Source organism: Hyalella azteca, unplaced genomic scaffold (genome assembly GCF_000764305.2).
Source record: "Hyalella azteca isolate HAZT.00-mixed unplaced genomic scaffold, Hazt_2.0.2 contig11821, whole genome shotgun sequence".
Taxonomy (NCBI): domain Eukaryota; kingdom Metazoa; phylum Arthropoda; class Malacostraca; order Amphipoda; family Hyalellidae; genus Hyalella; species Hyalella azteca.
Genome location: NW_025941804.1, coordinates 258,370 through 330,458, shown reverse-complemented (window position 1 = coordinate 330,458; position 72,089 = coordinate 258,370). Strand labels below are relative to the sequence as shown.

Below are 72,089 nucleotides of genomic sequence, written 5' to 3'. Positions count from 1 at the left end.
GTATACCTATTACCGTAGATTATTATTCTTTACTCTATAATATACCCATACCTATGCCTATTTGCACGGCTATAGGCCTATTGCAAGGAACTTTGCACATGATATCGAATATTTCTTTGAGTATGATTGCAATAGACAGATATTTAACGCTTAAAAAACCTAAGCTTGCATCAAAAATATCGCGTTACTCAGTTCACTTAATATTAGGAATCTGGGTACTTGGAATTTTGATATCAATACCTAGAATATTTCATAAGTATCCACTTACTCATCAATGTTATAATATAGCCTCTGATGATAATAATGTTATAAGCGATGATATTAACAATATTTTTGTGAGAAACTGTGTTATATACAAAAATGAAAATAATATTACCAAATGGAATGATACCGAGAATATTAAAAATAAATTAAATAATCTCTTCACTTCCAAATCAAACAACATAACTATTGATGAAAATATAAGGAATAATAACGGTAACAAATACATCAACACACATAAAAATAAGGTGGTAGTAGCGTGCTACTACGTGCTGACAGCCGTGGTGGGGGTGTGGCTGCCGTGTGGTGTAGTGACCGCGTGTAACGTCAAAGTGGCGGCCACTTTGAGTGGCCAGCGCCGGGATAGTGGCAAGCGACAGCGTCGCTCTAAACAGGTGCTGCATCTAGTGACGGATGGGTGTTAATTATTGTAATTTAGAGCATCTAGTGATATATGGTTTTATTTGAAGTTATTTTTAGCATCTAGTAACGGATGGTTGTTAATTATTGTTATTTTTAGCATCTATAGTGACGCATGGTTTTTATTTAAAGGTATTTTTAGCATCTAGTGACGTATGGTATTTTTTTTAAGGTTAATTCAGCATTTAGTGACATATGCATGGTTGTTATTTGAAGTGATTTCTAGCATCTAGTGATATATGATTGTTATTAAAAGTTTTTTAGCATCTAGTGACGTATGGTTGTTATTTATAGTTATATTTAGCATCTAGTGACGGATGGCTGCCATTTTATGCAATTTGTAGCGTCTAGTGACGTATAGTGGATATTTAACGTAATTTTGTGCATCTAGTGACATAGGGGTGTTGCTTGATGTAACTTGACGTGTCCAGTGACGTATAGGTTGTTATTTGCTGATATTGTAGCGCCTAGTCACGTATGGTTGTTACTTATTGTAACTAGGTGCATCCAGTGACGTATGATTGTTAATTATTGTAACCAGTAGCATCGAGGGACCTAAGATTGTTATTTCACTTGATGCACCTTGGGACACATGGTTGTTATTTATTAGCATTGTTAACGTCTAGTGACACATGGTTGTTAGTTAATGTAACCTGGTGCATCTGGTAACGTGTGGTTGTTCCTTATTGTAACTTGGTGCATCCAGTGACGTAACTTGTAGCCTCTAGTGGCTTATGATTGAAACTTATTACAACCACGGAAAACATTTACTCTTGATATATACTTTGAATTACTATAATTATATGGGTTTATATTGTCGTTTATATATATGTCTGTATATTATTCATTGTCTATTTTTATTGTCGTTTATCTCTCATGAAGACCAATTTTTTTGTGTCAGCCTAGCACACTGTGGTTAGAGAACCAATAAAGTCGACAAGACTGGAAAGATTAAGATTGGCACTTTAAAAATTAACGTGCTATATATATTGATGTAAACATTTTTTAAATTAAAGCTTATCTATTTCAACAGGTGATCATCATGGCGAAAACAGCTGGTGCAAAACGTGGTGTTAAATACGAGGCATCGGTGAGCAGTTTGGATCCTATGGGGCGAATGGATGCAGCAAATGCACACATGGCTGCCGATAACATGTTAAACTCGTCACTAAACGTCTGCAATGGAGGAAAACGAAGGAAAATAAAACAAACTTCATTCATGCCTAGAAAAAACATGCAAATTTCATTGAGGCCTGCTCGAAATATACAGAAAATAATACACGCGCAACGTAAAATGCGCGTAAAATCTTCAGCACGAGATGTGGCACTCACGCGGTCGCCCGCTGAGATTCGGCAACGTCTTGCAAGGTCGCTATTGGCTCTCGTCGTGATATTCGTCGTCTGCTGGATGCCTTACAGCCTCTCATTGGTTGTTTGGAGTTGCCACGCCAGCCAATGGACGACGGCCACGTTAAAAGTTACCTTATTTCTGGCCTATTTCCACACTGCCTTGAACCCGGTTGTTTACTGGCTAATGACCCAAACTTTTAAGGAATGTTTGCAGAATGTAATAAACTTTTTCAGCTTTTGTAGTTGTGTACATGCGTGTAATAGGTGTTCATGCGATTTTACAGGAGAAAACAACTCTAAATCTTGGTTTTACAGTGATTCTTCAACAAATGAAGATAACCTAGGCCCTTTCCACCCTAGATACACTAGGCCTAAGCTAATCAGACCTCAGGTATCCCGGTATACGTCGCATTACTTCCACTGATGTATTTTCTTCTACCTTCATATTCTTTTATCTTGCTGATTGGAAAGATTGTCCTCAATTCATATCATTTCAGATAAAAGTTAGTTATTATACCCAAAGCAAGGCAGGATTACAGTGTTTACAGTTCAGGATTACCGGGACTGGAGCAGAGAGGTGCGGGTTTGATCCCAGCTACCTGCGATACTTTTGGTCAGAATCGGCAAGGAGGCCGGGCGGTTAAGCCACGCAGAATTGGAGCAGTGAGTTGCGTGTTCGAGACCGCAACAAGCTGAGAATGTTCTGCGATGTTAAGAATCGGCGACAGGCCTGCGACGTAATCAACGCTGAAACCGCTGTTACTCTTACTTAAGCTTTATTAGTGAAAACTGAGATAAATTTAAAGTTAAATAATATTTTAGCTCTGCTGTTGGTATCTTTAATTGTTTAGTTCAAGTGTTACATACTTTTGACGTAATACAATACAATCAAAAAATGAGGTAAATGTCAGTAAAGCATATAGTTTTCTCAGTCGAACTATCATTAACATAATATAATAATAATATAATAGCGGTTTCAGCGTTGTTAGGCCGTAGGCCTGTCGCCGATTCTTAACATCGCAGAACATTCACAGCATTTTGCGGTCTCGAACTCGCAACTCACGGCAACAATTCTGCTGTGCTTAACCGCCCGGCCTCCTCGCCGATTCTGACCGGAAACTGACGCACAGAGCTGGGATCGAACCCGCGCCTCTCTGCGCCAATCTTGGTACTCTGAACTGTAACCACTGGGCCACCCTGCCACCCTGCCTAGGCAACATCAAAGCTAATATCTTTACCAACAGCACCACCAGAAAGGTCACCAATATTAATATCACCACCCAGTAGTATCACCAGCGTTAACATCGTGATCACTATACATCATGACCAGCATTTATATTACCACCAACGATATTATCAGTAGCATCATCATCAGTAACATCACTACCAATAACATCAACATCACTAGTATCATCATCAGTAACATTATCAGCATTAACATCGCGATCAACGACATCAACATCACTAGCATCATCACCAGCATTAACATCATCACCAACAACATCAACATCACCAACATCATCACCAGCATTAACATCACCACCAATAACATCAACATCACTAGCATCATCACCAGCATTAACATCATCACCAACAACATCAACATCACTAGTATCATCACCAGCATTAACATCACCACCAAGAGCATCAACATCACTAGCATCATCATCAGCATTAACATCACCAGCAACAACATCAACATCACTAGCATCATCACCAGCATTAACATCACCACCAAGAGCATCAACATCACTAGCATCATCACCAGCATTAACATCACCAGCATTAACATCAACATCACCAGTATCACCACCAGCATTAACATCACCACCAATAACATCAACATCACTAGCATTAACATCATCATCAACAACATCAACATCACCAGCATCATCACCAGCATTAACATAACCACCAATAACATCAACATCACTAGTATCATCACCAGCATCAACATCACTAGCATCACCCCAATAACATCACCACCTCGGATGTTGCGTATGTTCCGTAGGCATCAGCTTTCTCAAGCACGTCAATTAGATCATTAATTTTTATACTTATCTTTTAATTATTTTTATCTGTTAATTATAATTACTAAGTATTTAAGTCCAAGACCTGAAGGGGTAAAGATTATAAATGCATTTAATTCTTTTTAAATATATTTAGTAAATTGCGCGCGTGAATATATATTTATTACCCTTCTATATTTGGAACATATTTATTTAAAATTACGAACAAAAGCATATTTGCCGTTCAATATACAATAAAATATATATTTGGAACTGGGTCTTTTTAAATTCAATATATAATAAAAAATTTTAAATAAATTAGAATTAAAAAATTAATACAAAATATTTAACACAAGAAACTAAACAAAAAACTATTTTTTTCAATTACTTATGTGCGTCACTGCACGAATTATTGTTAATAATTGTTAATTATTTAATTATAATTTTACGATAAAAATTGTGAAATAAATGTACAATTTACAACTTTTTTCAGATTTTTCAAATATTTCTGCTATGTATTTTTCGATAATTTTTGGCCATATGAATATTTACATAATAATATGATTTTACAAATAATAATTACATTAATATTTGCCTAACATCATCATAAACATCATCAAAAACATTACATTAACTGCACTTTAAGATTAGATGTTATCTTTCAACAATAAATATGAAAAACCTGTATAAATTTGAACATATTTTGTATGTCATCAAAATTCTCTAGAAAACTTTTTACAATTCAAAAACAGTGTCCAATAAAATAAAAATTTATATAAGTTACTTATCATTATTCTAATCAACTATCATTCTTGACTGCAGTAGCCTCATTAGAAATTATGAAAACGATGAGCTATCGAAATATGTTAAATAATGAGAAAATTAGAAAAAATATTATAAATAATATATTAAGAAGAAAAATGATGGAAAAATAGAAATGTATGATAAAATATCAATAAATGTAAATAAACAATTTATCTGTTATTTATAAAGTTACTGAAGAGAAAAACTGCTAAACATTCTTTCCTAATTTCCACAATATCGCTTCAAAGTATTTTGAATTTAGTCAAAACAATATAAGTTTATTGAAAAATAGCACGTAATTGCCGAAATTTTGGTCTATATATTAGTTACATACAATAATATTTTGACACTAAATAGACTAAACTTATTCAAATATTCCTTCGGCGTTGTTTTTAGGCCCAAATCTGCAAAGGAAAATGAAAGTAATTAACGATTAGAATGGTCGAAGTAAATCATTGATTAACATTTAATGGTATAAATAATTTGTGAAAATATGCTTTATTAGCAGAAGATACTAGTTAATTATATAAGGTGAGTATTTTTCACAGACATAAAAAATTAATTTATCTTTATCTAAATTGGACGAACCAACAATTTAAAATTTTGAAAAAAAATCATTATCAAATCAACAAATTCACGCTAGAAGGAGGGTGAAAAAATGCAAAAAATGCGCGAAGGAAATTCAGTGGAGAATTTTTTTATAGTAAAAAAAATCTGCATAGGTATCCCAGTAAGGGAAACCAACTATTATGACCCACAAAAAAGTTCAGGTAATAAAAATTCAGTATAAAAAGTTTCCCTGTAAAAAATATTTCAAAATCTGATAGTAAAACGAATGAAAAGTTATTAAAACTAGCTAGCAAAAAATATAAATTTATATTTTTCATTCTACGAAACCACGACTGGAACAACGTTGAACCCTTAACCCTGTACCCTTAGGGGTACAGGGGGTTAACCCCCTGTACCCCTAACCCCTTAATTATAGGGGTTAAGACCCCCCTTAGGGTTAACCCATACAACCACCTGGTAGTAGGGGTTAATAACCTAAGGGTTATAGGGGTTATAACCGTTAACCCTTAACCCTTACTAACCCCCCCCCCCTGTTGCAGGAGTTAACACCCCCCTCCTAAGGGTTAACCCCTACAACACCCCCTGGTATTAGGGGTTAATAACCTAGGGGTTATAGGGGTTAAAAACCTTAACCCTTAACCCTTACTAACCCCCCCCCCCTGTTGCAGGAGTTAACACCCCCCTCCTAAGGGTTAACCCCTACAACCCCCCCCCTGGGTGTAGGGGTTTACCTAGGGGTTGTAGGGGTTAAAACCCTTAACCCTTAACCCTTACTAACCCCCCCCCCCCTGTTGCAGGAGTTAACACCCACCCCCCTAAGGGTTAACCCCTACAACCCCCCTGGTAGTAGGGGTTATAGGGGTTAAAACCCTTAACCCTTAACCCTACTAACCCTTAATGTGAAGTCCCACGACCCTGTAGAGATGGCCGTGCCGTCGGGTGACATCTTGAGACACGACACACGGTTCTCGTGACCGTATAACACGGTTAACCGCTGGCACTTGAGCGTGTCCCAGACGTTGACCGTATAGTCGTTGTAGCCGGCGAACAGCAACCGGCCTGCGGTTGAAATACGGGTGTTATAACACACGGTATAGGTTGAAATACGGTGTTATAACACACGGTATAGGTTGAAATACGGTGTTATAACACACGGTATAGGTTGAAATACGGCGTGGTAGCATACGGTACAGGTTGAAATACGGCGTGATATTTGGTATCATACGGTACAGGTTGAAATACGGCGTGGTATCATACGGTACAAGTTGAAATACGGCGTGGTATCATACGGTACAGGTTGAAATACCGCACGGTATAATACGGTACAGGTTGAAATACGGCGTGGTATTATACGGTATACAGGTTGATATACGGCGTGGTATCACACGGTACAGGTTGAAATACGGCGTGATATCATACGGTACAGGTTGAAATACGGCGTGATATCATACGGTACAGGTTGAAAAACAACGTGGTAGCATACGGTACAGGTTGAAATCTAGGCTTACGAACCAAAAAATATATTAGGTCTATGCCTCAAATCTTCTACTAATTGACAAATAAGACCAACATGTAAATTTTTGAAATTTAGATTCACATATGTTGTAAAATAGTTTAATTAGGAGGAGAAATTAAAAGAATCTTCGATAAATTTCAACAATCAGAGAAATAATGAAATCATAAGATAAATAATAAAATCATAAGATAAATAATAAAATCATAAGATGAATAATAAAATTACAAGATAAATAATAGTATTATAAAATGAATAATAAAATCATATGATAAATAATAAAATCATAAGACAAATAATAAAATCACAAGATAAATAATAAAATCAAAAGACGAATAACAAAATCATAAGACAAATAATTAAATCATAAGACAATTAATAACATGATAATTGTAATAACCGTATAATTATAAGCGTTCTCACCGCTAACAGAAAAGTCCACGGCGTTGACGCCGAAGATGATGCTCTCCTTGGTGTAGAGCGCCACCTCCCTGTCTGCCCTCAGGTCGAACAGCCGACACTAGAAATGTGCAACGCGATGTAATGTGTAACGTGATGCAGTGTAATGTGTAACGTGGTGGATAAATGTATGCATAACGTTAAGATGAAAGTGATATCACACTGATTAGTGTATGGATATATAGCATTTACGCTATATTAGGGACATAATATACACGACACACAACCTACAAAAATGGCACACACAGCCCACAACACAAACGATAAGCCATACAAGAAACAATAAACAAAGCACACAACATATACAAAACATAACACATATCACACAGGCCTAACGTCTTAGGAAAAATGAGTGAACGTTCTTTGCCGTCCACGGTCACGCTGATGCACCGCCTTTGTCCACCAGCCAGCGACAGTAACATGCTTCCAGTAATATTTTTGTTCCAACCTTCAGTCGCTCGTTTCCATAGCACCGATTATGTCATAATTAATGCCATAATTAATGTGATATAATGATTGGCACCCACACCTTCGAATAATTAAGTCATAATTAATGTGATCTAAATTAATCTTGTCTATTTATTGTAGCAAATTATAGGATTTGTAGCAAATTATGGGATTAATTGGTTAAATTTTGTAGTCTACACTTGCATAAACTTCAAAATCCCTCAATGAAACCTGTCGAATAAAACCTCCCTTCTATCGCCTGACATGAGTAACCGGAGCAATATTGCCACAAGCCTTCTTCCCAAAAAGGATACGTTGCTAGTGAGCGCAAAATGACTTGCACTGATGGTTGCCGCCACGTACAACTTTAAAATGTTCTCTGTTGCGTACAAACGTCCTCAGGTTGCTAAACTCAATAGTTTACGTATAATTTAAGTTCAAGTTATGTTCCCGGAGAGTGACATACGGCGGTAGAGGGTTAATAGTTTAACTAAGCCTAGGGCGTAATAGCTGTTGCTAGCTTCTTGCTGATGGTAGTGGTGCAGAGGCGGATTATCAGGAATTGGGCACAAGAACACATCTAGTCGTCTCTTGAAGGCATCTTGGGTGAACTCTCTTGAAGGCATCTTGGGTGAACTCTCTTGATGGTCTCTAGGGTGAACTCTCTTGATGGTCTCTTGGGTGAACTCTCTTGATGGTCTCTAGGGTGAACGCCCTGCTTTCCATGAAGGTCTTTTGGGGGAATTCCCTTCTTCTCACTGCCAAATCGGCACGGCGTTGAATGAACAGCTACGACTAGTCACGAAAATAGATGCTTCCAGGAGAGTAAACTCTGGCAGTGACTCGGTTGTTCAGTTGGGCTATCTTGCAGTATAGCCTTCTTTCATTGTAATATGTCTCAAGTCCAGCAATTATCTTCCAAGTGTACAGTATGATATACATCTCTCTTCTCCTATCCAGTGAGTACAGTCCCAGGAGTTTCAGCCTTTCCCAGTAGTCCAGGTCCTTCATCCCGCTGATCCTGGACGTGGAGGTCCATTGGACTGCCTCAAGTTGCCGCACTGGGCCAGCCATGAGCGGAGCCCAAAGCTGGCAGCAGTACTCCAAAATGGGGAGCTGGTGGACACTAAAGAGGGTTGCTTTCCAATAGAAAGGTTAGCCCACGGCTATAGAGGGTAGACCTAGGCTGAAGAGGATAGGTCTTGGCAGAAGGGGTAACTCTCGGAGCGAACAGTTCTCATTGGACACATTCGTCAAATCCACCCCATCTGTTGTCTGTCTCTTACCGCCACTGCCTTAAACGCAGCACACAAATCATAAATAAAACGGAACACGGAGCATACAACACGCATCAAGCAGCTCACAACACACAGAACACAGCACATACATTGGCATCATCAGAGCCAGTAGCCACTGCGGTCCCCTGAAGGGTAGAACTTAACACAGCACACACTATACAGTCCACATCACACACGACACAACGCACGCCATACAAAACACACAACATACGACACAAATCAAGCAGCACACACCACACAATATACAGTACACATCACACACCACACAATACACTACATACGACACAAATCACGCAGCACACACCACTCGCCACACATCACACAGCACACACCACACACTATACAGTACACAGTACACACAGTGGCATCATCAGATCCAGTAGCCACGGCGTCTCCTGAAGGGTAGAACTTGGTACAGCACACACCATACAAGTACTTTACAGTACACATCACATCACACACATTACACACTACACAGTACACACAGTGGCGTCATCAGATCCAGTAGCCACGGCGTCTCCTGAAGGGTAGAACTTGACGGCGTTCACGTCGGACTCGTGGCCCTCGAAGCTCTGCACGCAGCGGCCCGAGCGCATGTCCCAGACGAGGGCGAGCTTGTCGCATCCCTGGGGGATAAGGGATGATGAGGGAAGATGAGGGTAGGTAACATGACCCACAACACTTAAGACCCATTAACCCCCACTCAACACGCCCGACTCACGCCACTCAACATGCCCCACTCACCCTACTCAACATGCCCCACTCAACATGCCCAACTCACCCCACTCAACATGCCCCACTCACCTCAACCAACATGCCCCACTCGCCCCACTCAACATGCCCCACTCACCCCCGACACGAAGGTATTGCCAGTCTCAGAGGGCGCGTGGTCCAGGGCCATCACATCGCCCTGGTGGCCGTGGAAGCTCTGCAGCATGAGGCCGGACTCGACGTCCCAGAGGGCGCATGTAGAGTCCCCTGAGCCCGTTAGGATCTGAAGGAGGATATTAATTGTGCGTATGATTTATATGATAATTTAGGAGACGGACCTAAAGGATAACATAAATATTATATTGTACATATTTTTTAATAGTATCTGCAGGGGGATATTAATTGTTCGTATGATTGATATGATAATTTAGAAGACAATTGGTCGGAAAAATTGAGTCCCACAAGGGACTCTAAAACTGTCAGGTTCTAAAGGATAACATAAATTGCACTGTACAATTTTCTTAATCCTAATTATAATCAATTTTCCTAATCCTAAATTATCATATAAATCATATGTACAATTCATACATATGATTAATATGATAATTTAGGAGATAATTGTTCGGAATAATTTAGGCGAATAATATAATCGAAAGTTCAATTATTATTCGAACTTCAGAATAATGGCTGTAGGAATCAAATGCGTACGTTGAGCTAGTTCTCACCTGTTGATTCTCAGAAGTGCGGTTCTAACCTGTTGGTTCTCAGTAGCGGTTCTTACTTCTTGGTTCTCAATAGCGGTTCTCATCCGTCGATTCCTAATTGTCAATAGCGGTTCTCACCTGATGGTTCTCAGTAGCGGTTCTAACCTGTTGGTTCTTAATAGCAGTTCTCACTTGTCGGTGCTCAATAGCGGTTCTCCTGTCGGTTCTCAATAGCGGTTCTCACCTGTCGGTTCTAGATAGCGGTTCTCACCTGTTGGTTCTCAGAAGTGCGGTTCTCACCTGTCGGTTCTTACCAGTCGGTTCTCACCCGTCGGTTCTCACCTGTTGGTCTGAGTACGGGAAGGTGCAACAGGACATGTAGGACGTATGGGTGCCAACAGCCCGTTTCTTAACAGTAACATCTTCATCAAGACTCAACGGGTAAACGGTCACTTTGTTGTCCAGGCCTCTGCAAACATGATAAAGAATGATTAGATGATACAATATCATCATTAAATAAAATAAGTATGTGTAAATGATAGAATATCATTATTAAATGAATCATCATTCAGATCATTCAAGAGTTACAAGCTACAATATCATCATTAAATAAAATAACTATGGTTAAATGTTGCAAACATTATAAAAAGATGATTAGATGACACATTATCATCAGTACATAAAACATGTATGGTTAAATGATGCAAACATGTTTAAATGATTAGATGATACAATATCATCATTAAATAAAACATGTATGGTTAAATGTTGCAAACATTATAAAAAAGATGATTAGATGATACATTATCATCATTAAATAAAATAAGTATGGTTAAATGTTGCAAACATTATAAAAAGGCGATTGGATGATACAATATCATCAGTAAATAAAATAAGTATGGTTAAATGTGAAATAAAAATGTCCATCGGTAACCTGATTTTCGATTTGCCAGTTCAAACTAAAAATATTGTTCGATATATTGAAAAAACTAATAAGAAAATTGCGAATAAAACAAATTCTCTGGTCTTCAATGAAACCTGCTTGAAATTATAATATACTGTATATTTAAGTGCATTGAAATATTGTACTTATACATATTGTTCAAAAAGCTTCCTATATAATTATCTTGCCGTCCTGTACGCGCACAATTTCAATATATAATTAAGTGCGTTATTTTTTTGTTTTATATATATATTGTTCAAAATGCGTCCCATACAATTATCTTGCCGTCCAGTAGACGCAACATTGTAATATAGTGTAACAACAATGTAATATAGCACTGGTATATTTAAGTGCATTGTTCAAATTAATTTATTAATTTACCTTAATAATTAAGTAATATATTTATATAATTAATTTATAACCTGTGAGGATGACACGAAGTGCCGTTTGTCCTGGCACCACTCGGCACCACCTGGCACCACCTGGCACCCACCTGGCACCACCTGGCACCACCTGGCACCACCTTGTTGTGGCACCCACCTGTGAGGATGACACCAGGTGCCGCTTGTCCTGGCACCACCTGGCACCACCTGGCACCCACCTGAGAGGATGACACCAGGTGCCGCTTGTCCTGGCACCAGTCGGTGCAGAGGACCTTGCCCTGGTGGCCCTTCAGGAGACGCCGCTGCTTCACCGCCAGCGTCGTGATGGGGTCGAGTCTACTGGCCACCGTCACTACTGCAAATATTTCAATTAAGTCTTCAATTATTCAGTCATATGCAATAATAATTATCATATAATCAATAATGAAAATAATTTATCAATAATAAAAATAATAAATGATGATAATTGGGCTTCTTAATAATGAATCTAAATGGTAGGGTCGAGTCTGCTAGCCACCGTCACTACTGCAATTAATTTAATTAAGTATTCAATTATTCAGTCATATGCATTAATAAGTACCTATTAAATAATCAATAATAAAAATAATCAATAATGAAAATAATAATTGATAATAATTGGGCTTATTAATAATGAATCGAAATGGTAAGGTCAAGTCTGCTAGCCACCATCACTACTGCAAGTAATTCAATTAGGTATTTAATTATTCAGTCATATGCATTAATAGATATCATATAATCAATAATGATAATTTCTTCAAAATAATGAAATGAGACGGTGGGGTCAAGTCTGCTGGCCACCATCACTACTGCAATTAATTCAATTAGGTCTTTAATTATTCAGTCATATCCATTAATAATTATCAATTAATCAATAATAAAAATAATCAATAACAATAATTAAGCTTCAAAATAATGAGTCACCAGCAAGCCAACTGGCCACAGTCATCATTGTGATTATTTAAAACAAATTCTCGATTATTCAGTAAAATTATTAATTAATTGTTAAATAATCCCTAATAATAATAATTAGGCTTCAAAATAATGAATAAAAACGGTTGGGCCAAGTCTACTGAAAACTGTCACTACTGTGATTCATTAATTAAATAAGTTAATCGATAATTAATTGGCTAATAGTCAATAATTAGTCACCAAAATAATGATTAAACAATTGCGAAACCATGGAGGTCTATAGTCAGCTGTACACCGTCACCAATATGATTTATTAGAATAACTCTTCAATATTCTTAAATCAGTTTGAAAATAACTATAAAAAATTTCTCTCGAACTATAAATTAACAACAGACCCTAATGAAAAAAAATTAAAAGTAACTGCATACAGGTTTAATATAAAACAAGTTTATTAATATAAAAAATTACCTCAAATAAGTTTTAAATGAAGCTTATACTCAATCATTCATCTGCAATGATGATATCAATTAAAGTACTTATTTGATAATTTATAATAAAAATTAGAGAAATTCGTTGTGCAACGATTAGTAAATTAAATGTTAGTTTCTTTAACCGTAGAGTTGTAGAAAAAATTGAGTGGAGTAAATGAAATGTTAGTTTCTTTATCCGTAGAGTTTTGAAGAAGAATTTGTATAGTAATCCCTCGCTTTGTATAAAGCGCTCTTCTACCACGGCTTCACTTCATCACGGGTTTACAATAATATTAATGAGAAGCTATTAATGTATGAAATATCAATAAGAAAATCAATAATAAACGGAAGTAATTAATTTGTTAGACATTATTAAGAAAAACCCTTCGTTGGTTCTCGGGTTTCTAAGAGAGTCGATCGGCTTATTTAAAAAGCACGCAAAAATTGACCGGCAATGAGAGTGCAAAATGAGTTTGTAAAGACTTAAAAAATGAAAACCCACTAAATATTTACGATATGAGTATTAAAATAAGTACTAACAGTCGATATATTCCCCATCGCGGATTTCTGTTGTAAATTTTCTTATGCAAATTTAAATCCTAATTAAAAGTAAAGCAAGAAATAAAAAGGGAAACAGGTAATGGTTAAAGATCTGGGGCAGTAGTATCAAAATGTTAAATACTTGTAGCGGCCTAAGTACATGCAGCGGCCTAAGTACACGTAGCAGCCTAAGAACACGTAGCGGCCTAAGTACATGCAGCGGCCTAAGTACACGTAGCAGCCTAAGAACACGTAGCGGCCTAAGTACGCGTAGCGTCCTAAGAACACGTAGCGGCCTAAGTACGCGTAGCGGCCTAAGTACACGTAGAAGCCTAACTACACGTAGCATCCTAAAAACACGTAGCGGCCTTAGTACACGTAGCGGCCTAAGTACACGTAGCGGCCTAAGCACACGTAGCGGCCTAAGTACACGTAGCGGCCTCAGTACACGTAGCGGACTAAATACACGTAGCAGCCTATGTACACGTAGCGGCCTAAGTACACGTAGCGGCCTAAGTACGCGTAGCGGCCTAAGTACACGTAGAAGCCTAACTACACGTAGCATCCTAAAAACACGTAGCGGCCTTAGTACACGTAGCGGCCTAAGTACACGTAGCGGCCTAAGTACGCGTAGCGGCCTAAGTACACGTAGCGTTCTAAGTATACGTAGCGGTCTTAGCACTCGTAGCGGCCTATGTACACGTAGCGGCCTAAGTACATGCAGCGACCTAAGTGCACGTAGCGGCCAATTTCTCGTCTGTGATTGGTGGGTTTAGCTTGCTAAGCCGTCGTTGATTGGCTGACGCGCTACTCTGCTAATCTCATTTGAAGTATTTATTTGTATCGACTTTGATCTACTGGATAATTCCATGCTTGTCCAGTTATTGGATTTCTACTATACCGATGCTGGACGCGGTCCAGAAACGATGACAGTCACAGCTGGATTTCTGCTGGATAGATACAGCCCATGGTTGAACTAAATAAGCTTGACCCATGGTTGACCCATGATTGACCCATGGTTGTCCCATGGTTGACCCATGGTTGAACTATATAACAATAAGGTTGACCCAAGAGAGAAGTTCCGGCTTTCAGTTCAGCTTTCTTGTTACGTCACGTAGATCGAGAAACGTAAACAAACCCGTCATTCCCATGACGGATTGGTTGACTGGTTTGAACGCATTTCAGTGATTGGTTAATGCCCGTGACGTCACTGAGATCTGAGACGTCACATGCGAACATTGAACTACATCCGCAGGAATAAGCTTCTCATGGGTCAACCTTATACTAGGTCAACCGTGGGTGCAACCCGTGAGGAGATACAGTCGACGCTGGATCCTGGCTTCATATGGTCGAATTATTAATATTTTGCTTATATTGTTTGGTTTTTAGCGCATTTTCACATTTATGAAAAAAAATGCACTATTGTGCTCGCCATGTCCGTCCGTCTGTCTCTCCGTGACTTCACCTTTTCGTTGACGAGAAAATGTCTCTGTCACTCACTGCAGTGACTACTTACTTGTATTTGTTTCATATTTCAAAATAAAATAAAATAAGCGTTTTATTTTCCATGTAATATGTGGGTTCGACCGCTTCTCTGCTCTTATATTTAAAATTTCTTTAGTTTTAAATTTACCCTTATCTATTTGCGTTGTCATGCTTGGCACACTCATAACAAACTCTCATAATGTTTTAAAACTAAAAACTATTAAGGCGTTATATAGGTTCAATGCTTACTTCTCGATATAACCGCGTTACACTTTTATAATTTAGCCCTACCGAGCTTATAAATTGTTCTACTTTCATTTCCAACCTTTATTAGAAAACAAACTCTATCTTATATGAGCATTTCTGTGACCATATCGTAAGACTACCAATTTTGTTACAAATTAGTAAAATTGTACTGGTAACTATCGAATTGATGATGAAACTCGATAAAATACAATGAAAATTTTGGAAAACAAGTGTATTCATTTCGTATTAAGATATTTTTCGAATTAAACTGTATTCAAAAGTCAATTAATGTTAAAGTGTAAGAATGTGTTTTTAGGAGTAGCTCATATAAATTGAGATTTCGGTTCAGAGAAGAGAATTTATAAAAAATTGACAAATTTACATGTTATTGCCAGAAACCAGCGTGCATGATATTCATAATTGCATTTCAATCAGATGAAAAACTTTTCAATTGAAGAGTAAGTCGGTCGCAGAGCAGTGCTAAGGGGTAGCCCAGTGACCGGGCGTTTGAGCACAGCAGAATTTGAGCAGTGAGTTGTGAGTTCGAGACCACAACAAGCTGTAAATGTTCTGCGATGTTAAGAATCGGCGACCTAATAAACGCTGAAACAGCTATTATTATTATGATTAATTGTATTGAGCCTACACGTATCCAAATGTGTATCAACCCAAGCCTGTGCGTAAAATATTTCCTCTGGCGCAAGCGTAATAGGTTAGCTTCGAGCGAACAAGCAGGGTAGGAACTATAGTGTACACTCATCGTGTGCTGTCGTCATGGAAACGGCATGCTTTTACCGGAGAAAGCAGTTGTATTCGCCGGTTCGCGGCCTCGGCGAAGTCATGTGTAGCGTTTTAGCTCTTTAAAACCAGTGAATAGTTTATCGATGCATTGGTATATACCTACAATAATTTTAATCAGATTTGATTCTGTTTAAACTTAACTGGCTTTCTCCTTCAGATGGATACCACTATCACTATGATTTTTATACTGCAGACTTGAGACTGGCATGGTGAATCTACTATGACAGAGGTCGGAGAGCCATTTATGCATGTAAATATATAAGAAAATTGTACCTTGCCAGAATATCTACTTAGCAACAGGATCATGTCTGGACACTAGCAACTTTTGGCTGTGAGTGTGTCACTGTGAGGCCCACAGCAAGTGTGACTGTGTCCTAGGACTCAAAATTGAACTTGAAGGAGAGTCTAAAAAAACTCTCTGCTTTGCCACTATGATATTCTGTCTGTGTGTGGTCACATAGACACAGACAGACTGCTTTGGTCCATACTCCATGTCCATAGTGTGTTGGGGGCAGCAATGAGCAACCTAGTCTAGTCTAGCAGAACCAGAACCACAGTGGCAAAGCAGAGAGTATTTTAGACTCTCTCTCAAGTTCATTTTTGAGCATAGTGGCAGACCAGTGATTTTTTAGAATCAGTTCATTTTTAATTTCCTCATTTACTCGAGATTTCAACTGATTTCTTTTGTATGAAAATTCTGGTATCCAAGATACTTTACTGGTCTACTTATAGGACTCATAAATGAACTTGAGGAAGAGTCTAAAAAACTCTCTGCTTTGCCACTATGTTTTTGAGTCCTATAAGTAGACCACTAAAGTACCGTAAAATGGGGTAACTTAGACCACTTTTTTTCTTATAAATGATGCCATTTTACTAAGTACACGTAGCGGCCTAAGTGTACGTAGCGTCCTACGAACACGTGGCGGTCTAAGTACGCGTAGCGGCCCAAGTACGCGTAGCGGCATAAGTACACGTAGCGGCTTAAGTACACGCAGCGGCCTAAGTGTACGTAGCGTCCTACGAACACGTGGTGGCCTAAGTACGCGTAGCGGCCTAAGTACACGTAGCGGCCTTAGTACACGCAGCGGCCTAAGTACACGTAGCGGCCTAAGTACACGTAGCGGACGATTTCTCGTCTCTGATTGGAGGGTGTAGCAAAAAATTGATTGGCTGATGTTAGTGCTAGTGCTGTTAGTGCGTTAGTGATTGGCTGATTGGCTGATGCGTTAGTGATTGGCTGATGGAGTTACGCGTTTGTAACTGTTGTACGGCCCTACTACTAATGTTAATTAGTAGTAGTATATAAATTATTACATACTATATTAATAATTATCAGAATAATAATTAACGTACATGGAGCATCGTCCAGTTTTTGTCGCTCGTCAGAAAGTGTGATACTCTTTGGACAGTATACCTCAAAAAAGAAAAGTTCAATAAGTGCATTAATTACTAGTAGTATATTGCTTTTTAGATAATATATTAATTGTTACATACTATTTTAATTATTATTTGTTATATAAATAATTACATTAATGTTAATTATTATCTACTATAATAATTATTGCATACTATATTATTTATTATATACTATACTAATTATTACGTACTTTATTATTTATTATATACTATATAAATCATTATATACTACATTAATCATTACATATTTTTTAAAATTAAAATAACTATGTTTAAAATTGAATATAAATATTAATTAAAAATAACTATATATGTAATAACACATAAAATTAGATATAACTATTAAATTATATAAATATTTTACAATTAAAAGAACTATAATTAAAATTACAAAATAAATTAAATTAAATGTAACTATAAATATAATAATATACAAAATTCTGTATGATTCATAATATAATTGTTTAGTTAGATAATTTATATAATTATTATTATTATTACCTATAAATTGTGTTATCCATTGCCTGGTATGGAAATTAGATATAAATATATATGTAATAATATACAAAATTATATATAATTATTAAATTATATAAATATTTTCCAATTAAAGAAACTATAATTAATATTATACATAAATCAAATTAAATATAACTATGAATGTAATAATACATAAATTGAATACATGATTCATTATATAATTTTTTAGTTAGATTATTTATATAATTAGGAATTATTTTTATTACTTATCAATCGCCCTATCCTCCATCGCGTATTATATAATATTAAATATAATATATTATATCATATTATTTTTGTTATTAATATTAAAAATATGATTAATATATTTTGTATAATTGCTTAATTTAATTATATTATTCGCTTTTCTCTCTACCTTATTCCTATAATACGAGGATAAACAAACGAGGGTAAACCCTTTGTTTACCCTCGTCCGAGGACGATGGTAAACAAAGGGGAGAAATGGACGAAGAAAAAAACGCAGTGAAAAGAAGGGCAAGGGAAAAGAAAGAAGGGAAGAAAGTGAGGAAGAAAGAGGGGAAGAAAGGGGTAGGGAAGGAAAATGAAGAAGGATTAGGGAGTTAAGGAAGTCGCAGAGCGACATCCAGATTTGCCGAAAGTCAGGAAAAAAATCTTTTTCATATTAAATTCGAAAATTTATCCTAAATTCGTAAATCGTGTATTTTTTATATCTTAAGTGAGATCTAATATACGCATCTAGATCGATATATAATAACAAATGATAGTATTATAGTGCACATAACTTGTAAATAATGATCATGTATATTAATAATGATAGTACATAAACCGAGCACTGAACTCTTGAAAAATCCCAGCTGAATTAATGCGAATTAAACTTAATTATGCCAAAATAAGCTGATGCAAGTTAGTAATAAATTCAGAAAAATATTTTATACAATACGAGCTTAATATATACATTGTATACCATACATTAAAAGTTAAACTCAAATATATTGAACTTCAACTGCCAACTATGCGACCGAAAACGGTATATAGACTGTATAGTCTATATACCATATAGTCTCTATAGTCATCCCTATTTTAAGAATAAGTTTATAAAAGAAAGATATTTTTGTCAATTATTAATTTTTCGCGCAAGTTTTCCATGAATTATTTTGTATTCTTTAAGCAAATAAATGATTAAAAATTAATAAAAAATAGTAAACAATTTTTAAATAGAATTTTCGACTTACGATCGCAAGGCAATTTACTCGAAATTGAAAGGGAGATTTCGTTACATAATTTTTCGGGTTTCAAACTGATCGTTCAATTCGTCTCAGCGAATTTAAAAGTGAAAAATTTGAAAAACGTGGCAAAAATATTATTATAACCAGAATTTTGTGGAAGGAACTGCTAATTTTATGAAAATTAGCATATTTTAGATACGCGTACTGTAGTTGTTTCGTCCTTTAAAAGATTTTTTCACCGAAGATAATTGTTCATAAAGTGATCAGAACGAAGGTTAAGAATTCAGAGATTCTTTAACATACCTACCGTAGTGAAGCTGATGTTTATAATGAACGCAAATTTTGTTTATACCACATAAACAAAGATCTCAAATTAGAATTAGTTTAACGCGGTTCTCGATTCATCAGCTCTGATCTGGAATCTTCAGCTAAAGTTCAAAACTGCAATAAAACTTCAGAATAGAACTTGAATAATCCGCGAGTTTATCTACAGATGCAGAACCTGACGTACAACCAACCACGACGCTTTCTTGATAAGCACTGCCGACAGGCTGTCAGCGACCGGATGTTGTCGTACTATCTTGCGCTATTTTGTTTGTAGTTTACAAAATTATTTCATCACCAAGAACCTTTACATTTGAAACACACGTTAATTAGAGTTATGAAAATAATCTTTTGCTCAAAATTTATTTTTTAACGCGAAATTTGAAAAGAATTCGCCAGTTTTTTCAAAAACAAAAAGGGGTATCGTACGTCTGACACACACAAGCTCGATCAATGGACAGGAAGCGCGCCGATTGTCCGTTCCTAGCACGACTGTACGCATGTATTTTCAACGCAATCTTAAACACTACGTTATTTTTATTCAAATTTAAACGTATTCTCTATCTTGATAAGTAAATGAAAGGTTTTCTTCAGCAGATATTATCCGATTATGCGTAACCAAACTCTAATTTATTGCAAAACTTTAACTTCTCAAATTTTTTATTTTGACAAAAATATCATTTTTATAACTTCCAGCAGCCAGAAAATATACAACGGAAAGAACTACTCGCATTATTCAATGTAAGATTCAATCAATCATATGATAATTATTATTACAAAGGATAAATAAAATAACAATGGCAGACGAAAACATTTCTTCATGCATCTGGCGATATTCAAAACATAATCAAAACTATGCCATATATGCCTTATAGCTCCATTCATTATTCACAACTTATAAGTATTAATCATTCAATAATAACACCAACTTGACAGTTTCATTCCTTTTCCGTACATTTCTTCAACAATAATGAATAAAGAGATGTTGCAAAATCAATAAAGATGATGAACAAGCGGAAAAAAATTAAAAATACATAGCAGTAAGGAAATGGTCACTGTTAATAAATGATCACTATAGATTCATTGTTAATGTAGGAAACAGTATCAACGTATCGTTACAGTAGCGAGAAGTGGTCTCAACGAGGTCATGCGCACATTGTTGAAACGTTGAACATGACGCGAACGTTCATGTTAACTACACATGATACGCATAAAAAAACAATCCTGGTCAAACTAAAATATACAAGCTATAGGTAGTAAATACCTACTAGTAACGCAAGCGATCGAGTTCAGAAACTATGTGTAACAAGAAGATAGTCATAAGATGAAACTGTTAGTCACAAAATGTACCTGTACCTAATTCTTTTTACAGCTTGCGGTGTTAAATTTCATAAAATTATCTTCACAGGATGTGAACTTGGAATTTTGGAAAGGAACTCACAAATTTTGAACATTCTAACAGTTGATAGAGATCAAAAAATTAATTCAGACCAAAACGTTAATACAGACCAATAAATTAATACAGACCATTTATGTAAAACTGATATTTGCGAACAGGTTTATCATATATTTCAACATTTATAAAGATCAAGAAATGATAACGTACTCGTACAATGTCAAGTTAAGTTTCAAACAGAAGACAAACATTGAAAAAAATAAGCGAGACATTAGTCCAAATAGCACATGTTTGCTCCTGAGTAGGTCATCTTAACCCAGTTTAGCTCGCCAAAAGGGAGTATCAGAACTACTTGCAGTAACTTTTAGGTCAATATGACCAATACATTTTTCTGAGTATACAAGAGTTTGATGCCAGAGATACTGGAAAAAATATACAGTATGATTCACTACAATAAACGTAACTCAAATATGATGTTAAGAAAATATCATGAATATATTCTACGGAATACATTATGAATATTTCAGATAAAAACATCATACTATTTCCTAATGAAAATATTATGTTTTTACTGGAAAATGTTCATAATGCTTCCATTAGAAAATATTCATAATGTTTCCATCAGAAAATATAATGTTTCCATTAGAAAATATCCATAATGTTTCCATTAGAAAATATCCATAATGGTTCCATTAAAAATATCCATAATGCTTCCATTAGAAAATATTCATAATGTTTCCCTTAGAAAATAATCAAGTTTTCATCAGAAAATATTCATAATGTTTTCATCAGAAAATATTCATAATGCTTCCATTAGGAAATATTCATAATCTTTCCGCTAGAAAATAGTCATGTTCCCACTAGAAAAAGTAACAATTCCAAGTTTTTAATCGCGCTACGCTGCATAATCAAAAAGATCACTCTACAACTTAACCTAAGGGGTAATAACATACCTAACTTATTCGAGTTAACCAAACTTAAGAACTAAACACCTAAAAAATCCAAGAATAACCAGACAGCAAATCCTGCAAATCAAGCTAACATCGCCTGAATCTTATAGTTTATCTAGAACATTTTTTGTATCACAATGACGTTGCATGTAATTTTATAACCGTGATGTTTTCTTAGGTGGCGAAACAAAAGCAATGTTTCGTATAAAAAATTCCTGGATGAAAAAAAGAATGTTTTCCAGGGATTGAAGTATTTTTACACATGATATTTAGTACATGACGTCAAGAAAAAAAGAAAACTGAAAAGAAAAGACAGCCAAAAAAATTTAACTTCCAAAATAATGAACTCGCAATTTTCCATTATTATGAGAGACAAAAAAGAAAGGCGACATTTATTTCAAAAGCGGCATGAAAAAATTTTTATCTTTAAGAATTTAGGGTAGAAACGCGTAAAAACACAGCAGGACTTTCCTAATTTCATGAATATTTTTTTAAATCAAGAAAAAAAGAAAAAAAAAGAAAAGAAATTGGAAAAGATAAGATCATCAAGGCGTACCATTGAAATAGCAGTTATGTGCTAGCATGAGTCAAGATTATACACTGTTAAACCACACAAACTTCGAGAGTAGCAAGTTCGCCTAAAATATATTGAAGTTGAACCCCACACGTTTATTTTCAGGAATTTCTTTAAAATTTCACCACTGAAGTCTATAGATTAATCATTTCTAACATAGACTTCATCACAGTACGCAAGATCAATACATTTCTGAAGTTATCACTTCTAACTTAGACTTCATCACAGTACGCAAGACAATACATTTCTGAAGCTAACACTCGAGGTTCTACTTCGCGATCAATCGCTCGAATCTTTAGACCTGATCTCCTTGATCTTCTTAGATCTAGATTTTATTTTCTTGGATTTGGAAGACCGATCCTTGCTTCTGCTCTTTTTTTCTTTGCGTAGTTTCGACTTGTGTTTTTTGCGTTCTGAAGATCGACTCGTTCGTTTCGCACGTTTCGATTCAGATTCACTAGGTTTTTCAATCAGTTTCACAACTCGTTGGTTCTCTACGACGTTGGTAGCGGATTTGAGGTTTTGAGATTCAGGTCGAGGCGTAGCGATTATACGGAGTCGCTTAGCGAATCTTGCAGTGTCTTCGGATTCTGAAGAAGAAGAGTCTAGAAGAGTCACTTGGCGGCTAGAAGTCTTACTTGACTCTGTCATTTGGGAGTCACGTTTGGCAAATCTTGGAGTAGGTGAGCGCAGTCTCAATTTGGGATATAAGTTTTTACTGAACAAACTTACAGGTTCAGAGTCTGACTCTGAGATAGCAGGTCTCGCTGCACGAGCAATGTTCAAAAATGAAGTTGAAGTTGGCCGACTTTCAGGCTCAGGAGATGAATCTCGTCTGCTGCGATTGCTCTTATATTCTTCACAGGAAGAATTTCCGTCAGAATCCGAATTCTTATTTTTAGTTTTTATGAAGTCCCGGGTTCTTTTATATGCTGCTCCAGCTTTAGAAACAACTTCCTCCTCGGAATCGCTGGAATCAAGGAAATTTTTGTAAGAAGGCCCTTCAGGTTTCTTGCTGTGAGCCAGTGAAGAAAAAGTTCTTTTGGTCTCATCACGTATATACTGGGTCTTGTTCTTGGCTATCTTTTTCTGCATAGTAGAAGAAACACCAGCATGAGGTGTCTCAACTTTGACAGGGTTGACCGTAACTCGATAGCCATGCTCCCTTCTGTTGCTGCTGCTGGTGTCAGGTGCATCCATGGAAGCAACATTTTTAGTCATGGGTCTAGCAGAACTTTTGATTCTAGATGGGTGATCCTTAGGCTCCCGACGAATGCCAGAAGCAGAATCTTCTGAAGAATCTCCGTCATCTTGCGCAAAAACAGGCGCGGTTATTTTCCGTTTACCATTAGATTTTATTTCGCTGGCGTCAGATTGCTGATCATCATTGCCAATTTGCTTTTCATTATGACACATGATTATTTCCACATGATTATTTGCAACCCCAAGATTAGCAGAGGAAGAAATGGAGAAACTTTTTCGATCAAGTTTAATTGGTTTAGATTTCATAGATGAACTTTTCCCAGCCTTGACTGCTGAAATTGAAACAGAAGTTTTTGGCCTTGTCCCAGTATTTTTGGCAGGACGAGTCTCGGCATTTTCTTCAGAGGAGTCAGAAAGCACGATACTTTCGATGGCACTGGATTTTACAGACTTCCAAGTTATCTTCTTGGGAGTAACAGGTTTCTCATCTACAATACGACACTCGTCCGAATCTGTAGAGATGACACGCGACTGTGGTTTGGAACAACCACAAACCTTATTTTCCTTCTTAACTGAAGCAGTACTGGTACTACTTTTCGAACGAGCAGACATATTTTGTGAGCAGGTACAAGGAATGGAACTGTAGGTGTGGTCGCCTAGTGAGGTCTTATTTTGGTCGCTCCTGGAAACCTGGTTTTCACCATCACCGTAGTTATTATCATTGTTTTCATCTCCAGATGACAGTACCAAAGTGTTGTCATTCTCTGCATTGTTTGTTGCCTGTTCAGTAACATTGTCAGCAGTAGATGGTGCCATTGCATTCCCAGAAAGTATTGAGCTACCAGGGGTAACTCGATTCCTATTTCTGATAGGAGAGCAGAGAGGTACACGAGATTCACGCAAACCTCTCGAAGTTTTAAAATTATTTTGAAATCTGCGCCTCGAATGAAGGGGGTGGTCATGTTGTACAGCAACTCGTTCTCCTGAAGCTTCGTAGTGATAACTAATACGAGGGAACTGTCTTCTGCGACCAAAGAGATAATTGTAAGTTAAATCTTGATCGAAACGAGAACTGGTATTATTGGTGCTAGTGACAGGTGTTATCAGTCTAGCAGGTAGTACAGAGCTTAAAGGACCAGTCGAAGGACCTCGTAAATAACTGTTAATTCTTCTAAGTTCGTTGGAAAAACTAGAGCCACTAGCGTTGTCATCGCTAGTAGTCGCGGCAGGGGCTGTAGTTTCTTGACTAGCAATGGATGAAGTGTCTCCTGTGAGGTCGATTTCTACAGACGCAGCACCGCCATTTGACCCATCCTCACCCTGTTCACCCACCAAATCCAGACTAACAGGAGGAATTTCACGCAGAGCGTAATCTGAATAACGGTTCCTTACGGCATCATCGTAACCTACGAAATCATAAGACGAACGAGCGAAGCAGTTGAACTCGTGGAGGAAATGCAGCGTTCGATGTCCAAGGTATGGAGTCAGAGCTCGGTTCATTTGCCTTGAGTCAATGTCGTGAATGGTAATAAGTTCAAGAATTATAGTCAATACAGAACTAGGGCACCTAAGAGCCCTCAGCTCTCGAAGCAGCCATGGGACAAGCCGGTGAGTGAGCGCAGGCTGTTCACGGAAAATGGCGGGACTGCACATACGAGCTTGTCCATTAGCGGTCACAAATCGCACCCAAAGATCATGACTGTAGATGTGCGACCGGAACGCAACTCCACTCAGTTCAAATGGCCTATTGGATCTTCTTGGTGCATTGTTAACAGATCTTCTCGGGGCGTTGTCATCACCGTTCGGGAGCGTGAATCCATGATTATAAGCATTATAAGGGTTCACAAATAATGCAATGTGGTTCACATCAAACATTAAGTTGAAAATACTGCTAGCAGAACTAGCGGGTGGAATGATGTACTCCTTGTAATCCTGGTCCCCTTTGATGTCATGGATGATCATTGTGAATCGAATTTTGCACAGAGGACAATCTGGTTTACGTTTGGACCACTCCTTGAGGCATGGAAAACAGAACCTGTGTAGACAGGATCCGGCAACACAGGCGTCAGTGATGACACACAGGCATATGGAGCAGGTGTCTTCAGAAACAGGAGATTTAGGGGCTTTTTCTGGAGATTTTGGGCCTTTAGGGCTTGATTTCGGTGAATTCTCATTAGATTTTTTAGGACTTTTATTTGGACTTGGACTTTGAGTTGTGAGACCCCAGGCAGAATTGGTACTTTGTCTTGGACTGGGAGGTCTGTCAGGACTTCGCCTAGGCGAGGGAACAGCAGAACTATGATCGGGATTAAACAACTCTCGAATGATTTCTTCCTGACGTCGATTCAAATTTGCAAGAAAACTAGAATCTTCACTACTTGCATTGGACGTGGAAGAAGCATTAAAAGAACTTGCATTTCTCAATTCAGAATTATTCTGTCCACTTTGACTCGCATTATTTTCTCTGCTGGTCACCTGAGCTTCAATTCGTGACCTAACATTTTCCTCATCGTCATCATGATTATCAAACACATGATTATTAGCAACCCCAAGATTAGCAAACAAAGGATTATTTGCAAAATTACGTTGTTCATCCTCTGAAGAGCTGCTGTTGGAACTGGAGATATCCTGCTGATAATCAAGGACGTGGTCAGCTGAGTCACTCGAGTAATGGTTCCAGCTCAACTCGCTGTCGTGACCATCTGGGTTGTGAGGTCTGTGGTTCGGATAAGGCGAGTCAAGCACCGAACACAATCGGCTGCGCGGGTAATCATCATAATCATGATCATAATCTCTGAACATTGAGTGACCAATTAATCCTCCTTCTCGTCGCCAGTTTCCTGTACCAGCTCGTGCACTGGAACCTATCTCCTGAAGGGCATTGTTAGCAAACACTTGAGAGTAAGAAGGACCTGTTAATGCTGACCTAGCAGCACCTTCAGACTCAGAACCAACTGGGACCTCAGAGCGGTTACTTGCAGGACAGTGAATGCCCTCTTGATCAGCAGGGTTAGAAGTGGTAGATCCTCGAGTGCTTGGATTCCAGTAAGAATTTAATCCAAAACCTTTTTTCTCAGCAATGGAAGCACCAGAAGCTGCATCTTCAGCATTTGATGTTCTAGATCCAGCATTACTATTTGTGAGTTTTGATCCCTTTTTATCGGTAGCAGAAATTAGGTTTTTATTTTCAACACTTTTGCTTTGCTTTGATATCTTACTGATACCTGTGAGCCCAGCTCCAGAATTACTGGCACCAGCAAGCCCAGCTCCAAAATTACTGACACCTGCAAGCCCAGCTCCAAAATTACTGGCACCTGCAAGCCCAGCTCCAAAATTACTGACACTGGTAAGCCCAGCTCCAAAATTACTGACACTGGTAAGCCCAGCTCCAAAATTACTGGCACCAGCAAGCCCAGCTCCAAAATTACTGACACTGGTAAGCCCAGCTCCAAAATTACTGGCACCAGCAAGCCCAGCTCTAGAATTATTTGCTCTTGCAAGTCCAGTTTCAGAATTACTGGCTATTGCCAGAGCAGAATCAGGCTTGTTTGATTTGGGTTCTCGGGCTTTGGAGCTATGTTTTAAATTCGATTTTCTCATAACACCAAGATATGCAGAATTGTGATGTTTTGAAAACCTACTGGATGATTTATCTCTATCATCATCAGTATCAGAGGAGGAACTGCTTGAGGAGGATGAAGAGCTGCTAGAGGATGACGAGTCACTATCATTCACATCTCTGGAGGACTGAGTTCCCCTAAAAGGACGCTGGCTGGTTGGGCGCATCCTAGAATCACTTTCTCCAGAAACATTTTGCACAGATGGCAAGTTTGAATGACCAGTTACAAATTGAGAAATTGGTGCAGCTTGAAAAGATACATGTCCTGATGAATCCTGCTGATTACTATTCTGCATAGAGCTGTTGCTATTAGAATCTGTTTGAATCTCAGTTGGAGGAATCAGTGCAGGTCCAATGGAATCTTGTTCCGATAAATCCTCTCTCTCAGGATGATTTGTAAGACGCAAGGGACTGCTGGTGTAATCCTCCATTCCATCTTCCTCTCTTCCTTCTTGTGCATCCATATCACTGGGGAATGATGGTGAGGATGAATGCTCAGAACTCATGGAGGATGACATTGGGATTAACTTGCCACGTGAATGATAGGCAAGATATGCCTCCCGTAGATGCCAGGCAGGTTGGATCTCTTGTCAGCAAGCTTGAGTTCTGAAAATAAATCCTTAATTAATCATGTATCATTTTTTTAAATTGGCATAAATAGTCAGGGTTGGCAATGATTAAATCAAAATGATTAAATCATGTGATTAAATCACTTGATTTTTTTATAAAAAAATCATGATTTTTTTTATTTTTTCGATTTTTTTTATTTTTTCATATACTTAAATATATTGAGTGGCAGTCTTTAATTTACATTGAGATATTGTTATTCATGGTTTAGTATAAATGTACTATGAGTGACAAATTGGTATATAAACTTGTTGCCTTTAGTGTGTATTAGGTTCCAATAAATTCAATGTTTTTGGTACAGAGGCATCAAGTGTGCAATACATTGTGCCTAGCTAGCAGCTTAGCTAATTCTTATAAGGCTATAAGCCGTCTTTAACTATTTGACTACTTGTTATATATTGATTACAATATACAATTTAAATGTGTTAGCTAGCTTATTATACAGGGTGGGGCAGAACTGATTAAACAGTTTTGAGGCGAAATAAAAGAGAAATGGAGGTACACGAAGAAGAAAGTTTATTTTCCTCAAGATTAGCATAGCATACCATATATATATAAAATACTTATGTGTTGAAAACAATATCAGGAAGATGTGTCCGTTAGCTGCAACACACTGTTGGAGTCGTTCTCGGAAGTTTTCTACAGCAAATTCACAGCCTTAGCTGTGGTAGGGTGTGAGGGCGACTTCTTAACCCCTTTCTTTTAGATGTCCCCAAAGAAAGAAATCGCAAATGCTCAAATCAGGTGACCTCGCAGGCCACTGTAAATCACCCCTCAGAGTCTGGGAACATGTGTTTCAAAACATTGAGTGACATTCGGGCTGTGTGAGCTGTAGCCCCATCCTGCTGGAACCACACGTCTCCCAATGTTTCATTTTCAACAATGTTTTCCATCATGGGCTGCAAGAAATTTTGCAACATTGCAGCATAGCGATCAGAATTCACTGTTACGGTTACTCCCTCCTCTGAGAACGACTCCAACTGTGTGTTGCAGCTAACGGCCCTCATCTTCCAGATATTGTTTTCAAAACATAAGTATTCTCAATGGTATGTTATGCTGACCTCTAGGAAAATAAACTTTCTTCTTTATGTACCTTCATTACTCTTTTATTTTACCTCAAAACTGCTCAATCGACTCTGCCCCACCCTGTATATTGAGAGGTTGAGATTGTATTGACCTGTTAGGCAATTAGAATGATTTTTCACCCTAATACAAGTATTCTAATTAAAATATTTAATTTCAATCTTTAAATATGTGAATCTAAAACTAGAAACAAAACAATTACAACTATAAGACTATATATAAAATATATATAGAGAGGGTAAAGTATAAAGTGTATAGAAGGTAGAGTCTGGTAGATTTATAGGACATAAAACTAGTAGATCTATTGATAGTGCTGTGCACTGTGCTATCAGCTACCTATCTGTTATGTGACTCTTCAATGTTTAGAAGATCTGCATTCCTGAAGTGTTGTTGTATAGTGAAGCCAGTTAAATGGTCAATATTTAGCTCGTTACCTTGCTCCATACAAACTTTACAAAGCTAATGAATAGACTTATCAATAATTGTTTACCCAAAAATCCCTAAGTGGTAAACACCACCTTGGCCATTATTGAAGGCAATAAGTGTCCTTTTTAGCCATCCATTATGACCCATATACTGTTATTGTTAGTAGGCTAATTGCAACATAAAAAATACCACTTCAAAAAGACAAAAAAGCCGAAAAAATCAAAAAAAATCACCAACCCTGTTAAAATAGTATTCATAGTTACTGAAGTTACCAAAAGGTAAATATAATAGCTAAAAAATATCAATCTTGGTTGATAATATTTAAAATTTCCAGCTAACCTCAATCAATGTGCTAGAGAACTAACATTACAATTTCAATAGTATTAGGAAAAAACTATTTGCAAAAGTGTAAGCCTTTATTGTTATTTGATGATGTACAGATTATGAAAAAATTACGAACACAATTTCAAATTTCACACTTTTAATAAAAGCTTGCAAAGCTAAGGAATCTGTATAAATTACAGCTATGCCTTCCAAGTATTGAAAAAAACAATGCTTAATAATCAGAAACAGCCTTTCAACATTTATTTATCTACCATCAATGTCTAGTTCTAAGTATTCTGTAACCTATAATGTATGAAATAGAGCTGGGCACACATATAATCTTGTCAAGCTTTCAAACTTCAAATTGTATTCATAGGAGTTTATGCAATTGATTAAGAAATCATAAATAACAGCATGCCATGCTGCAAGGAGTTCATATAATTAGAGATTTCATTGAAGACCAGAGAATTTGTTTTATTCGCAATTTTCTTATTAGTTTTTACAATATATCAAATAATATTTTTAGTTTGAACTGGCAAATCAAAAATCAGGTTACCGATGGACATTTTTATTTCGTTAACGAAATAAAAATGTCCATCGGTAACCTGATTTTTGATTTGCCAGTTCAAACTAAAAATATTATTCGATATATTGAAAAAACTAATAAGAAAATTGCAAATAAAACAAATTCTCTGGTCTTCAATGAAACCTGCTTGAAAGAAGAAATTCTGCCAACCTATAATAATTAGAGATGTGGCTTAACATAGTGACTCAAAACTAATATTTTGTTAAATATACATGGCCAGATAAAATAATTTATTTTTTATCTGCAATCATCAGTTGCATGAGTAGGATTCAAATTAGAAATAATTTGTCTTCATTATGATGCTACACTTGTGCCCAAAATTATTCATACCCTTTCAGAAATATGAATTCTAATTTTATAGAACAATACAGATCATTTACAACTTATTCTTCTAGGAAAGGTTGTCATAATGATGCACAACAAATTTAATGCCAGGAAATACTATGAAAATAACTTTCAACTGTAATTACTATAAATTTTGTGAGTAACTAACTGTCCATAATTATTTGTACCCTCTTATCCAAGATCATTCATCATAATGTTTAAGAAGAACTATTAATGAAGATAGTAGTAGATACTCAAATAATTGTATTTCAAATTCTGTATTAAGCATTGTAATATTTATTTCTGCAGTCTGAAAATATATTTTTTTTCACAATTTAGGGAAAACCTAAAATTTTGCTGAATGTTGGAAGATGGCAAAGAAGAAAGAGCTTATTAATGATCTCTGAAACAAAATTTTAAATTCCCACATATGTGAAGGGCTGGGATATAAAACAATATCTAAGAAGTGTGATGTTCCTACATATACAATACAGAGTGTTATAAAATAAATTCAAATTATTGTATTATTATTGCAATTAATGTATTGTATATCATTGAGTGCTTAGGTACCTATGTGTGGTGATGCTTATAGAAAAAAATTAATAGCAGTGACACTTTTAGAATTTCAATACCACAAATTTTTGTTGTACTTGTATTTGCAATTTATAGGTTGTTACACAAAAAAAAGATAATTAATTGATAGATTAATTGGATAATTAATTGATAAATATTATGCAAAAGTTGATAGGTTAATAATATAAGAAACGTTACTTAAAACAGTTTCACAATTTATAGGACCAGTATTGTCAAATGGGGTGATAAGGGATGGTTTTGAGCATTTTTTATTGATAACTTCTTACCATGAAACATTCATAAACAAGTTGGGGCTTTATTTTAAAGCTCTTTGCGAGGGCAATCGTATGGCATCTTAAAAAATTCCATATGCTATTCATAAGGTGCCAGATGCAGAATAAAAGGATCCCAAATTACCCCTGAGAACAGGGTAATCTGGGACACTTGAAATAAAACTTATTTTTAAACCATTTGAAGAAAGCAGAGTGTACTAATCTATTACTAACGGTAAACTGAAGTCCTCCTTTTCCTTTGTGGATGATGTAGATGTAGAATAAATGATATGTCTGTGATTTTTACTTGTTTTTCCTTTATTGATATGATATTACCATATCCATATATTACCGTATTGTTGATGTGATATATCCATATCCACGAGCATGCCATTGAGCATTGACAATGACCTTGTCCACTGCAAGCTTTGCATCAGCAGCCATATGGCATTTCTTCTGTTCTGTAAGCTTACAAGACAGCTTGTAATTTCACATCATTTTAATTAGGAGCAAGTGAATTCACTATAACAAGAGATTGTAACATTCTCTGCAGAATTTTGTGATGACCAATGATGCATTAATTTTTGTCAAGTGAAATTTTTTTTCACTGAGCAAGGTAAATATAATCAAAGTTTTTTGTTGCTAATCAATTTTTTTACATTAACTGGCCTTTGCTAATCAAGGTTCTACTGTATATGCATTTTTAGGGGTGTCATTTTCCCATATAAATATTACTCTGGGGGCTGTCCCTTATTACCCCGTCCTGCATAAATGGCCGCACTTTTTTTGGAATGAGATATGAGAATTCTATCAATCTAGTTTTTAAGCCAACGCCTATGTGCAACTTTTATGTAAGTAAAATTTTTTGATACGTCAAATATTTTTTTGCTACATATCTTGACAGATGTACGTTTCCAAAATCTCACTTTTTACGGTTTTTTTCAGGGATTTTTTAGAGGTAGTAAATGTATGATTTCTTAACTTACTTTGGGCTACATAGATAGCAATAATGTTAAATAGTTAAGCTGCTACAACATTTCTACAAAATGTGGGATGACTGTCCCATTTTACCCCGCCTGTCCCATATAACCCCGTTTGATGGTACGCACCTAAACAAGTAAGTAGGAGTTGTATTTGCGATGTTAATGCCCAAAATTTGCCAAGGTTTTATTGACCAATCAGTGGCACTGTGGCTGAACAATGTCACGCTTTTGCGGCTACCCAACGCTCAGGTTGGTTTGACGGCTTATGGCTTTGGCACGTGTTTCCACAGTTGCAGCTGGTACAAATAAGTCTCCTGTGAATAAAGGTAGAATCATTGTGATTTATCCCATTCATGTGTAATGAAAGTGTCAACTATTTCAGAATCTTTTCCTGAATACACTCGTGAAAACTAAACTTCTAGTCAATGGAGTCTCTGAAGTGACAAAATACTTAGATCTAAAATATTTAGATGAGTGAGACAATCAATAGATTCCTAAGAAAAAATTTGTTTCTTGGTGTAATAGTTCAGATATATTTTAAACCTTCATCAGAAATTATGCAAATGTTATTTAACTTGAACTGAATATGCAGTCTATTGAAGGCTTTAACACTGCAACATTGATTCTAGTTCATTACATTTACAACATCAAACAAAGAGATTGCTAGTGATGCCTGAAAATTAGTGGCATATGAGGCTTCTTGGCTCTGCTTACTTAGTTTATAATCAAACAATCAATATTCAGGATCAAATCTATCAGTAATCCAGGGTGCAGATGGTGCAACCAGTACTGCCAATATATGGGTTTTTAAGCCCAAAGCGTTGCCAACCATTTTCAAGATCTGTCGCCAGGTAATTTTAATAAGAAAATGCTGCTAACAACTTTGATAGCATATCCCTTACTCTGTAAGCACTACAATATTATAGCTCAACATGTATAACTCAGCAGCTATCTGGCAGCCAGACGCATGGTGCCTTCTATTGAGAGAGCGTCAAAGACAGATATATTTTACCCTAAAAAACAGTTTGTTTGTACAGCAAGTGTCATCTGAACATGTGATAATGCAGTCAGACTGCTCTAACATGACCGCAACTACGCAATCGTAAACTTGCTTGTTGTTTACGTTCACTGGCGGGAACTCATCGCAACTGATTTCCGGACAAGCTTCACTGCATCCTGATCTATCCAATGTACCAGAAACCTTACTGTGTGTGCTTGCGGTCTTTCAGATTTCCAACTTTTTTCTAAATAGTTGGCTGAAGACTGGCAAATATCTAAAATGCAATAATTTAAATCAAAATGTGTCAGCAAGACCTTCTGAAGGCGTAAATTTTGCTGTTGATGTGTTGCCAATGATCTTGCAATATTCACCCACTCTCTGCACAGTGGCCAGTAATCTTTTTAATATAAGATAGTTAGCAAGTGTGTATTGAAATGTCTTCCACATTAGCAACCGGAATTTTGTTAACTCACCAAACAAAGAACAGAATGCACTTGCACAGTTGCGCACATGTTTTCATTACATAAGCAGAAATGTGAGTTTGCTCTGTCAAATTGCTTATGCTGTATGCATTATGTTAAACTCTTATTGGTAGCCTGATTTGTTATCAATTAAAGACTGTAAATTTGTGGTGTTTGACTTAGAGATAAATTGTAAATAAACTATTATTTACTTTAATTGAAATCTTAAGTATTGTAAGTCTCCAACCTTTATTCTAGTAATTCTTGATTCTTCCAAGCAGGGCTGAAAAAGTCCTATTTTTGTCTGAAATATTGTGGCTCTAATATCATATAATTTCAGTAGGTATGAAATCTTGCAACTCAAATGTCATAAAATTTTGTTAGATTGAAAAATCGCGGTTTGCACTTTGCAAACGTGTCACTTCATAAAATTTTCAACTTCCGCAATCCGCATTGATTTACCGTTCCCGCCAAAATATCCTACAGAAAAAACATAAACATCGTAATGTAAACAAATAAACTAAACATTTTGTTGAAGATCGTGCATAGTTGCGGTCAAGTCAAAGTGGTCAGACTGCATTAACACGTGCTCAACTTACAGTAAAGACAAATTTTATCGTTGCCATTTGACAGTTTTGGGGTAAAATGAGAGATTTGGGACAACACGTGCATGGACTTTGTAAATAAATTTGCGTCTTGTAAATGGCTTTTCATGGCCAAGATATGGAATTCACGGCTCGGTGAAATTGAATCACGGCTGGCAAATCCATAAAACCACGGCTCGAAAAATTCAGTCGTGGCTCACCAAGTAGATATATTCCATGCCTGCTTCCAAGTGCAACTTTAATCTTCCCATTATTATACCATCTATCTTAACTAAAATTTTTAGACCAAAAAAAAGCAGAGATGGATTAAAAATAATAGTTTATGAACCATCATTTCTAGAAAGTTTTCCATCTTGTTAAAGCTCACTCAAATAGTCAAATTAAAAATATTAGGCAGAAGTTTCCAAAAATTGGAAGTAAAAATCATTGTTTTATGAGTAAATTTCTAAAATTGAAGAAAAAAAATAGGCAATTCTTCTGATTTTTCACTGAAGATACAAGATATTCATATTGCAGAAGGCTAAACAAAACAGTGAAATAAGCCAGATTCACAAGCATTTTTGTCTGATTCATGGGTAGGGTAAACGCGGCATATTCCGACACATTAAGGACGCACCAAGAAATGAAAAACTATAAAAAAAACGTATGCGTTATGTAAGTTCTGTTGCCTTCACATGACTCTCAAAACACTTCACTACGCGTCAGCAACAATGAAACGTCACAAAATGTTGCCATATTTATTAAAAAGCCTTTAGAATGGAAACCTACCAAATCCCTATATTCCGTCACTTTGTGTGGCAATATCCGACACGTGGTGAGTCGTATTGCGTCAGCGCTTCAAATTTAACTGATACGTATTGCCAACATCCACGTGTTCGAATTCCGTTTGCTGTGTGAGCTGTATTGGGATACAACACGGCTTCGAATTAGAACACTAACGAATATTGAACACTACTTAATTACGTTTTAATTAACAGCTATTAGGCTTTTAATTAAGCAAATTTCAATTTTTGTACAAAGCTTTGAACGATCTGTGTGTGTCCAATTCAAGTTGTGTCGGAATTAGTTTTCATGTGTCTAAATCCAACATCTCAACTTAATCATCTATTAATTTATTTATCTAAATGTGTCGGCAAGATCTTCTGAAGGCAAAAATTTTGCCGATAATGCGTCGCCATAGGTCTTTAAATCTTCGTTCACTCTCTGCACAGTGGCATGGAACTAAAACAAAGCTTAATATAAAGGAAAAGCTGGAGAGGTGACGGAATTACCTACGATGTCGGAAACTCGGAATATACCGCGTTTACCCTAGTTTCTGACAAAAAAAGGCCTATTTAAAAAATTTTACAGATAAGGGCTCAATTCATTGCAGATAACAGCCAAAGCAAAATCAAATTAGGTATCATATTCTCATAATTTCATATCATAGGTATTTTATTTGACATTGACATCCCTAATTTGTATACCTAACTAGTAACTATACTACAATTACCTATCATATATATCAATACTCAGCTCAGAGCCTCAGAACTTCAGAAGCAGAAGCCAGAGCCTCAGATTCCCTCAGCTTTGGTTTGAATTTTAAAATATCTATGCTTGGAAGTTAGTATAATAAAAATCAATCTCATCACGACACAATGAGTTTGCAGTTTTCCAAATTCCAATGATTGCAATGAATCCAATCTAGTATGGAATATATCTACTTGGCGAGCCGCGACTGAATTTTTCGAGCCGTGGTTTTATGGATTTGCCAGCCGTGATTCCATTTCTACGAGCCGTGATTCTATTTCACCGAGCCGTGAATTCCATATCTCGGCCATGAAAAGCCATTTACGAGGTGCGAATGCGAATTTATTTACAAAGTTTATGCACGTGTTACCCCAAATCTCTAATTTTACCCTTAAACAGTCAAACGGCAACAATAAAATTTGTCTCTACTGTAAGTTCAGCACGTGTTAATATACAGTCTGACCGCTTTGACATGACCGCAACTATGCGCGATCTTCAACAAACGTTTTGTTTATTTGTTTACATTACGATGTTTATGTTTTTTCTGCAAGATATTTTTGGCGGAAACGGTAAAGCAATGCGGATTGCGGAAGTTGAAAATTTTATGAAATGACATGTTTGCGAAGTGCAAACCGCGATTTTTTAATCAAACAAAAATTTATGACATTCGAGCCGCGAGATTTCATACCTACTGAAATTATATGATATTAGAGCCGCGATATTTCAGACAAAAATAGGACTTTTCCAGACTAGAATCCAATCAAGTCTTCAACTTCAAGTTTCCTTTGTCTAATTTTTCAGTCTAATTCAAATAGCTACAAATTCTGAGATACCTATCAAATACAAATTGTGAGATATGTGATATCAAATTCTGAGTAATAACTTTCACATATCATGGTCACTGGACAAATTATACTTAAAATAAAATAGGATAACATTTAGGTTCAATTGAGCCGGTTTAGTTTGACTCATCAAGTTTGACATCAGTTAAACAAGCCGACAGATTCACGAAACATAATTTGTAAATTATGTAGGCAATTTAATTGATATCAACAATTGTAATTGTCGATATCAACTACAACATGCCAAATTAATGAAAAATTTCTTTGACATTAGAGTATTACATACATTCGGATACTCACGAGTCACACACAAAATACACAAGCTATGAGCGGAACGAATAGTAAGAAAGTAAGAACTGAGCAAAGGAGCTGCCTGTAATACAGAGATGCGTTACAAGACGAGATCTGCTCGGTGAACTGGTGAATACCCTAACCGTCTCGTATGTGTTGAAGTTTGTTTCAACAGAATACTGCAAGAAAATAATTTATTTTGCATAATTTAGGGTGATCTAACATTATTGCTAACTTTTTTAATTTTGAATGCACAATTTAATTCATTTTTTAATGTTACATGAAGGTTAGCGTTACAGATTCAAACATTAGAAAGTATTTTAATACTTTGAATCAAATCAAACAAATCTGGATATGAATCAAAAACAAAATAATGTTTTAAGTTTTAGTTTGTATAACTAATTTAATAACGGATAAATTTCAATATTGAATGTATACATAACATATTCGCTATGAGAAAAATTTGATCATTTAGCTATAACAAATAGATAAAATTTAATAGAGAAAAATTTAGAATTTTCTAGAATTTAATAGAAAAAATAACAGGAACAAACTAGAAACGAAAATTTATATCTGCAGTTCGTATGCTACTTTAATAGATAAAAGAACAGCGACAAACTATAAAGATTAATATATGTAGTTGTATGGTAGCTCGCAAATATTTCTCAGGCCCTGAAAGTTCGTCCCAAAGGTTTCGCTCTGGCATTTCTGTGGATGTTAGCCCAATTGAATGACCAATTTATAAGCCATAGAGCTTAATTGATGTATAAAAAGTTAATTTGCAATTCCATTTTACTCCTCAGTAACAATCACTGCATTGAAGATTTCGGCGCTGCAAAAGGATATTTAACCTCCCAGAAATAAGTAACAATTATTTGATGGTATTAATTCATTATGTAGAAAATAATCAAATAATTGTTCATCTATTTTTTATGATTATCGTGTATAAGGAAGCAGTACCTCTCAAACACTTCTTTGCTCACGAAGAAATGTGTTAAAAAGTATACATTTCTAACTGATGTAACTTTCTCAATACCATAAATATGATTTCAATGCATTGATCCATAAAATGTATTAATTAATTTTCAAATCGTAAAATTGATGAGGCAAATAATCTTAAAGATAATATGAGTTATTGGAGTTTATTTCTTCTATAATGTTAATTAAGCGAATCCATGATGTGACAAAATAAATGTATCGAAATTTCAACTTTTGTTCCTGGCACTGATCTCGTACCTTCATAAGTAACTGGTAACATAACTAAGATAATTACTGACGTAATGGTCACTTCACTGAAGTAGTGGTTATTTCACTGACGTAATGATTACTTTACTGACGTAATGGTTACTTCACATATTCCTCAGTGGTTACTTATCTCACGCGAAGGATATTTCACTGACGTAATGATTACATCACTGAGGTAATGGTCATTTCACAGACTCATTGGTTACATACTGTATCTGACGCAAGTGGTATTTCACTGACGTAATGATTACTTCTGAGATTTAATGGTTACTTCACTAACGAAATTGTTATTTCATTGAATTAATGATTACTTCAGTAATCCAATTGTAACTTCACTGCCGAAATTGTTATTTCACTGCAGTAATGATTACTTCAGTAATCTAATTGTTACTTCAACGACGAAATTGTTATTTCACTGCAGTAATGATTACTTCAGTAATCTAATTGTTACTTCAACGACGAAATTGTTATTTCACTGAAGTAATGATTACCTCAGTAATCTAATTGTTACTTCACTGACGAAATTGTTATTTCGTCAGTGGATTTAATTGTTACTTCACTGACGAAATTGTTACTTACTTGTCTCTGCCATGAAAGTTTTTGCCCACACGCCGGCTCATCTTCGTGACGTCATCGTGTGGCTGCGTGGCTGCGACTGGCTCAGTTCAGCGGCGGCTGCCGTGCAGGTAAGTTGTGTTGTGTGCGTCAGATGTGCCGCTACTTGTTTTTGATGCAGGTGTTTGTATTGTGATAACACACGTACGCAAGTTTGTATTCATGCAGGTGTTCGAATAATGAAAATTTACGAACGCACATTTTTCTAGAATCAGGTGAGCGAACAGTGATAATGTACGTACTAACACCGTAGATTTTTGAGGCAAGAAAAATGTATTTATTTTTTTACGTCGCTTTTGTGAAGCTTTGGCATTCAAAATTTGTAATAATCTGGATTTTTAACAATGCGACAAATGAATTTTGCAGTTTTTGATGCGTGAGCGAAATTTTGAAAATGTTTAATACTATATTTTGGCCGACGTTCATGTTTTTTAATAAACACCAATTCCATTGGATTTGTGATTTTTGATAAAATTTGTGAAATTTTGTAATAATTTTTCATTCTCTGTACCTCGTTGGGGTATGAAGGGTAGGGCGAACTATACTTTGTTATAATTTTGCGTTAAGGGATTAAATCTGTAATTTTTTTGTAAATTTTTCAGAAACTTTGTTAATTGTAAATTTGTGTAAATTTTTCGTAAATTTTTATAAACTTTAAGTTTAGAACTTCAATTATGTGTGAACTTTGGCCTTTTAAAATTTTCATTATAGACTTAAAAGTTTTATGTATAACTCTGAGTTATACAGAGCATCTTGCGCGCCTATTAACTTTACACCGATGAAATGAATTATATTTTGTTCAAAAAGCGATGAATTTCTTGCACTCTTGTGTGTCAGCCTGACCCAGTTTCCCCTGTAAGAAGTATACTCAGAAAAATGTATTAGTCATACTGTCCAAATAGTGACACATTTTATCTGCGTAGCACTGATACGCCATTTTTCTGTGCCAAACTGTGTCAGGATGACCCAAAAAGTGTGTCGATATCCAGACAGCTTCACTTTTTTGCCTGTCTGGCAGAGTGGTCAACCTATGTGATACTTTATACCATAAACTTTCGATAATTTCAATTAATTAATAGTAAATTTAAATAAATTTCTCCCGGAGTTCATCCATGTTCGTTATAACTTATTAGTTCAATTATTTGTCATTATTATTTATTTGTTATTGTTATTTTTCTTTGTTATTTTTTTATTTTTTTTATTATTTGGTATTATTATTCATTATTTCAGTTATTTATTATGTTTTTATTATTAAATGTTAATTCGTGCCGAGCATTCATCGAATGAATGAGTTATTGTTCACATTAATCAGATGGGCACGCTGTATGAGGCAGCTGAGGCTTGCTCGTGCCAGATAATTCAGAATTTTTTATTCATTAATGCTTTATGGGATAGCAGCACGTGATGAATTTCTTTAATTCATTCAGTTTTGATGTGAAATAAGTACATTGAAAATATTTATATTAATTAAGAATTTCTGGGATAGAAACATACGCGGAATATTTGTTTGTATTTTACTCAGCTTCTGATTAATTTATCATAACTCCTTCACTCCCCTCACTCCCCTCACTCCCCTCACTCCCCTCACTCCCCTCACTCCCCTCACTCCCCTCACTCCCCTCACTCCCCTCACTTATTCCTATTACAAAACCAACCTCACTCCCCTCACTCCCCTTTAAAGCTGAGCATTGCCGGCTGCTCCCCAGGAACAGCTTTTGAACTTGGGGAATTTTACATTCATTTTTACAAAGTATAGGGATTTTTTGGCCCCCAAAACAATTAGGAGGGAATTTTCTCAAAAAGTTGAAAGAACGAAAGGTTTTCATTTTCGAATGAAAAATTAATGTGATAAGTACAGTTTAAAATTCAAGAAGAAGAAAATTATTCTCAATGGAATATTTGCAATTTAAGTGAAGTAAGAAATGAATGAAAAGTAGAAATGAATATGATTCAAAATGAGTACAATCTTTACAATGATGAGTCACCTTACAAATTTTTTGACCTTTAAGGCTGAGAGTCGCTGCTTGTAACCGACAGTCAATATGATTATTCAAAAAAATTTTCAGAAAAACGTATGCTGTAAAAAGCAAGCTCCCTTTCTCCAGACATGGACAAAAAATGGTGAAATTTGGAACAGGCAAATTGACATCGCCCTAAAAAATTGTAACAAATTGACAGTAAAATCGGAAAAGTTGAATTGATTTACGTACCGCGAAAGGTTTGATCGCATTTAGCCAGATGCTGTCATTCAAAGTTAGTAATTTTTATCGTAAAGTTTATAGATATAAATAAAACATTTGTCTATGTCACAAAAATTGTATGGTTCAACATTATTGAGGATGCAAGTTTTTTTAACTGCTGTGGCAAAGTTATAGAATTCATCCAGCATATGCGATGCTTAGACTCAAATAATTTACCAGTCACTAATTTGAAACTTACAGTCTTGAGCAGTCCCCGTTTTAAAACTCACAGTCTAGACAGTCCCCGTTTTAAAACTTACAGTCTAGACAGTCCCCGTTTTAGGACTTACAATCTGGACAGTCCCAGTTTTAAAACTTACAGTCTAGACAGTCCCCGTTTTAAAACTTACGGTCTGGACAGTCTCCGTTTTGAAACTTACAGTCTGGACAGTCCCATATTGAAACTTACAGTTAAGACAGTTCCCGTTTTAAAAATTACAGTCTCGCCAGTCCCAGTATTAAGATTTGCTCCATTTCTCACCTTGCAGTCATTACCAGTCTCCTTATTAGGACTTGAAATTGAGACTTGAAGTCTGGCAATGATGCCCGGTGAAAGGGACTTGGTTTGAATGCCTTTAGGCTGGCCTTGGCATATTACACTGTATTATTTTTAATAAAATAAGTATTATTATTTGTTTAAGAAAAATATTTATGGGACTTTTTTATGTTTGACTTGGAGAAGAGCGATATAATAATCAACAAAATAGGAGATTTCGAAATTAACAAAGGAGGCGTGAGAAATTGTAACTAATAATGGATTATTAAATTGCACAATAATTGTTCCATGAACATCATATAATAATAGATTTTTCATCAACGAAATAACTTTAAAAATGTTACAATAAAAGCGAGATAGCAAGAAATAACTTATCTGAATGTTATGATTTTGAAAACTGAATGTTTGCCTATATGAAGGTAAGATTAGAAAAGAAAACAAAGTATTAAAAAAAATCATACTATTCATGAAATGAAATAACGTAAAACACACAGTAAAATAAATTCCGATGTACAATACAATGAAACATACGAAGAAAAAAATGAATTCAGAAGGATGGTTGATCATTAAGCCGATGACATCGACAATATTTGCGAGCAGCTGAGCATGACGATGCTACATCCTTTCTGTATCTGGCAAGTGTCCTTTATGTATCGGACAAGTGTCCTTTCTGTATCTGGCAAGTGTCCTTTATGTATCGGACAAGTGTTATTTGTGGATCGAGCAATTGTCCTTTCGGTATCGGTCTCGTATCTGTCAACATCGGTTTCGTCACAGTCTGTATCGGTCTCTTATCTGCCTGTATCGGTTTTGTATCTGTCTGTATCGGTCTCGTTTCAGTCTGTAACGGTATTCTATCTGCCTGTAGCGGTCTCGTATCTGTCTGTATCGGTCTCCTATCTGTCTGTATCGGTCTCGTCTCAGTCTGTATCGGTCTCCTATCTGCCTGTAGCGGTCTCGTATCTGTCTGTATCGGTCTCGTCTCAGTCTGTATCGGTCTCCTATCTGCCTGTAGCGGTCTCGTATCTGTCTGTATCGGTCTCGTATCAGTCTGTATCGGTCTCCTATCTGCCTGTAGCGGTCTCGTATCTGTCTGTATCGGTCTCGTATCTGACTGTATCGGTTTTATATCTGTCTGTATCGGTCTCGTCTCAGTCTGTATCGGTCTCGTCTCAGTCTGTATCGGTCTGTTCCCTGTCAGTATCATTCTTGTCCCTGTCTGTATCAGTCTTGTCCCTGTCAGTATCAGTCTTGTCCCTGTCTGTATCATTCTTGTCCCTGTCAGTATCAGTCTTGTCCCTGTCAGTATCAGTCTTGTCCCTGTCTGTATCAGTCTTGTCCCTGTCAGCATCGGTCTCGTCCTGTCGCCAGGTCTCACAGTCCCCACAAAAAATAACTATAATTAAAACTGACGGGCATGCGAGGTGAATTATAACTTTGAAAAAAAAAACGTACGGATTTGCCTGAATTATTCGGGATTGTTCAACATAACTTTTCGTGGTTTCAAATTTTTCATTCAATACGACGGGGCTTGTGCGCATATAAATAAAATTAAATGATCTGAATGTGTCGATACGATTGTATATGTGAGCAGAATCTTGTAGCATTAAGTAAATTTTTAAAGTTTTGTAGAATTAATATTATTTACCTGCTGTAAATGAAGATTATTTCTTATGAGTTTTGTGGCATGTAAAGCATAATAACATTGAACACAATTAATCGAATGGCAAGCAAGTTATCCAATCAATATTTATAAATATCAATATATTGATAATATATATCAATATAAATATAATGATAATGATAAAAAATGTGTCTATCTTAGTATTTGTTTTGAGTGTTCTATATGAATGGGATAGATTTTCTTCATTATAAGTCATTTCGGACGAACATTATTAGCTTTCTCGTATTGACTTACAATATTCCGTATTATTCCTATCGCATTCTGTGTACAAAGCATAGAGTTTTGTACTACGCGAAGAATTATTATACATAAAAAATAAAAACTCTTTGCAATATTGATGTATAAATAACACATAATAATGTAATTTAGTTAAGAAATTAATTTACAAAATACGAATTTCGTGAAATTCGTTTATAACGTTAACAGTTTAAATTTAATTACAAATTTAAATAGTTAGGGCACCTAAAAGAAATAGAGTAAGTGTTTTTTAACAATTATAGCATTTTTATTTAAAATTAGGAAGGGTTGATTAGTTGATAATATTTCCTTGTGCCTTGTAAACCCCTCAGAAGTGAGGGGAAGAGGGAAACATGGTGAGGAAAATTATCAGTTTAAAAGATGGTAATTGATTAATTAGTCTGTTAATTATCGTGACTGCAAAGTATCTTAAGTAGAATAAGTAGAGTAAAAAATAATATAGTTTATGCTTAACTTGATGCATCTCTGAGTCACAAATAGGAAAAAAATGTACGTCACATTGAATAAAATATAAGGATTCCAGTCTTTATGTCAGTCTAATTAAAATATATTTATTTTGTTAAGTAAATTAATAATATTATATTGTGGTGTCAGAAACCTTGTTGGCTTGTCGCTGATTTCGCGAAAAGCATAAATAGGAAATAAAATTTATAGTAAATGATTTCTGAGCCATGAACGCTAATTAATAATTGATAATTTTTAGTAAATATTCCATAAAATTGATACCCAACTTTTTATTACTAGATTCATCTATTAATAACTAACATTTTTGTCAAATGTTTCATACTACTGACGAGAAACTTTTTTATAAAAATCGATCTGCAATCGATTAAAAAAATTAATCTTCGATCATGCAATCGAAGATTGAATTTTTTAATAATATCGATTCATACAATTAATAATCATTTTTTTAAATATGTAATTAATACAACTGATAATAAAAAATTCAGTAAATGATTAATAATATTATTAATACGTGTTTTCGCCTTTAGTCTTATTTAGTCTTGCCAGTCCAGCGATGCTGTCAACCCCGCTACACTTGAGGCTTCCGTTGATGTAGAGTCACGCACGAGGCTGGACAACAGTCTTTGTTGACAGTCTTTGTTGACAGTCCTTGTTGACAGTCTTTGTTGACAGTCTTTGCTGACAGTCTTTGTTGACAGTCTTTGTTAACAGTGTTTGTTGAGTCTCTGTTAACAGCCTTTGTGGACAGTCTTTGTTGCCAGTCTTTGTTGACACTCTTTATTAACAGTCTTTGTTGACAATCATTTTTGACAATCTTTGTTGACAGTCTTTGTTAACAGTTTTTGTTAACTATCCGTGTGACAGTATTTGTTAAGAGTCTTTGCGAAAGTCTTCATTGTCTTCCATTGTTCGGCATTTTATTTGCAATGCAGAGCATGTCAAGCCAGGTCTCCACAAAGCGTATTTCTAAACAGTGTATTTGTACACATCTAATTTTCTATTCGAATATTTCTACACTCTATGAATTTTATGTATTCTCAATAATTTATTAAACGATCGTGTTCCTATCTACCGTGTATTTAGCTAAGATGAATTTATACATCGTGAATTTATCCTATAGATGTATTTATCCTCCGTGGATTTATCCTAGATGTATTTATCCACCGTAAATTTAACCATTGGATTTAATTTAGCCATCGCTCCTCCAATTTATATTTAAGTTTTTATAACAAGTTTCGTGCCCGTACGTTGCTAGTACAGCCGCTGGCCATCAATCGGAAATTGTATAGGAAAATTGTCTGTAAAAAATGAGAAAATTATTCATTTTTTATGAACAGCGAACGTGAAATTACTAAAATTTTGCTAATTAATTTAATTTCAATTGAAATAATAGAAATTAGTGTTTCAAATAATGTGAGCAATGGATATTTATAAAAATTGAGCTAATAATAAAAATATTTTGATAGTATTTGCCCGAGAAATTGTAAAAAATATATGAACTGGGAAATTCCTGTGATCAGCGACATGATAATTTTAATGAATTTTTGTGGCAGGTTTTTCTGCGTCTGGACAAGATAAATTCCATTGTCTTTTTCTCCACTGCGATGATACGCATTTCCCAGGAAAAAATGTCTCGCCCTGAGGCTTCCTTTTTGGGATTTTATATATCAAATTTTTTAGCTACTTTGATGCATTTATTTATTTGATTTTCTTTAGTTATGTGAATCAGTATCATAATAATTTAAAAAATTTTGTATTAATTGATTAATTATTTCACCGCTCGGCTTTTTTTTCAAATTTTATCTTTGTTTTCACATTTTATAATAAAAAAATTATTTTAGGCATTTAAATTTAAATGTAGGAATTTTTGTGATAATTAATGTGTTTTTTAATGCTAGAGGTTCAATATTTAATGACGTTATTGTATTCATTTATAATGTATTCCTGAGCGTCATATGTTGCGTAATATTCTAATGTTTTTATTGCCTACTTTCCAGTTATCATTTCTATCTATTTTTAATTCAGGAATTTTCAAAATTTGTAATTAGCCAATTTTCTATATATTTTTTCTATCAATCCGATTATATTATTATTTTACATTTAACCTCGAGTATAGCTAATTTTCAATTAAAAAACCGGTTTTAAAATTGTATATACATATTTATGTAAATCGTGTATATTTATTTATTCATTGGGCATGGCTATGGAATCTATGAAAGAAATTTATTAATTAATTTTTTAAGGAATTGAACGAAATGTGGTAATGAATTAAAATTTTTTTGTATAGTGAATTATTGTTCACGGCCTCCTTGAATACAAATAAATGTCCGATTAAACTGTACGTAGGGCAGCCATAAATGATTGATCACTTGAGAATTTCAGTAGATTTTCCTGAATTATATCACCAACAAAACAATATTACCCAGAAACTACATGGGAAAAAGTTATTATAGTAGAATCCGGGAAAGGTTCGTTATTTTTATGCTGCTTATCGTTGCGATGTCGCCAGCAATCGTCCTTATCGTGCCACATCGTGGGACTGAGCGCGTGCATTGGCAACGTCAACCCTAGATTTTTATATCTTGTCACAATCATTTATTTTTAATGTTATTAATTATAATTTATTATAATTATAATAATTATTATTTATATTATAATTTATTATACATGTTTTAAAATTAACTACTATTGAAAAAATTATGATCGTAGTATTAGGGAACGCCTTTCAATATTTAGTAATTTCATCGATAGTTAGGTTATGTATATTGTCACTTTGTTTTTGAGTGAACTATTACGTGACCTCGTGTAGACCTGCCCTGTATCTTGTCATTGTTATGTTATCCACTATAGAGGTTAGTACTTGCATTGTTTACAGTGTTAATCTTCAGTGTTTATATAGTGGTGGCCTTTCTCGTGATATTGAATATTGTTTTTATTAATTTATTATTTGTATTTGCTATATTCATTTCTTAGTGTTGTGTTAACTCAAGTACTTAATTTGTATATATTTGTGCTTTTTCAGCGGGGCTCCGAACCTAGGACATGACATAGGATTTAATAGGCAAGGGATAGAAAGAGACACGGTTTATAGTTTTGTAAATTTGTTTATTATACTTATCCCTAATTTATTATTCTAATTCTTAATTTATCGGTTTTTATTTATCCTTTATTTACGATCATTGGCCAAGTGTTCGGGGTCAGAGAATGCGTATTTATTGATTAGTCCCATCAGTAGAATTTTAATTAATTATAATTTAGTTTCATCAAACTTGAAGTGGCCGAGTGCTTAGGATTACAAAGATTAACGCAGTGAATTGAGGGTTCGGAATCCGCAACTGTCTGTGAAAAATCTGTTTGAAATCGACAAGATAGACCATTGGACCAACACGGTTTAATCAAAGCTGACATTACATATTATATATTACATTATATTATATTCTTATAAATTGAAGAGTTTTTTTAATTACGCTCTAAGATGTAAATGATAAAGCTTTTAGAGGCTAATAATTGTTATAGGTAATTTTTACAGGTTTATTGTTGTTTAAAATATCATAATTTGTGATAAGTCTAAGATAATATAAGGCCTAATGTCACAAACAATAATATTATTAAATGTATATGAATTTAAATAACGATGATGAGATTTACGTACTGTGCGATTTGAATTCTTCAATACAATTCCCGTGTTTCTTGTACTACAATAGTAGTACAATACAATTTACTGTACAATCCTCATGAAATTGTTCAAGATTAAGTAACAATAGAGCGATTTTATAGCCTAGCCACTGCAGATCGTCTCAATTGACGTAACAAAGATACGACTTACGTGTTAGACGCGTGCGTGTCGTTGGCAATTTACGACGCTGCATTTACTACATTGTCTCGTGAATGTCAGACTACGTCTGGCACTTACGACTGATGTACGACATCAATCAAAATGATGGCACGTCACATGGATGCCATTTTGTCGTTGCGTAAATAATATAATATGTATTAATATTTTTGACCGTATTTTACTTGACAGAGTTCGAAAAAAAGTAGTGAAAAGATTAGAAAAAGATTAGATTAGAAAAAATATAACTCAGTACTCACTGCAGTGAGTGACAGAGAGCGCATTTTCTCGTCGACGACAATGTGAAGTCACTGACGGACAGACAGACGGACAGACGGACAGACAGTGGTAGAAGAGTGGTGGAAGAGTGGTTAAAGAGTGGTGGTAAAGTGGTAGAAGAGTGGTAGAAGAGTGATAGAAGAGTGGTGGTAGAGTGGTAGTAGAGTGGTGGTAGAGTGGTAGAAGAGTGGTTGTAGAGTGTTAGAAGAGTGGTGGTAGAGTGGTAAAAGAATGGTTGTACAGTGGTAGTAGAGTTGCAGTAGAGGGTGGTAGAGAGGTATAAGAATGATAGTAGAGTGATAAAGTAGCAAAAGATTGTCTAGAATTATTGCAGCCAGCTGCGTGTTTCGAACCCACAACTCGGTATTTCACCCTATGCCATCTTGATTGCTCGGCCATCCCAGGATTGATCTCAACAATAACTCAATGCCAACAATGACCTCCATGTTCATTGTACGTTAAAATAAATATCATAACAATGAAAATTGCTTGTAACGGACTAGCGCATTTCTCACAGCTTGCGGTGGGTATCGAACCAACAACTCGCTGTTCAATGCGGAATGAAAACTTCGTGTTATGAACTTTGATCATGATTGCTATGTAGGCATGAGACATGATTGCCGCAATCACCGAATTACAGCTCAGTCAGTAATTGTAAAATTACAGATTTACCAATTACTTTAATTAATTAATTGGTAAATTACAGATTTACCGTAACTGGTGCATAGGTCGCCACTATATAGTGACCACAATAGGCATAGAAATATTGATGACAACTAGAAACTAGTTTACTACGATCTAGAAAAACTAGTAACAAAAGGAGCGCTGGAAAACCTTTTTATATTTGCGATCATTGAGTTAGTGTATAATATAATTAACATTAATAGGTATTTTTGTTCCTTAAATGTTGCAGTTTAATTGTTATTCATTTTATTTTGACAGGGTTCGAAAACAGGGTTCATTTTATTTTGGCAGAGTTATAATTTCACGTCTATCTGTCTTGCCCGTCTATCTGTCCAACACGTCTATCTGTCTTGCCCGTCTATCTGTCTTGCCCGTCTATCTGTCTTGCCCGTCTATCTGTCCTGCCCGTCTATCTGTCTTGCCCGTCTATCTGTCTTGCCCGTCTATCTGTCTTGCCCGTCCAACTGTCCTACACGGCTATCTGTCTTGCCCGTATGTCTTGCCCGTCTATCTGTCTTGTAGAGGCATCTGTCTTGTAGTGGCATCTGTCTTGTAGAGGCATCTGTCACTTATACATCTTTTCTGACGTAGTTCTGTCAAGTGGAGGTGACAGGTAGAACGAGAATCTAGGTTGACAGTGATAGACGGCAGAACTTCATGGATCATATTCATTTTATTCAACGTGATATTCATAATATATTCATGATCATATGCAAGTATGTGCAGTGCCAAGTATTTACATGTGAAACGAAAAAATATATATTTTCGCAAAAAAAATACGAAAATAGGCAGACAGTTTTTTGTTTTTCACGACTTAAATTTAAAAATTTGAGCTCAAGTTATTTCTGTGTTATATATAAGAGATGAAATACATCAAAGCGAAGGTTTTTGTGGTATATAAAATATAATATTTTGAAAAATCTTAAAAAATATATAAAAAAATGAAACATATTAAATATAAAAATATGTTCAAATATTTTAATATCAAATATTTATTACATATTGAAAAATGTTTTTCAGTAAAAACGCGGTATGTTTTTCCCAGTAATCTTCATTGACTTAAATGCCGACATATCATGCATAAATATCAATAATTAATGACATCAATACTGAGAAGTCATTAATTATATTCACTTTGTACACTATATCCTGTTTTTTTACTGCACGTTTGGGATATTTTCTTGTCATTCGGTATTTTCCTAGGGAATTTTTTCCCGGGATCTTCGTCAAGGTTACATTTTATAAATTGCTTGTGTGCTTGCGATGCATTCGAGGTATTTTTCAATCAATTAAGAAATGCCTTCTGTCAAGCAGGGAAATTAAATTTTCGTTGATGAATTTCACCGAACTCGTTATTAATAGCCTAATAAACGATAAGAACGCTATTATTATTATTATTATTATTATTATTATTATTATTATTATTATTATTATTATTATTATTATTATTATTATTATTATGACATGTCTCGTGAAAAATAATAACCTAAAATGAATAGCCAAAATATTGCTAGCACTGTAGGGAGAATTTTTGAACAAGCCTTGGTATTTTCATTATATTTTTGGCATAAAAAATGCATATCTTCTTGTTTTATTACAAATTTCTTGCTGTCAATTAATGAAATTTTTTCTTAGATTTGTGCTTCTCCGATACAAAATGAACTAATATTATTTTGACGAATGATTAAAATTATATTATCTGGTAATTAATGTCTATATCTCGGTTAATGATATGGAATTGTAAGACTCACTAGTATATTGATAGAAAAATCATGTTGTCAATCATTTTAAGAATAGGCTATGTATCTCATTATTATTTCGATTTAATAATGAGGTTAAATATTTCCAAATAATAACGAGATTGACTTGTACGTGTCATAAACAATAACGTAATAAGTTTATTATCGTATGGTAAAATTTATTTAATATGAAATTTCTTAAATTTACAGATCGGATTCCGTGAACCGACTCCACGATTCTAGTGTCTAGTTGTTGATAATTGATTATGATAGTATCCCCCCACTTTTTTTTGTCGATTGCCTTAAAAAAAAAACTTTTCTTTTCAGGAGTAACTATTACTTTTTGAAGAGAAGCATCTAACTGGATGATAAATCTAACGAAAAATTTAAGCAGCAATGGCGGTAAAATTCCATATTAAAATCAAAACAAATGAAAATGTATCAAGCAAAGCAATTTCTTGGCATGATTTAGCAAATGCAAAGGATAAGAAATATCAAAGCCGGGCCAATTCCCGCAGCCATAGCACCGGATGCCTATACCGTCCCGTGACCCTTCTGGCCGCTGTCCTGTTGTGCTGCAGTTACGCTGCACAAACAGGAGCACAGAGCGCATCCGGACTGCCTTATCCTTGCGACAGGTAAGTCAGTTAGTTATATGTTATCAAAGGTGTGTCACTGAGTTTTTTATTGAGGCACATGCCAGAATATGTTATGAAAGGTGTGTCACTGAGTTTTGTATTGAGGCACATGTCTGAATATGTTGTGTCACTGAGTTATGTATTGAGGCACATGTCTGAATATGTTATAAAAGGTGTGTCTCTGAGTTTTGTATTGAGGCACATTTTAGAATATGTTCTACAAGGTGTGTAACTCAGTTATAGTCTTATGGAAAAGAAGAGTCGGCACTGAAGAAATAGGCCAATGGCCGCCGATTCTTGAATTTTTCGTGACTTGATTCACAAGGGATCCGGCCTTTGAAACCCGATCTTTCCATAACTGACAATTGATTGAGATAGCTGCTGGACTTATTGCCTGGTCCGTAATTTGCTAGGTATTTCAAGACTGAACATATGCTCCTGCATAGCTTCGTCTGGACTTATTGCCTGGTCCGTAATTTACTAGGCATTTTAAGACTGAACATATGCTCCTGCATAGCTTCGTCTAGTCTGTTCTTGGAGGCGTTCATACTCGGAGCTTCAACGATGCTATCAGGGAGGCTGTTCCACATGTCGGCGACTCGAAGCGAGAAGAAATTTTGTCGCATGGATGTGTTACAATGCAGTTTTTTTTAGTTTATAGCCGTGGCCCCTGGTGTTGGTTCTTGTTTCAAATTCTAATCCTATTAAGGCACATGTCAGAATATGTTATGAAAGGTGTGCACTGTGCCACTGAGTTATGCATTGAGGCACATATCAGAATAAAGTGGTGAGTCAATCGATAAATATTGTGACAGATGAGTCAAGATGTAATACATTATTCAGCACGCAACGTTCGTATATTTTTACAGTGGTGTATGATCGGGACAAATTAAATAAGAAGATATATATTGAGACATATGAGTCATAAAGTGGAACGTTATATTCAGAAAATAAAAGTTTAGTAAAAAAATAACCAAGTGATCTAGAAATTTTGATTCGATTCAAAATATAATATTTACTAATGGTGGATCAGGAAATTTTTAATCAGTGATTTAGTTGATATAAGAAGTCACGGCATTTGAGAAAAATAGTTAGTTGATAGTTACAAGTTGGCACTTCGGGCAAATACGAGTATTTCGTGGCGTAGCCATGGTTGATGACGTAATAACGTCTGATGTCACCGTAACGGTATAGAAACGGTTTTAACGTAGTAATGGTTTCAACGTAGTAACGGTTTTAACGTAGTAACGGTTTCAACGTAGTAACGGTTTTAACGTAGTAACGGTTTTAACGTAGTAGCGGTTTTAACGTTGTAACGGGTTTAACGTAGTAACGGTTTTAACGTAGTAAAAGTTTTAACGAAGTAACGGTTTTAACGTTGTAACGAGTTCAACGTAGTAACGGTTTTAACGTAGTAAAAGTTTTAACGTGATAACGGTTCTAACGTTGTAACGGGTTTAACGTAGTAAAGGTTTTAACGTAGTAAATCATTCTTCACTGTATTATAAACTTTTGTGTCGTCGGCATACATGGAGCACACGCTGGATACTACTTCTGGCGGATCATTTATAAAAGCAACGAACAAAATAGGCCCCAGGACGCTTCCTTGTGGCACGCCACTGCGCACTGATGCCCAGTCTGACACGGTTCCGTTAATACTGACACGTTGTCGTCTACCTACTAGAAAATCTCTGATCCATTGGAGTACGTTTCCCTCAATCCCCAAGGACTTCACTTTACGCAACAGCCGCTCATGCGGAACACTGTCAAATGCTTTGGCAAAATCGAGCCAAAGCGTAGGAACGGTTTTAACGTAGTAATGGTGTGTGACGCATTAACGGTTTTAACGTAGTAACGGTTTTAACGTAGTAACGGTTTTAACGTTGTACCGGTTTTAACGTAGTATCGGTTTTAACCTGGTAACGGTTTTAACGTAGTACCGGTTTTAGCGCAGTACCGGTTTCAACGTAGTACCGGTTTAAACGTAGTAATCGTTTTAAACGTAGTAACGGTTTTAACGTAGTAACGATTTTAACGTAGTAGCGGTTGTAATGTAGCAACGGTTTTAACGTAGTACCGGTTTTAACGTAGTAACGGTTTTAACGTAGTACCGATTTTAGCGTAGTACCGGGTTAAACGTAGTAATAGTTTTAACGTATTACCAGTTTTAACGTAGTAACGGCTTAATAAATACAATTACTACGTTTTAACGTAGTAATGGTATTTGACGCAGTAACGGTTGATGACGTAGTAACTTTAGTGGAGTATTAACGGTTGGTGACACAGTAACGGTTGGTGATAGAATCACTTGTTGCCATCAGATGTGATGGCAACAACATGTGTGCGCATTGTTGCCATCAGATGTGATGGCAACAACATGTGTGCGCATTGTTGCCATCAGATGTGATGGCAACAACATGTGTGCACATTGTTGCCATCAGATGTGATGGCAACAACATGCGTGCACATTGTTGCCATCAGATGTGATGGCAACAACATGTGTGCACATGTTGTTGCCATCAGATGTGATGGCAACAACATGTGTGCGCATTGTTGCCATCAGATGTGATGTTGATAAACTGAATTCGAACCATCAACATCAGGCGTGACGATCCAGCGTATGGCTCACTATACGCGAGAGTTCCTTTCCAGTGAGACGCTTTGCATTTCTATTGAATTTATATTGACAGGCGTTTTTATCAGTGGCTGATTGGCGAATTATCGGTGGACGATATGTGTGTCATCAGTGACTGATTGACGAGTTATCGGTGTAAGATATGTGTTATCAGTGGCCGATAGGCGAGTAATTATAGGTGGACGATTTGTGTGTTATCAGTGGCTAATTGGCGAGTTATCGGTGGACGATATGTGTGTTATTAGTGGCCAATAGGCCCGTGTTATCGGTGGAAGATATATGTGTTACCAGCGGCTGACAGGCGTGTTATCGGTAGACGATACGTGTGTTATTAGTGGCCGATAGACGTGTTATCAATGGACGATATGAGTGTTATCAGTGGCTGATTGACGAGTTATCGGTGGACGATTTGTGTGTTATCAGTGGCCGATAGGCGAGTTATCTGTGGCTAATATGGATATCGACTGCATGACGTCCAACTTTGATTCCAATTCATTTGATTAGGATTCGAGTCCGATTGACATTTCCGTCCAATTGGTTATTATGTGGTTTATTCGAGTAAAGAAAATTAATGGTAATTTACTAGGGGCAATTACAAGGTCGCCACTTTTGCTGAGTCGCACGTCAATAATTCGGCTATTTCTGCTGGGTTCGCTGCTCGTGCAGCGGAGGATAGCAAAAGACGTAAATACGCGGCGTTGGCAGCTCGGTATCGGTTCGAGCCAGTCGCTCTAGAAACGATGGGTACATATGGTGAAACGACTGGTCCTTTAATATCACAGATTGGTCGCCGCATAGCGGAATTGTCCGGTGAACTTAGAGAGACTCTATGGTTGGAGCAAAGGTTGGGTTTGGCTGTGCAGAGAGGCAATGCAGCTAGCATCCTAACAGCAGTCAGAGAAAAGTTCGACGTGGGCCCGCTCCTCGCTCGCGTCACAGCTCAGTGACCCTCGGAGTCGGTGTAGGCCACCATCAGAGGTGGCCTACAAGGTCGGGGCCCTGATCATTGACATGAAACCATTCCCTGTTTTTAATTAATAAAATCAATTCCTTTTTGTTGGAATGGTGTGTATGAATTAAGTGAATGGGTGCATTATAATAATGGCCAGTGGTTAATTGCATTAACTTTAATTGTATTAGTTTTGTATATTAGTTTCGGTACTGTTATCTGCAGTTCTAGTGGGAGTTTCTGTAATATTAATGGTTTAAAGATTTGGTTGAAGGTCCCTTTTGAAAAAAAAATTACAAGGTTGCTCATATTTATATTACCCGCTCATAAGATAACTATAAGCAATTTATTGATGACAATTTTATAGGTTGATCACTTAAATATTATCCAACGGATATTTACAATTCAGTGCATTTTGTGACATTTCATCTGTGATTTGTGGGAGACCTTTCTCGAAACCCATTTTCAACCATTAAAGTTCACCATTAACTTACCTTGCTTAGCCATTAGTGAACTGTTGAGGTAGCGTTCACTTGTCATTCGCAAAGAACAGTAACTGTTGATCTGTGACCACAAGTGGAGTGAGTGTTCTCTAGAATCGGTTTGTGATGGGACCGGAAATTTTTGTAGTTGTTTGACATCTGAAATTCAGTTGACCTTTTAACAGAAAAAATGTATGAACCGTAACCTATTGTTCAATTAAATTGCCGATAAATTATGAAATAGGTTATGCCGTGTAGGGTTTTGTACTTCATTGGTATCTGATTTGCATTGCCCCTATTTTCAATTATTTCCTAGCTATTCCTAGCTATTTATGATCGTTCCACTTATTCAGAAATCAATTCCATTTACAATTAGATTGATAATATTGCTATTCCAAAATTAAACCGGTCAACTATGATCTTAAACTTGAGTAAACTTCTAGAAAATATCAAGACTGTAACTGAGCTATGCTTTTGCTTGGGTAGAAAACGCGTGTTTTTCCAAACACCTGAACAGGTTAGGAAGATGCGTATTGTTGACCTCGCTCCTACCAAGTGAGTAATTTGTTAGTGATATTTAATCTAAATTTCACCAAAAAAGTACAAACAAATTTTGACCAAAAATTTTTAAATAAAAGACCAAGTAAATACACAAAATCTTTAATGAAAAAAATCCCTCCAATGATTCATTCAGGGTATAATGAATGATGAATATGTTGGGGCATTTCCTTTGATTTGAAATTCTAAGTGAACTTGCGATTTAGGCAGGCATTAATGATATTGAGTAGACTAAGGATATTAAGCAGACTAATGATATATAGCAGACAAATGATATTAGTTTAGCAGACTATTGATATAAGTAATCGTAAATTTCATTAATATCATCAGTGTTTTCAGTACTAAAACGCTAATTAATAAGGGTTAGGCATTAGTAACTCTGATGTAAGAGGCCAACAGATTGGCTGTCATCAAGTGACGTACACGTGACGTAGCATATGAAGAATTGCTCTACTTGCAGTACATCAAATAGATCGACGTAGATTAACTACGTGAGAGTATATTAACTACGTTGACGTGGATAACTACGCAGAAGTAGATTAACTACGTTGAAGTGGATTAACTACGTTGAAGCGGATTAACTACGTTGAAATGGATTAACTACATTGAAGCAGGTTACTACGTTGAAGTAGGTTGAATACGCTAAAGTAGATTAACTACGTTGAAGTAGATTAACTACGTTGAAGTGGATTAACTACATTGAAGCAGGTTACTACGTTGAAGTAGCTTAACTACGTTGGAGTAGATTAACTACGTTGAAGTGGATAACTACGCAGAAGTAGATTAACTACGTTGAAATGGACTAACTACATTGAAGCAGATTACTACGTTGAAGTAGATTAACTACGTTGAAGTAGATTACTACGTTGAAGTAGGTTAAATACGCTAAAGTAGATTAACTACGTTGAAGTATATTACTACGTTGAAGTAGATTACCACGTTGAACTAGATTACTACATTGAAGTAGGTTAAATACGCTAAAGTAGATTAACTTCGTTGAAGTAGATTACCTACGTTGAAGTAGATTAACTACGTTGGAGTAGATTAACTACGCTGAAGTAGATTAACTACGTTGAAGTAGATTAACTACGTTGAAATAGATTAACTACGTTGAAATAGATTAACTACGTTGAAGTAGATTAACTGCGTTGAAGTAGATTAACTGCGTTGAAGTGGATGAACGACCATGAAGTAGATACCAACGTTGAATTAAATAACTACATTGAAGAAGATTACTACGTTGAAGTAGATAACTACGTTGAATTAGATAACAACGTTGAAGTAGATTACTACGCTGAAGTAAATTACTACGTTAAATTAGATAAGTAAGTTGAATTAGATAAATACGTTGAAGTAGATTACTACGTTGAAGTAAGAGTAGATTAACTGAATGATCGACGCTTTGCAAGTAGATTACTGACCTAGCAGGCGATTTTTAATCATAAAACTTGAAAGATTGATGGATTTGAAAATAAGTAAGCGGTCAATCTGATAATTAGGAAGGGGGCTAACGGCCAATCAGATGAAGAAGTATATAGGCGACTTCTTTTCTTCAGTTAAATGCAAAATGCGAGATCGGCATAGTGGAACTTCTGATGGCAGCAATTTTGTTCCCGATTACTCCTCCAGACTTCAACTTATTTAGCCTTTAAACAATTATCACTCGCAAATTACTTATTGTTAGCGACATTTGTTCCTTCAATAACTAAAACATTCATTGGCATCGCTATCAGAACATCGTAAATTTTTGTACTTCTATTACATTATCAAACACCAAAAACTCCATTAAGTTATTTTTATTTGGCGCCATTTTCTAACACTTTAGAATCTCAGTAACATTCACTAACTCATCTGTTGATTTCGTCAACATTGTCCAACATTTTTATGATTTCATCATTATTCTGTTAAATTTCACAACATGTCAGCAACATCCCCTAACACCTCCCTCTCTTACAGCAACATCCCCTAACACCTCCCCCCATACAGCAACTTTCCCTCAAAATCCTCCTCCTTACACCTCTCCCCCTTATAGCAACATCTCCTAACACCCCTCCCCTTTACAGCAACATCCCCTAACACCCCTCCTCTTTGCAGCAACATCTCTAAACACCTCCTTCCTTATACATCTCCTTCACCTCCTTCCTTACAGCAACATCCCCTAACACATTCCCTAACACATTAACATCCCTTTACAGCAACATCTATTGCTACGGAGATCTACTGAAGACCGTGCAGCTCGCTCGTATTTACAGCGACTCTAAACACTTCGTTGACATGCCTCTTGTGGATGAGCCTGAAATTGTACAGACTAACTTCGCTAAACTTATGGATGATACAGCAGGCAACCCATCCAAAGAACAGGTAGAAACCATGCATTTATACATGCGTTAATCCCTTTTTCTTTTTAAATTCTATTCTATTCTAAACCCCTCAAAAGAACAGGTAAATACTGTGCATTTTTACATGCGTAAATTCCTTTTTCTTTTTAAATTCCATTCTATTCTAAACCCCTCAACAGAACAGGTAAATGCTTTTCAAATGTGTAAATTAATTTTTAAATGTAAATTCTATTCTATTACAATTCTATTCTGTTCTTTCCTATGTAAATTCATTTTTCTCTATCCTTTTTTCTAATATTTTCATGTGAAACAAGCTACAAATAAATGGTAATTGTAACAATAACGTGTAATAAGCCAAGCGCTTGATGCTTATTTCAAAAACTAAATGTAATACAAAAAAACCGATGATTGATTGACATAAATTTTATATTAACCTAAGAAATAGATAGCAATCGCTATATTTTATCAACAAAATCCAATAATTATGCTTATAAAAAATCCACGTTATAAAATTCAGGTACTTTTTTTGTAGAATAATGATAATTAAATCCTCTTATGATTAATAAATACTCAATAATTCAAATTCTAAATATTCAATATTCTAGATTCATTATTTATATTTTTTATTATGGTTCATAAATTAATTTTATTTCTCTAGGTACGGAAATTCTGAATAGATGTTCGATCTCTGAATTGTTTTTATTCATCCAGGTCCAGGAATTTGTTGAGGCGAATTTCAATGAACCAGGAGCTGAATTCGAGAACTGGAGTCCAGACGACTGGACGGAGAGGCGAGTATAGTTTATTTTTATAGAGTTTCAACAGTTTTTCAAGTTTTCTAAAAACTTCCTTTGAAAAGAAAGTTTTTAGAAAACTTGAAAAACTTCCTTTGAAAAGGAAGTTTGTAGACTTGAAAAACTGTTGAAACTCTATATAAAAATCAAGTCCGATTTATTATTTCCGAGTATATTTTATTTATATTTATATACTATGTACAGTTATTTCTATAAACGTGTTACGCATAGTTTTACATTATATAAGATTGTAGATATGTGAAACTCTGGCCAGGCGTTAGATTATCGGGATCGATAATCTCTATTATATTAGAATCTTGTAATTCCGTATACCTTTAATAATAAGAAAGTTATTTATAAATTAAAAAATTTTTATATTGGAGAAAGACCCGTTCAAACTCAGATTTTACATAAAGCCTCCATTTGGCTCTCGAATCAAATTATGATAAATGCCATATGGCACTTATTTTAAATTAAATTTCAAGTACCTATTCAAAAACTAAATTTTTATTTACTTTTCATCTTAGGCTTGCAATGTCTTGCTAATCTGCCACTTGAAGTAAATTTTCAGGTCGAGGTAGTTTAATAATTTTTTTTTGGGAAAATTACTGTAGTATTATTATTATTAAAATGATTATTGAATATTATCAATAATAATAATTAAAAATGATAATTATTGAATATTATCAATAATGATAATTAAAATAATATTTTTTATCCATGTTCACAGCCCAGCGTTCCTGGCGAATATTTCGGACGCGCAATACTACAAATTTGCGACCAATTTAGTCGCGCTTTGGAAGGATCTTGGCCGAAAAATTTCCCCAACTGTGGCGGAAAATCCTGAGAAATTTTCCCAGATTTACGTGGAAAAACCCGTGGTTGTGCCGGGGGGACGGTTCAGGTAAATAATTGGTTGCGTGGTGGGGTTGCGTGGAGGTTACAGCAACATCCCCTAACACCTCCCCCCTTACAACAACATCCCCTAACACCTCCTCCCTTACAGCAACATCCCCTAACACCTCCCCCCTTACAGCAACATCCCCTAACACCTCCCCCCTTACAACAACATCCCCTAACACCTCCCCCCTTACAACAACATCCCCTAACACCTCCTCCCTTACAGCAACATCCCCTAACACCTCCCCCCTTACAACAACATCCCCTAACACCTCCTCCCTTACAGCAACATCCCCTAACACCTCCCTCTTACAACAACATCCCCTAACACCTCCCCCTTACAGCAACATCCCCTAACACCTCCTTCCTTACAGCAACATCCCCTAAAACCTCCCCCCCTTACAGCAACGTCCCCTAACACCTCCCCCCTTACAGCAACATCCCCTAACACCTCCCTCCTTACAGCAACATCCCCTAACACCTCCCCCTCCTTGCAGCAAATTTTTCATGTGAAGGAAACCGCATATAAATGGTAGTTGTAACAATATCGTGTAATAAGTCAGCGCTTGATGCTTATGTGAAAAACTAAAAATAAAATATAAAGAGCCGGTGATTGATCAATTTTACATTAGCCTAAGAAATTTATACCGATCGCTATATTTTATTTACAAAATCCAATAGTTATAATTGTAAGAATCCTCGTTCTGAAACTCCGGTAATTTTTTCGCAGAATAATTTTAATTAAATCCTCGTGGGTTTAATACATATTCATTAATTCAAATATCAAATACAAAATATTCTAGAATTATATTTATATTATATTCCTATATTACAAAATAATTTTAAAAAGCTAAATAATTGGGTATAATTATAATAATCTGTTTATGAATATTTACAGCCCAGCGTTCTTGGCGAATGTATCGGACGCCCAATACTACAAATGCGCGATCAATTTGGTCGCACATTTGTGGGGAATTTGGGGGAAAAAAATTCCCCAAATTTTCTTGACCGAAAAATTTTCCCCAACTGTGGGGGAAAATCCCGAGAATTTTTCCCAGATTTACGTGGCAAAAATATGTAGTGGTGCCGGTGGGGGTTGCGTGGGGGGGGTTGCGTGGTGGGGGTTGCGTGGTGGGGTTAGTACATTTAAATTTGTGTTATAATGCACAGAGAGTTATAATGCCGTGACTTATGCCTATCGTAATTTATAATGAAGTTACTATTATCAAAGAATTCTATTGCTCAGAGTGATTTAATATTGTGATTTCTACAGAAGCAGAATTTGAATACGTATTCTGTTTGCAAGCGAGTTCTAAGACCGTGACTTATATCTATCAGTAACAAATAATGGTGACAAAATTTAAATTGTTTTAATTAATTAAGTAATTTGGAAAGGACGCACAATTTAAATTATTTTTCTAATGCCTAGGGAGTTCTATTACTGGGACTTATATCTTTCAGTAACCGGTAACGGAGTTACCATTTAAATCATTAGTTACCATTAAAATTATTAGTTACAATTTAAATGATTAGTTACCAATTAAATTATTAGTTACCATTTAAATTATTAGTTGCCATTTAAATTATTAGTTACCAATTGATTTATTAGTTTCCATTTAAATTATTAGTTACCAATAAAATAATTAGTTACCGTTTAAATTATTAGTTACCATTAAAATTATTAGTTACCATTTAAATGATAAATTAATAATTAAATTATTAGTTATCATTTAAATTATTAGTTGCCATATAAATTATTAGTTACCAATTAGATTATTAGTTACCATTAAAATTATTAGTTGCCATTTAAATGATTAGTTGCCCATTTAAATTATTAGTTACCATTTAAATCATTAGTTACCAATTAAATTATTAGTTACCATTTAAATTATTGGTTACCATTTACATTATTAATTACCATCTAAATTATTATTCTATTACCCAGAGAGTTTTATTACTGGGACTCGTACTGGACAATAGACGGACTGCTGCTGAGCGAGATGACGACCACAGTGAAGGGGATGCTGGAGAACTTCCTCCACATGGTCGCTCAGTTCGGCATGGTACCTAACGGGGGGCGGGTGTACTATACCAGACGCAGCCAACCCCCATACCTCATACCTATGATCAAGGAATATGTCGACTACACCAATGACACCCAGTTTGTCAGGTTGGTGGTGCTGGTAATATATTATGTTATTTATTGGTGTAGGATATGTTAAGTTAGTTATTGGTATAGGATATGTTACGTTAGTTATTGTACTATTATACCAGACGCAGCAAACCTCCATACCTCATACCCATGATCAAGGAATATGTCGACTACACCAACGACACTAGCTTTGTCAGGTTGGTGGAGCTGGTATAGGATATGTTATTGTACTATTATACCAGACGCAGCCAGCCTCCATACCTCATACCTATGATCAAGGAATATGTCGACTACACCAATGACACCAGCTTTGTCAGGTTCGTGGTGCTAGTATAGGTTATTTTAAGTTATTTATTGCACTATTATACCAGATGCAGCCAACCTCCATACCTCATACCTATGATCAAGGAATATGTCGACTACACCAACGACACCCAGTTTGTTAGGTATGCTGGTATAGGGTATATTATGTTGGCTATTATACTATTATACCAGACGCAGCCAACCACCATACCTCATACCTATGATCAAGGAATATGTCGACTACACCAACGACACCCAGTTTGTCAGGTTGGTGGTATAGGGTATATTAAGTTAGCTATTGTACTATTATACCAGACGCAGCCAACCTCCATACCTCATACCTATGATCAAGGAATATGTCGACTACACCAATGACACAAACTTCGTCAGGTATGCTGGTATAGGGTATATTAAGTTGGTTATTGGTATATTGGTATAGGATATGTTAGTTATTGTACTATTATACCAGACGCAGCCAACCTCCATACCTCATACCTATGATCAAGGAATATGTCGATTACACCAACGACACAAACTTCGTCAGGTTGGTGGAGCTGGTATAGGATATATTATGTTATTTATTGGTGTAGGATATGTTTAGTTAGTTATTGTACTATTATACAAGACGCAGCCAGTTAAAATACCTCATACCTATGATCAAGAAATATGTGGATTACACCAACGACACAAACTTTGTCAGGTTTGTTTTGCTGATAGATATAGAGTTAGTTTTTTTGAGTAATTCATGTTATTTTGGGCTAAAAAATGCTAGTGTTTTATACCTCAATTTAAATGCTTTCAATGAATAAAAGCCAATATATTGTTGCTTTGTCTTAACATTAATAGTCAATGGAAAAGCCTCCGTTGCCTATTTATTGTGAAATACCCTTGTTTTATGTCTTATCCAACCAGTTTTATTCATTGAAAACCGCTTCATTGTAAAATTATTCATTGTAAAATTATTCATTGTAAAAGCATTCACTGTAAAATTATTCACTGTAAAATTATTCACTGTAAAATTATTCATTGTAAAACGTCCATTTTCAGGGACAACATCGGGCTGATGGAAAAAGAGTTCAACTTTTGGTTCAACAACCGCACCACGGAGATAAAGTTGAACGGTTCACTCAACTCCTATAAGGTTGCCCTCTACAACTCCCAGGTCGACGAACCAAGACCTGAGTCTTACAGGTGACCTAACTTCTGATTTAAATATGTTTTCCTCAATATTTTTGTCGTAATTTTGGAAAATATTGAAATAATTCTCTAATCACGCAGAGAAATGTATGGGTCGGTTTCCAAATATCGATGTACTTCTTGAGCCTACTGAATATTTTCGTCACAATTTTGGGAAATATGGAAATAATTCTTTAATCACGCAGAGAAATAAGTGGGACTATTCAGAAATATCGATGCACTTCATGGGCCTATGGGTCATCCTATTTTAATTTGGCACGGTCAAAGTTCGTATCAGTGCTACGGCTAAATATGTGTCACTATTCGGAAAATGACCCATACATTTTTTATAATATATAGTGTATAGTGTAATTTATTATAATTTAATAATTATTGCATTTTTTAATGTATAGGCAACTATTGTAACTTAAGCCGGATTCTGTTAAGGAATGATTGCAAAAAAGATTGTTTTTCCAAATAATTACATGCAAGCTTCATAAGTAACAGGGTTAATTTTCAATGAATATGTGATTGAATTAGATACATTTTAAAAACCTCCGGATTTTTTTTTGAGATATATATTATACAGTTTATCATATATTTTCAGCATGTGCCATATTATCGCACCTATGAGATTTATTGGGCAATACTCTCTTAAATAAAAATTTGCCCATCCCAATAATATTGCAATATTATACTCAATAATAACGAAAATGTAATGAATAAACTTGTGCAATATCGTTCATTTTAGGCGGCGTTTTTGCAGCAATTTCACAATGGCCGCAAAATAAATTTAAGTTAGAGAAGGTAGAGGTTTTTCTAGAAGATAAAATTTTCATGTCGAACCCGACGACTGATTTTTAAATCTGATGACCGAGTTTTAAATCTTGTATAACACCGATTTTTAAATCTTATGTAAAACCTATTTTCAAATCTGAATGCTTATTTGTAAATATGATTACTAATTTTTAAATCTAAGCACTAATTTCATTAATTTCTGGAGTTCTAAAAGGTATATAAATTTGAAGGGAAGACTACGAAATGGCTCAACAGTTACCAGAGCAACAGCGCACGCAGCTCTACGTGGAGTTCAAATCCGGCGCGGAGAGCGGCTGGGACTACAGCAGCCGATGGTATAACAGCAACGGAACTAACAGAGGTAACTAGTGTAACTAGTCTAGGTATTTATTGTAACTAGTCTAGGTATTTATTGTAACTAGTCTAGGTAACTAGTGTAACTAGTCTAGGTGACCAATGTAACTAGGCTAGGTAACTAGTGTAACTAGTCTAGGTAACTGTTGTAACTGGTGTAACTAATCTAGGTAACTAGTGTAACTAGTCTAGGTATTTATTGTAACTAGTCTAGGTAACTAGTGTAACTAGTCTAGGTAACTAGTGTGACTAGTCTAGGTAACTAGTGTGACTAGTCTAGGTAACTAGTGTAACTAGTCTAGGAAACTAGTGTAACTAGTCTAGGTAACTATTGTAACAAGTCTAGGTGTAATTAGTGTAACTAGTCTAGGTAACTAGTCTAGGTAACTGTTGTAACTAGTCTAGGTAACTATTGTAACTAGTCTAGGCAACTATTGTAACTAGTCTAGGTAACTAGTGTAACTAGTCTAGGTAACAGTTGTAACTAGTCTAGGTAACAGTTGTAACTAATCGAGGTAACTAATGTAACTAGTCTAGGTAACCATGGTAACTAGTCTCGTTACCTTTTGTAGCTAGTAACAACGGAACCAACTGAGGTAACCATTGTAACTGACCACATTAATGGTGTTGTGAGTTATTGTATTATTGTATTAGTATAATTAGTTAAACAGCTAGAAGATTTTTATCTATAACATCAGTCAGGTATCCGTTTTTACATCAATGAAGTGAAAATGAACTTACTCATAAACCTGTTGTGTATTTAATGCTCGTGACATGGGCATGTATTTATAGGACATAGTTATAAAAATTATCCATTAGATATCTTCATAATGGTTTTTAAAACTTTAGCTACAACAGTTAATGCAGTTATGACAGTTAATAACCGTTATGAAGTGAATAATAATAACAGTAATAAATTAAATAAAAATAACATTTATGAATTGAACTACAATAACAGTTGAATAATAACAGTAGTGGATTGAATAATAATAACAATTATGAATTTAATTATAATAACAGTTAAGTAATAACAGCTATGATTTGAATATTACTAACAGTTGAATAACAACAATAATGAATTAAATAATAATTACAGTTGTGAATTGTAATTTTTCACCCTCAGGTACCCTGAAGAACCTACAAGTGACGTCAATAGCGCCTGTAGACCTGAACAGCCTGCTGTGCTACAACGCTAAGATCCTCGCTGGATATCACAAGCTGCTCGGCAACCTGGCCAAGGCTGTGCACTACGAAAACATCCATGAGAATATTGTAAGGACGATCGAGGAGGTTTTCTGGGATGAGGAGGACGGTATTTGGTATGACTTCGACATCAAGGCTATGAAACGTCGCAGGTATGATGTGGGGAAATATTAATTTTAGTAGTTAATAATTACGAAAACGTTCATGAGAATATTGTAAAGACGATCGAGGAGGTTTTCTGGGATGAGGAGGACGGTATTTGGTATGACTTCGACATCAAGGCTATGAAACGTCGCAGGTATGATGTGGGGAGATTCATAGTTAATAATTAATTAATTTGTAAATTACGTTAATAATTACTAGCTACTTAGTAGTTAATAATTACTTACTTTTAATAATAATAATAATTGAATAGTTGCACTAATTAACTAATTAAACAATTCTTTTATTTAGTTAATATAATAATTGTAATAATTAATTAATTAATTAATTACTTTTAATAATTATTTCATTAAATAATTTTATTACTTAATTACTTTTAATAATTATATTTAGTAATTAAAAGGTAGTTACTGCGGTTGGGGTGATAGCGGTTCAATTCCCTTCACCATTATTGAACTAATTAAATACACTCTGAAACATATATAAAAGGACTTGCTAGCCGAGAACTATAGGCTTCTAATGGGTTAGGACAGTGCAGTGCATTGATGTCTATTAATCCGATAAATCGTTAATTGTGTTCAAAATATTATATTATTAATCATGAAAATCTCGACAATTTCAACAAATGCTGAGGTGTTATTCATTTTCGTATACTTTTTATAAAGGTTTCTTACTTCTCTAATCTTTACAATCTTCGGGGTTCTTCTAGTTCTTAATCTCAAATCTTTATAATCTTCCCGGTTCTTTTATTTCTCTAAACTGTATAATCTTCGGAGGTTCTTCAACTTGCGTAATCTGTATAGTTTTCCTCCAGGTTATATATATTTAATTTGTATTATCTTTATTCATTTTCGTCTACTTTTCAAATCTGTATAATCTTCCGCCAGCTAGGTTCTCCTACTTGTCTAATCTGTATAATCTTCCTCCGGGTTCTTTTACTTGTCTAATCTCTATAATCTTCCTCCAGGTTCTCCTACTTGTCTAATCTCTATAATCTTCCTCCAGGTTCTTCTACTTGTCCAACGTTCACCCTCTCTGGTCGGGAAGTTATAACGCCTCTAACGCCGCTACCGTCACGGCGCGTGTCATCTCCTACCTGAAGAGTCAGAAAGTTCTTGACTATATTGGGTGAGTTGACAGTTATTGTATTGAAAAATTTATTGGGTGAGTTGACAGTTATTGTATTGAAAAATTTATTGGGTGAGTTGACAGTTATTGTATTGAAAAATTTATTGGGTGAGTTGACAGTTATTGTATTGAAAAATTTATTGGGTGAGTTGACAGTTATTGTATTGAAAAATTTATTGGGTGAGTTGACAGTTATTGTATTGAAAAATTTATTGGGTGAGTTGACAGTTATTGTATTGAAAAATTTATTGGGTGAGTTGACAGTTATTGAATTAAAAAATTTATTGGGTGAGTTGACAGTTATTGAATTAAAAAATGTATTGGGTGAGTTGACAGTTATTGTACTATAAAAATTTTAACGTTATTTATTTAAAATCTCTAAATTTAATTTTTATGAAAAAATTATGATAAAAGATTTTAATGTGCATTAAAATCTTTTATTAGTGTCTCCGATTGTGCATTATTGTGAAGAGTGAAATTTTCTATTTGAACGTGACATTGTGTTTGGTCGCTGCATAGGGTCGAATACCATATAATGAAAAAAATTTATAGAGATAATAGTTTATCAGGATACCTTTCAATAATACGACAATTTTATATAATTTGATTAATATATACCCATCCAGCTAAATAACATGCAAACCATGCAACGCGTATTTTTTAATACATGGAACCAGTATAAATAATATGGTGGTCCAGTGGTTAAAGTTCAGAGTACCAAGATTGACACAAAGAGGTGCGGGTTCGATCCCAGCTCTGTGCGCCAGTTTCTGGTCAGAATCGGCGAGGAGGCCGGGCGGTTAAGCTCGGCAGAATTGTAGCAGTGAGTTGCGCGTTCGATACCGCAACAAGCTGTGAATGTTCTGCAATGTTGAGAATCGGCGACAGGCCTACGGCCTAATTAACGCTGAAACCGCTATATTATTAGCGCATTTTCTCATTTATGGAAAAAATGCCCTATTGTGCTCGTCATGTCCGCCTGTCCGTCTGTCCGTTTGTCTGTCCGTCTGTTTGTCCGTTTGTCTGTCCGTCTGTCTGTCCGTCCGTTTGTCCGTTCGTTTGTCCGTCCGTTTGTCTGTCCGTTTGTCTGTCCGTTTGTCTGTCCGTTTGTCTGTCCGTCTGTCTGTCCGTCCGTGACTCCACGTTTTCGTCGACGAGAAAATACGCTCTCTATCACTCACTGCAGTGAGTACTGAGTTATATTATTATATTATCAATTGAATATTTCACAATTATAGAGGTGTTCCTAACTAATTCAATATTTCACAATTACAGAGGTGATCCTAATTGAATATATAACAATTACAGAGGTCTTCCTAACTAATTGAAAATTTCAAAATTACAGAGGTGTTTCTAAATAACTGGAAATTTCACAATTACAGAGGTCTTCCTAACTAATTCAAAATTTCAAAATTACAGAGGTGTTCCTAATTAAATATTTCACAACTACAGAGGTGCTCCTAACTAATTGTATATTTCACAATTACAGAGGGGTTCCTAATTAATTGAAAATTTCACAATTACAGAGGTGTTTTTAACTGTTGTTTGATTGCGTAAAGTCGTTGTTTGATTGCGTAAAGTCGTTGTTTGATTGCATAAAGTCGTTGTTTGATTGCGTAAAGTCGTTGTTTGATTACGTAAAGTCATTGGTTGATTGAGTAAATTCGTTGTTTAATTGCGTGAAGTCGCAAGCGGATACCATACAATTTTGCGCCCTTGGGAATCGAGAAAAATTAATTTTTTTAAAATCATATTTTCATTGCGAAAGAAATATGATATTAAATTGATGTTAACGTGGGAGCTTCCTCATAATCTATCATCAAGATGGAGCCTAACAAACTATTAGGAATGTGTATTCTTTTGGCAAACGAATTCCTATGAGTATACATGTACATATAATTTCATTTATAATGAAATCGACGATAGCTTATTTCCATGTGGCTAAAGTTTGCTATCCTTATCGCATCATCGACATTTTTGATCTTTGAACTAGCAAGGGTTCATTAAAATTGAATCTGAACTGATGTTTTCGAATCAATTGAATTTAGAATGAAGATAGATCAATAAATAACCATACAACGACGGGGTACAGGAATGACATGACAATTTTGGTGTAAAGATATAACATTTTTATTAATTTCCAGTATTAAATATTAACTTATTACTAGAAATGCAGGCAGAAGATGGGAGGTCTTTACCCACTTCCTATATACATGCAATAGCTATCGAAGGTTTATAATATATCTTTATTCTATTGCAATAAAACCAGTTTCTGCGTGTTTTGACGAGGCGTTTGTTTTGGATGGAGATACGTGAACTAGTGCAGGATTTATCAGTTTAATTTGTATATAAACTTCGTTTATGAGAGTCAAACGCATTATCATATACGAATAATTAAATAGATGATAGTTATTTCATACATACTATTTAGGCAAGAACTAGGAAACTGGTTTGCTCATTCAATTATATTCCTGGTGATGGTTAATTCTAGAAGGAATTTTTCTTACTAGCAGCAGATTCTGGCCAAATGTCAGCTTGGCTAAAAGATGGAGGTTGATCAAAATGAAGTTACATCATTGAAATAATATTTTATTACAAACACGATAAACATTTGAAACTTCGTCATTGGGATGTTTGGGTCACACGAAACATACACGGTGGATGATTAGATTGTTAAACTACACTTCTACATTGTCCGTAGTATATGTTTGGTTCATACTTAACCTCTGGCTAGGATGCTTGATTCATACGAAACATTTGCCTAGGATGTTTGGTTATTACGGAACCTTTAGCTGGGATGTTTGGTTCATACAGAACATTTGCCTAGGATATTTGGTTCATAAGGAACTTCTGCCTAGAATATTTGGCTTATACGGAACCTCTGCCGTGGATGTTTGGTTCAATTGGCTCCACTAAAATAGGTTACAACACGTGATTTTATCCACCACGTGTCAACATAGCGTAGTAATCAATATACCATTGCAGATTTCAATGCTAGGTTAACACAGTGAGTTGCTTTGATGGGTTAGATAATAAGTGACAATAATGTTTTAACGTAACTGATTACCGATAAAAGGATGAAGGTGGGATTTCTAGGTTTAAAATCAGGGCCTTTACCTTCAAAAAGTTATGAGATCGTAAGTTCATCAGCCAATAATTGACGGCCTTTCGAGCAAAATCCACCAATCAAAGACAAGAAAATAGAGTGTAAGTACTTACGTTCACTTAGCAAGTTTTGAAGGTATGGTCCCTGTTTTCTTCAGTACAACGTGAATCTGGTTGGCGCTCCTGGAGGGGGTGGGGAATACGACGTCCAACTTGGCTTCGGATGGACCAACGGCGTGGCCCTCCGGTTCTTGAATGACTTCGGCGACCGACTAACGTCCCCACCGGACGATGGAGTTGATACTTCCGGAGCTCCGGCCGTTGATACAAGGTCTTCTTGGGGGATTGCGGTTTTGGTTTCAACGTTCATCAACGCACGTCTGTTTCGTTGATGTAGTCATGGTCTTGTCGCATATCGTCATGACGGATCGCATTAGATGTTTTGGATAGATGTTTATTAATGCAGGTCTGTTACGTTTATGTCTTTAAGACATTAAGATCTTAAGACCTTAAGACGGTTAAGTCACGGTTTAGTCGGATGTCGTCATGACGGATCACATTAGATTTTTTGGGATAGACGTTCATTATGCACGTCTGTTTCGTCGATTAAGAAACGGTCATGGTGCACGTTGTCCCGAAGGGATCGCATTGACAGTTTTACTTTTGACTTTCATCAACCCTCTTTTGTTCCGTTGATGTGATAGATTTTGTCTGCAGGAGGTTATTTTGCTTCCTTGGTTTGCAGTGTTTCAATGGATGGAGGTCTGTTCCGTTGCCGAGAAAGAGAGGGGTGTTGTAATTGCAACGTTTATCCAACTTTTCATGTAGGTTTTATTTGTCTTATGCACTTGCCTACAATCACAACTTAAATCTTCGTGATCGACGGAGTTGTTTTTATTATTTAGCCGATTTATTGCGTATCGAAGGGGGCCATCTTCTTCTTTTAAACTAATGATGGTCTATTTTTTTCTCCTAGAGATGGTCAATCTTTCTCTAATCGAGATGGTCTAGACTGCTGGTCTAGACATATCTTTATCTTTTCGAGATGGTCTATCTTCATCTTCTCGAGATGGTCTATCTTCATCTTCTCGCGATGGTCTATCTTCATCTTGTCGTGATGATCTATCTTCATCTTTTCGTGATGGTCTATCTTCATGTTCTCGAGATGGTCTTTCTTCAGCTTTTTGAGATGGTCTATTTTCATCTTTGCGAGATGGTCTATCTTCATCTTCTCGCGTAACGGTAGAACGGTAGAGCAGTCTGATTTCACCATTATTTTAGTTCATCACGCATATGCCACTAGACATCGTTTCATTCGCTCGTTATTCGTCAAGGTTTTAGTGCCATGAAAGTTTATTAGCAACCTGGAGTTTTTTTAATTCCAATGCTCTTCTATTGATAGAAATTGTTTATTTTG

At 35.6% G+C, this 72,089-nt stretch overlaps 4 protein-coding genes across 6 annotated transcripts; 2 read left to right on the top strand and 2 right to left on the bottom strand.

The window, feature by feature from the left end:
• Window positions 1-493: 493 nt before the first annotated feature.
• LOC108683269 (5-hydroxytryptamine receptor-like) lies at window positions 494-2,557 on the top strand. Its single transcript, XM_018172571.1, has 2 exons — window positions 494-656; window positions 1,715-2,557. Exon 2 carries the CDS (start codon window positions 1,724-1,726, stop codon window positions 2,453-2,455), a length of 732 nt encoding a protein of 243 aa, XP_018028060.1. The 5' UTR covers window positions 494-656; window positions 1,715-1,723; the 3' UTR covers window positions 2,456-2,557.
• Window positions 2,558-4,971: 2,414 nt separating this feature from the next.
• LOC108683252 (guanine nucleotide-binding protein subunit beta-5) lies at window positions 4,972-12,839 on the bottom strand. The gene is made up of 9 exons (XM_047883024.1): window positions 12,815-12,839; window positions 12,091-12,227; window positions 11,665-11,681; window positions 10,889-11,015; window positions 9,982-10,125; window positions 9,617-9,757; window positions 7,351-7,447; window positions 6,307-6,473; window positions 4,972-5,248 (listed from the first exon to the last, which is right to left on the bottom strand). The coding sequence occupies exons 1-9, from the start codon at window positions 12,837-12,839 to the stop codon at window positions 5,237-5,239; spliced, it is 867 nt and encodes a 288-aa protein (XP_047738980.1). The 3' UTR covers window positions 4,972-5,236.
• Window positions 12,840-21,991: 9,152 nt separating this feature from the next.
• LOC108683268 lies at window positions 21,992-37,560 on the bottom strand. 3 transcript variants are annotated; one of them, XM_047883018.1, is made up of 3 exons: window positions 37,469-37,560; window positions 27,399-28,159; window positions 21,992-27,338 (listed from the first exon to the last, which is right to left on the bottom strand). In XM_047883018.1, exons 2-3 carry the CDS (start codon window positions 28,069-28,071, stop codon window positions 23,011-23,013), a joined length of 5,001 nt encoding a protein of 1,666 aa, XP_047738974.1. In that variant the 5' UTR covers window positions 28,072-28,159; window positions 37,469-37,560; the 3' UTR covers window positions 21,992-23,010. The 3 variants fall into 3 exon arrangements, with proteins under 3 accessions (XP_047738974.1, XP_018028059.1, XP_047738973.1); XM_018172570.2 differs by having other exon boundaries at window positions 21,992-28,159; XM_047883017.1 differs by lacking the exon at window positions 37,469-37,560 and adding an exon at window positions 32,878-32,920 and having other exon boundaries at window positions 21,992-28,159.
• Window positions 37,561-51,326: 13,766 nt separating this feature from the next.
• Window positions 51,327-71,665, top strand: LOC108683251 (trehalase-like). The gene is made up of 11 exons (XM_047883023.1): window positions 51,327-51,634; window positions 58,454-58,619; window positions 59,309-59,388; window positions 60,122-60,295; window positions 62,237-62,461; window positions 63,794-63,937; window positions 64,951-65,081; window positions 66,198-66,429; window positions 67,445-67,567; window positions 70,644-70,650; window positions 70,831-71,665. Exons 1-11 carry the CDS (start codon window positions 51,393-51,395, stop codon window positions 71,062-71,064), a joined length of 1,758 nt encoding a protein of 585 aa, XP_047738979.1. The 5' UTR covers window positions 51,327-51,392; the 3' UTR covers window positions 71,065-71,665.
• Window positions 71,666-72,089: the final 424 nt, after the last annotated feature.

Coding starts and splice junctions, on each gene's coding strand:
- LOC108683269 (XM_018172571.1), top strand. CDS start 1,724: ATGGCGAAAACAGCTGGTGCAAAACGTGGTGTTAAATACGAGGCATCG.
- LOC108683252 (XM_047883024.1), bottom strand. CDS start 12,839: ATGACTGTGGCCAGTTGGCTTGCTG. Junction 12,228..12,814: donor TGTGGCCAGTTGGCTTGCTG/GTGACTCATTAT, acceptor AAATATTTGCAG/TAGTGACGGTGGCCAGTAGA. Junction 10,126..10,888: donor TCCCGTACTCAGACCAACAG/GTGAGAACCGAC, acceptor ATCCTCCTTCAG/ATCCTAACGGGCTCAGGGGA.
- LOC108683268 (XM_018172570.2), bottom strand. CDS start 28,071: ATGTCATCCTCCATGAGTTCTGAGCATTCATCCTCACCATCATTCCCC.
- LOC108683251 (XM_047883023.1), top strand. CDS start 51,393: ATGGCGGTAAAATTCCATATTAAAATCAAAACAAATGAAAATGTATCA. Junction 51,635..58,453: donor CTGCCTTATCCTTGCGACAG/GTAAGTCAGTTA, acceptor ATCCCTTTACAG/CAACATCTATTGCTACGGAG. Junction 62,462..63,793: donor AATGACACCCAGTTTGTCAG/GTTGGTGGTGCT, acceptor GTCCATTTTCAG/GGACAACATCGGGCTGATGG.